General features: G+C 40.6%; 1 protein-coding gene and 1 long non-coding RNA gene across 9 annotated transcripts; one reads left to right on the top strand and one right to left on the bottom strand.

The window, feature by feature from the left end:
* Positions 1 to 17,288: 17,288 nt before the first annotated feature.
* Positions 17,289 to 24,252, top strand: LOC149915930 (uncharacterized). 3 transcript variants are annotated; one of them, XR_016471490.1, is made up of 5 exons: positions 17,289 to 17,450; positions 17,755 to 17,835; positions 21,313 to 21,428; positions 22,202 to 22,309; positions 24,144 to 24,252. It is a non-coding gene; the product is annotated as an uncharacterized LOC149915930 (long non-coding RNA). The 3 variants fall into 3 exon arrangements; XR_016471491.1 differs by lacking the exon at positions 22,202 to 22,309; XR_016471492.1 differs by lacking the exons at positions 17,289 to 17,450; positions 17,755 to 17,835 and adding an exon at positions 19,036 to 19,167.
* A 1,875-nt stretch (positions 24,253 to 26,127) lies between these two features.
* Positions 26,128 to 70,693, bottom strand: MACROH2A1 (macroH2A.1 histone). 6 transcript variants are annotated; one of them, XM_031598389.2, is made up of 9 exons: positions 70,495 to 70,693; positions 62,729 to 62,929; positions 49,281 to 49,387; positions 47,579 to 47,776; positions 45,116 to 45,223; positions 38,798 to 38,888; positions 34,902 to 34,991; positions 31,876 to 32,050; positions 26,128 to 26,840 (listed from the first exon to the last, which is right to left on the bottom strand). In XM_031598389.2, the coding sequence occupies exons 2-9, from the start codon at positions 62,898 to 62,900 to the stop codon at positions 26,675 to 26,677; spliced, it is 1,107 nt and encodes a 368-aa protein (XP_031454249.1). In that variant the 5' UTR covers positions 62,901 to 62,929; positions 70,495 to 70,693; the 3' UTR covers positions 26,128 to 26,674. The 6 variants fall into 6 exon arrangements, with proteins under 6 accessions (XP_031454249.1, XP_031454246.1, XP_031454248.1 ...); XM_031598386.2 differs by lacking the exon at positions 38,798 to 38,888 and adding an exon at positions 40,338 to 40,437 and having other exon boundaries at positions 45,116 to 45,226; positions 70,495 to 70,692; XM_031598388.2 differs by having other exon boundaries at positions 45,116 to 45,226; positions 70,495 to 70,692.
* Positions 70,694 to 72,089: the final 1,396 nt, after the last annotated feature.

The raw sequence follows: 72,089 nt of genomic DNA, 5'->3' as shown, positions 1-72,089 counted from the left end.
GTGGAAGAGGACCAGAACAGCTTTCATCAGAACTACTTAAAACAAAAACAAGAGTGTTCAGGAGAAAAGAAAGCCATGACTTTAGCATGGGCAAAAACACGTTTCCATTAAAAAGCCCTTTTGAAAGGGGCTAATGTAAATTCCCTTGAAATTAGGAGGAACAGGAAATATAAATGAAAATAAAAATAGCTTTATTTATGCTTGAATTTTCCAGAGGGTGAAACACAATATCATGACCTTCTTGCACAGAAGGAAAATAGGTAAATGCTCATGTGAAGAAAATGGCCACTGGAAAATTCAGAAAAGTGCCTTTACAAAGGATGCAGAAAAAAACTTGTTTCCATTTGTCCTTCTGGAAGGTACAAATGTTTTATGATGAATTACTTCAGGGAAGCAGGATAAGTTGAATACAGGACTGTGATGTCTTGGGCATCCCCAAGGCCTGGCTTTCAGTGGGAGCTGGAGTGCTGAGGGCACTGCAGAGCTATTTGGGATCAACAGGATGTAGTGGTGGAAGACAGGGAGGGTCAGACACTGCCAACCCACATCTGATGTGTCCACAGCACCATCCCAAGGAAAGGATGGTTTGGGTAAAGATGGGCACTAAGCAGTTGACTTGAGTTTGGTACTTTGCCAACAGGGATTTACAAAACTTCTGGCACGGAGAAAGTATTAAAATGAAGAAAGAACAGTATTAAATACCATTGAAATTTTTGCAGAGCTGCCAAGAACTTTCGTGGCCTTCTCTGCAGCTTGGTGGGGGAAATTCTGAGGTTCATTCCTTACTTCTGGGGTTTCTTATCCTCACTTGGCTGTTATTTTTCCCTGCCTTCATTTTGAAGAAGGATTGAGTTCTACCACTGCAAGAAATGTTTTCTCACCCATTAGCCATTTGACACAGAGATAGATTCTCACCGAAATCAAACACAGCCTCTTACTATCTGCCCCACCAGCATAGACCGGTCCAGCACAGCTTTGTACATCTTTGAAGTCGGCAGCATAAGTGAGCCAGGTCTTTTTATAAGGTTGCATGTGAAATTGTCAGAAAAATGAAACCATTTGCAGATGGTGGAGTGATAAAGATGGTACGGTGCCTCGCTTGTATTTGCCCCTTGTTTCCTTGGGAAGAGAAGAAAAGGAAAAGGGGAGGAGGGGAATAAAAAGCAGTGGAAGGAAATAGAAACTCCAACAAATGAAATTCTTTTGACAACATAGTGTTGAAGGAGTAAGTGAGATTTCTGGCAAAACCACCAGGTCTCTGAAGACAAGCTGACTGCTGCGGTATTTATTACTTCGCTTTGACGAAACCTCTGACATCAAGGACTTTCTTGGTGACTGATTTTTGTCAGAGTAATGCTGCAGGAACTGAATGTGACAGATGATTTTTTTGGACATGAAGCCTGTGTATAATGGCATGAGAAAGAGAACATAAAAAAGTCTGCCCTGAAGCTGCTTAATGTGGCCCAGGAGAAAAGAGCTGTTATCACTGCTTACTGATGCAGTCAGCAAGAGGAAAAAATGGATCCTGAAGTCAGACAGTTCGGCATGGAACAGATTTTATAAGAGTTGTTCTCCATTATCACAGCCTGGCTGAGGCTGGGATGGCAGGAGGAAATCAGACGGAGGAATGTACCTCTAGAAATTAAATAAAAATTGGCTTTATTGTGTCAAGTCTATCCCCTGTATTGCAATACTGCAACACCGTATGCAGCAGCAATAAATATGTTGAGCTTGATGAATATTACTGAGGCTTGTGACAGCTGCTGATGCAGAATGTCATATCCTTCTACTTACCCTTCTGTATATCTGAGTGCAGTGCATGGAGGATAAAATGACAGCACAAGGACTGTGGCTCTCCACAGAAACACAAAACTATAAAGAAAAGTATTTCCTAATGAGCTGCAGTGCCATATATGCTTGTATGCAGCCAAATTTCAAACAGTGCTCAAACCGAATTAATACAGAGCATCTTGAATTATCACAAGGTAGCAATTTAAGACATAGTCTGGAGTCGTGAAGGATATTTCAAAAGCAAACAATTGATTAAAATATTAACTGCCCTTTTCTCAAGCACATAAGATTTTCAGACAGCAGTTTTGAGAAATCTGTATGGAATCTTCAGCTTAAGGCACATCCCTGTTCTGCTTTTCTTCCGATCAAAAGTTTCAGCTGAAAACTTGAGACAGACCTACAGTGCTCTGCAGCAGAAGTGCTATTTTTAAGCCCAGAGGGCAGTGTGGCAGCAAGAAACCCTAATCTTCCTTGGATAGCTCAGCACATTTCTATGGGCTGTATAAATACACATATCTGATTTAATAAAACCTCATGCAGCGTAATCGTGCTTGTTTTCTGTAGCATTATTATGAAGTGTACAATTGGTGTTACTATGTTTTGGTGGAAAGAAATGTAAAATCTTCTCAGATGCCAGCCTGTGAATTTACTAACATCGCATTTTGTTTAGAATTGCTTTATATTGCCTGTATTCTGAGATATGGGCTTTATTCAACAGGTTAATCTGCTCAAATGATAGTTAAAAAAAAAAAAAAAGAATCAGAATTCTTTCTGTTTAGTTATATTTAAGTATAGGAGAATACCTTCCTGCATAGTAAATAGAACATCTACTGGGCAATGGGTTAAATGGGGTGTGCTGCAACTCCTTTTCTCTTTCTGGTTACATATGGAAAGAGAAATAAGTAGGCTACTAACTTCCAGAACAGCTGTATATGTGAGGCATTTAGTGAGAATTTATAATCCATGCTTTCTTAAAGAATGTGACAGGATTTCCAAGTACTGAAATGGCAAATGCTTAGAGATGTTGTAAATTAATCCACGTGTGAAACCCCCAACTGTGTTCTCATTGTTCTCTCTCTTCTCTCGTGAACATAACTCATTTCTGTTCATTGACTTTCAGTTCAGCTGACAAGACAGGATTTCTCCCTGGATCTTGGTGCGTTACATACACCTGTCAAGCAGAAGCTTCACGGCAGCCTCAGGGGAGCATCTAAAAGACACTCCTGCAATAACAATGAACTCACCATCCATTTGCTGCCTGTTTCTTTGAAACGATGAGCAAGTTAAGAACACACCGACCAAACCACTTCAATTTGCACTTCTCTGGGGGAGAGTATGGTAATGCCTGAGTTTGGACCTGCATGTCTTCCTGCACACCTACAAGTGAGGGTAGGTCCCACTGGAAGTCAAAGGGCATCTGCTCTGAGTAAGGTTCCTCCTGATGCTGTAGGATACAAGGGCACAGGGAGTTCATACAAGGGGTTTCTGTATTCACCTGTGTCCAGAGGAGAACAACTCCCTCCTCCAGAAGTGTGGATTCATTGGGTCTGCATTTGTACTCCTCTAAATACTATCTGCCTTGGCAAGAACATGGATACCAGTTCAGCCATGGGCTAATAAAACAGATGAAGCATTTCTTCCTAACCCTAGCAGGACTTGATTGACTGCCTTTATGTGAAATGGTTTGTGTGAGATGGGAGGATTCAGCTGATAGATAAACTGCAAAAATGTGTCACTGAGCTTTTTCCTTTTTTATTGTATTTTTGCAGCATATGCTGGCTTATGAATTTATGAATTGTTTTGAAGAACTCCTTATAAAAAAAAAAAGAAGTATATTTGGGTGGTTTATATTTGTTCTTAATAAGTGAAAAAATTTACTAAAAACAGGCCTGATGTGATGACTTTGGAGATTTTATCCACTATTGATGCTGATGTATTCCAGACAGCCTGAATAATTAAGCACTTTGGATGTTGAAAGCAATTCGAACATCTCCTAAACCCAGAGCTGAATTTTGCTGTTTTCAGCAAGGAATGAGGGCGACAGAAATCCAGAGCAAGTTGAGGGCATGCATGGTGGGTGAAGGCAGGTAAGTTTGAACTTCACCTTTTTATATGAGCTTTTCAGAGGGTGATGTTGTCAAGCTCTGCGAAGAAATCTGGTTGATAAAGCTATCAGGCAAAGTGCAGCTTTGATAAATAGTGTGTTTCACAATTGCGTTCCTATCAAGTTCTGCTGTCACTCCTAAGCAAATTCATTGTATTTTATTCTAATGTCTGTGAGACTCCAGGTGCTCAGAATTTTCCTCGTGACTCTTATCCTGCTCTTGTTTTCAGCAGGTTTAACCACTTGCAAATGGCATTTGCTGACAATTTTTCATGATGGTTTCTCAGATGGGAAGGGAACCCTGAGGAATTGCAGATGCTCCCAATAAATTAGTGCATGCAGGTAGCACTGGCAGAAGCCAAATTCTGGAAGGACATCACATCAAAGTGAGAAGAGCTTTCCAGTAGAGCAATGATATACTGAAAAATAGACAAAAAGAGTGCCAGGAATTATTCCTGAACATGAAGAATGGCCAAAACTACCATGAATGTAGGATGCTATTTTGTAAAACGGGCAGGCTCAGTTCTACCACTTGATGAATGCTGTGTAAGTTTGTGTCCTTTGCAGAAAGCAGAGGTGTCATTACGTCATGTCCATGTCCTCTATTGATTCATTTTCTTAAGTGAGTATTTTCTGAGATAACAGATGTGTGGGAGGCTGGCAAGCAGTAGGGAGCTTATCATCCAGCAGTGCTGGCTTTCTTCTTCACGTTCACCTGTTATGATGTAATATGCCCAGTTAATTGCCTACTTAAAGGTAATCTTGATATATAACTTTTGCTGTAATAGTTACAGGGATGTTGTGTTAGTGTGAATGGGAAGAAAAGAAGGCTCATTTAGTTGCAGATGCATAGAATCATGTAATGGCTGAGCCTTGAAACTCCTTTTTTTGACTCAGTATGGTTGCTCATTTATTTTATTTACATTGAAAATAATGCTGTAAATACCCAATTTCTGCCTATACAGGAGCTTGTGTAGGTTTCCTGTTACGCCCTTTGACTGATGAAGAGATGTTGCTCCTCAACATCACTCATGACTGTTGTCCTCAGAACAAATGGCACAAATAGCACTGACAGTCCAGTTAATCCATCTTGTACTGAAGTAATGCTCAAAAACTGACATTCTCCCAATAACATAAAGGTGCATGGATTCACTTCATTTTTTTTTACTGCAGCCATTTGCATCTTTTACTGGTAAGCAGCTGAAAACCTACTCCTCTGGAAGATATTGCAGCTGCAGAACCGAGGCTTGGATGATGACTGAAATCCTTGTATCTCTTTAAATAAGTGATGAGTAACAGAGTGCAGCAATGTGAGTTGGAGCATTACTTGGAGTCATGAATGAATTTACTGCACCAGTTTACTGCACCATGAACAAGCTATGCAGACTGATGTATCAGACACTTCCAAAAGTGCTGGTAGTGGCATCTCTCATTTTTATTTTATTGACTACTGGAATCAGCAAGTCTGAAGTGTGCCAGACTGAGGCTGCCCAAATCTTTTTGTTATCTCTAGAATGGTGTTTGCCAGGATGACCGTAGGAAGTTCCACATGCAGTATCCTCTTGTATTGCATAACTAGTGATCAAAGCACAATTTCAAAACCTAGTTTAGCATCTTTCCTTCCATAGTTACCAAAAAGTATGAACTGCATGAATTGCTAGAGAAAAGCCCTAGGAAAGAAGAATTCCTTACACCAGAAACATGGACCTACCTATCTACCTATTTAGGTTAATGTGTTTGTGAGTGGCTCAGAACAGCTTGTCCACAAAGACTAAGAGCCAACTGCAAGACAGAAAACTCTCTGAGATCTTTTGCTTTATTTCTATTTTGGAAAATTTCTGCTAGGGAAATGGTGCCAATTCTGGGTCTGGAATCTCATTTCACTTGCACATACTGTTCTGCCCGCTCAGAGTTAGGCACTTGCTTGTGCTGCACACCTGAATGCTGAATGCTAGCTATGAAAGTTGAGATCCAAATGCCTGTTTGGATTACACGCCATTATTGCCATTACTGTGCAGCACACAGGGATGCTGAGATTCCCCACTTGCAATGTGGGGGGCAAATACAGGTAATGTAATTCTATGCTCCCATGCCCAGTGTTCCCAACTGGTGATGCAGTCTCACAGTGCACGGTGGAAGACATGCTGCCATTGTTAGAACCTTTGTGTTCAGGTGTGTAAAGACTCCTTTTAGGCACTAAGCATTCTGCTGGAGGCTGAGTCTAGTCGTTATCCTTGAATCTTCCTCCCTCCTTCTCTAGTTAATATTTACAATTTTTATTAGTTTTGCTTACTTGCCAAGTTACTTTATTCTACATAATTTCTTCAATATAAGTCATTCTAATCAGAAGATCTGATTCATACTTGTCCATTAGATGAAACACCTCAAAAGAGAAGTAAATAATACAACTATTTTGAAGTCAATCTGCCTCTTCCCTCTGCACAGGTTTTAGCTATTCCTGCAGTCAATTTGTTGCATTAGAATCAATTGGTTAGAACCAGATGAAGCAATTCTGAAACAAAACTCAGCTGAAAGATACATTCTAGCCACTCGGAAATATTTTCAACTTTGAAGATAAGTATTCCTTTGAGGGGCTGTAACTCTAAATCCCAAAGTGCCTGCAAGCGGTTGGGCAGCAGCCAAAAATGCCAAGTCAGAGGAAAATAATTGTTTTCAAATGGTGACAAACCTGCAGGGTCGGCGGAGAGCAGAGGAACTGTGTTGCTGAATGCAGATAGCCACGTAACTCAGGTCTGTGAGTCCTGTACACTAAACAGAGCCTAACATCTCCACAGGGTGTTCAGAGGCCACAGATGCAGAAAGGAGCTCATAGGCACTGGTTTAACTCACAGGGCAGAAATGATTCCAAAAGAGAATCTAAAGACGTTGGGTTTAGACAGAGTGTGCCCTGCCAGTGCTTTGGGCTGTTCTATCCCTGTTTCCCAGAGGTGAAGAACTGACAAGATCTATAATTTTAAAAGTTTTTGCAATGAAAATAATTTGACAGCTTGGTCTGGAGATTTCTGTACCATTATGAATCATTGTTTGAAACTGTCCAGGACGATAGAATAATTATAAGTTAACCATGTCTTATGGAGATGAATGATACTTGAAGTGGAGGCTGGGAGCTTGCCACTGGTGTTGGTCTGGACTCTGCTGTACTCTAGACAGATGCCTACACAAATTGAGAACATGCTGCAAGGAGTGCTGATGCTTTGGTAATGCCATTGCTCTCATAACTGCAGTTGCAAGTCATGTGGAATCAGCTTGAGGGAGCTTGCTGATTACTTTCTAAGGATATCTACATACGAAAAACAAGTCTGGTGCTATAAATCAGCATAGTTCTGCTGACTGCAGCATAGCTGCATCCATCTACTCCAGCTGAGAATCTGGACTAAAGTATTTAGGAAACACAGAGGACTGAAAACTACCAGAACACCTTTAAAGCTAATGTGCCAGCAAGCAGGAGAGGCATTCGGCTGTGTGGAGTGAACTTCTTACGTCTGTGGTAGTTAAAGCAGAAAAGTGAACTTTAGATTCTCACCGTTTTATTGCATCTGTTAAAGCAGTATTGGCTTTCAACAACGAAATGAGCATTCAGGCCAAGTGTCTCTGCAGAATTTCGGGCACTCCATGAACGGATAAAATTTCAATTGCAGAAACAAGAGAAAGTACCAGACACAAATGCACCACGTATTACATTTAAGGAAAGACAGTGAAGTGGGCAGGTTATACCGTGGGAATAGACAGCAGCTGGCAGCTGACCCCGGTGTTATGGCAAAGCCACTGACAAGGCCACAAAAAATTAAGATTATTAGTAAGTAAAGTCAGCCTGCCTTCAAGAAATCCAGCATGGCTGGTCTGGGGGCTAGCAGCAGGGAAGCACTAAGATCTGGGCTCTGAGCCGGGTCCCTTGTTCCCAGGCAGACAGAGTTGGCAACAGCCTGTATTGCTCTCTGGTGGCCCCTTGGGCCAGAAAGAGAAGGTATATTGGCAGCAATGCAGGGGAATAGCAGCCAGCTCTGCTAGCCAGAAATCAAGTTGCAGTGAGAAAAAGGTGAAAGCAGGCCCCTTCAGTGTAGCACAGGCATCAGGCTTGCAAGGAGATGCAGTGGAGAAGTCCAGACCAGGTGGGACTCAGCAGTCAGAAGGCTGCTCATCCCTCAGCAAGCAGTCCCAGAGGCCAGGCGCTGCAGGGCAGACATTGCTGGCTGGAGTTTAGCAGAGCCCCAGGTCCCACACTGCCTTGCCCACAGCCACATGTGGCTGTGAGTCACTCTCTCACCTGGCCAGAGCTCTGCTGGGGTGATGCGTGGAGATTTCCTGGAGACATCTGTGCTTCAGAGGCTCCGGGGTCTGGAACAAACTGTGGCTCAGGTTTCCCCATGCACAGGGCTCTCGGCATGTGTCTTTGCTCTTTCCACTGCTGTTCTGGACAGGCCTCCCACTCATCCTTTCACTTCATTAAAAGGGCCTCAGCCCCTCCTCCAGCATCTTAAGAAACAGTGCTGGGAAAGGCAGCGATGCGGGAGTGACAGGCAGAACTGAAGTAACTACTGCACCCTTTTTCTTAAAGCCTCTGCAATTGCCTTCTTTCTAGGTGGGAATCCCTCTCAGTGATTATCTGGCTCTTCTGATTTTCATCAGCTGGAGAGCTGCATCTCTGAGATTATCCTCTCAGCATCCTTGCCTACTCCTTAATGTCACAGGCTTTGGCCACTTAGTCTGGTTATAGAGTCTCAATTCCAGTCTCATCCTCCTGCAAGACTAACTCACAAATAAAGTGGAGTGGGAGTTTCCATGTTCAAGTGCTTTCCTCGTGCCCTTGGGGAAAGGTCCTGAACACAATTTCTTCCGCTTGGATGGAAAGAGGAATTCCTGTTAGAGCCTCCATGAAATTACAGTCTTCTTTTTTTATGAAATGTAAAAGAAAGTAAATATTACCTTAGAGTCTCTTTTTCGTGCTGCAATAAAATGAGACACTTCCTTGGAAATAAGTTTTAAGACACAGCTCTTGTAAGGTTCATGTTTATTGGAGTGGAGCTCACAGCTGACCTGAGGTCTGGAGGACTTGGAGGCAATATGTGAACTTCCAATTCTTTCCTTCCTCAGCACGAGGTGCAAAACTCGTCTGTTTCTCAGAGAGACTTCCCCACCCTTCGCAAGCTTGTGTGCTCATATATCTCTCATGGTACATAAAGAATGACATATTGCAGCGAATCTGCTGAGAATAGCTTGTAAAATACATCATGATATGAATCAGCCTCATTAGAAGTCTCTCTCATGATTTAATACAGACATGGTGCTTACAGGAGTGGAAACCAGTGTGTTGGGTTTTTTCCTCTCTTGCTGGTGTGTTGTGCTCAGCCAAATGTTGAAACAGAAAAGAAAGAATTCTCTGAACTCAGGGCCAGAGGTAGAAAGCAAATACTTCATTACCAATATGCCTCTCTGGCATAATTAAGGGCTTGGGTGTTTCCCTGGATATATGACTTTCCAGTTTTGTTAATAAAATATTATTTTGCTCTTCTAAACAGCACAAAGCTGCATTCTTTTCATACCCCAAATCCCCCTGACTCAGGACCCTCTCACACCTCACATTCAGCATCCTGAGCCATTCCAGGCTTTTCTCCCACAGCTGCTGCTGTGTTTATGAAGGGGATTATACGACACGGTGCCTGTGATAGCAGGAGACAAGGCGCAGTGGCCCAAGAGGCCTCTCTCAGTCCTATTTTATGTAAGGACTGGCGTACCAGGTGCCACAGATGCATGACTCAGACCCTGCTCAAACTGCTTGTGTGCTGGGGCAAGCACTTGGAAACGAAATCAGTGATGTTAGTGTTTTACTTTAGACAAGGCTACAGCAGATGCAATCCAAATGACACACCACAAATAGCAACAGCTCTGGGCTAGTGGCCATGTTGTGCAGGACTTATGGTAGGAAAGGAAGATTTCTGCTCCATGGCAGAAATCTCTTCCCTCTCTACTTTTTACCATTTCTCTCTTGTCACTTCAACATCAGAGTATGTAACAATTCTTGCTGTTATTTCTAGTAAACCACAGCACATTTTGGCTTATAAACCTCTGGCTGCACTCTTTTCAATCACATGGATCTTTAATCAAATGTGCTAAGTGCAATTACTCAGCTGTTCTCCATCATTTTGCTCTCCTTATGCTCCCAACTCCATTACCCATGATCACTGCCTGGTTTGTCACCAGCGAACCTTATTTGCTGAGCACTGTGGTATATTTCTATCTCTCACCCAAGACCTTGGGCCACGGACATTATCAAAGGTCTTGTCACAGTCAAGGCTGGGACATCTCAACTTTGCATTCGAACAGTTTGTGCTTTCTTCTTTGTAAGATGAAGTACGTGCAAAACGCCACATACTCCTGTTCTACTGAGCTCAGTCAGGAGATAGCACTTCAGGGCAAAGAACAAACAAAATTCCAGTTTATTTCTAGCCTTGATCATTGGTTCCCAAATATTTTCCTTATTTACCATGACCTGGATGAATTTGTTTTAACAGCAATTCTCATAACCTTTGTGTTACTGCCAGCTTTGCCTCTGACAGAAGAGGCTTTACTTTTATCACTTACTGTCTATCAAATGCTATTTTACAAGACCTGCAGTGTTTCAGTTGTGGCTTGTGCCTTGGGACTGGGCATCCTCTGTGATGCCAGACTTGCCTGCTGCCTCTTGAATTTGATGGGAAGGATCTGGTTCCCAAAGCTGGGATTTCACAGCTGTGGTCTGACTGACTTCCTATCGGTGCATACAGAAGTGAGCACACAGCAAAGCTAAACACCCATTTCATACCTCAGACTTCTCAACTGGAACAACTGTTGCAGTTGGAAGTTGTTTTGCTAACTTCTTTGGCTAATTGATAACATCTGCATCTCACCACCCTTCCTTGTGTCACAAGCTACTTCCAAATAGATCAGATAGATAACACTGTGGCTGATCTCAGTTTCAGTATTAGTGATATATATTGTTACATTCAGCAAATAGTATTAAAACCTGGGAGGGGGGGGGGTGTCTTCTAATAATACTTCCTTTATAAAGGTTTCTTTCACACAGTCACAGAAACAAGTCCAGAGACACTAATAAAACCTCATGGTATTTGTTTGGTGTTTCTCTCATGGTCATGGGCAGATAAAAGAAATTTTGTAATATTTCACATTATTTTTCTCTGCTTTCTCCCTACCACACCATCTACATTTGAAAGTTTCTTTTGGGCTTTGAAATATTGGAATACGCTTTTATTTTCCATTATTTTTCATTATCCTTGTATTACAATAGATGAATGAGGAACTGATGCGTGTGATATTTTAGTAAATAAAATCCTCATATTCAAGATCACCCTTGAAGTCTAGTAATACATAGTGACACCATATAGGTCCCAAGGAGACAATATGGTTGTAATGGAAATATCATATATCTCATATCCCAGGTCTGATATATCAGCTCAGCCATAAAAAGAAACAGGATATTTGCAACTATATTTTAACAGGAATTTTGCTGTTACCATGAGAACATGGATTACTTACAAACTTTGGTGAGAAAACTCTTTAATGGTTTCATCAGTGTCTAACCCAAGGAGATTTCAGTTCTTTCGCTGCTGTCAGAACAGCCATTAATGCAGTGAAAATCAGAAACGTGTGAGTGTTTCTTGAGTGTCTCATTGTTCATCCCAGACTGAAGTCTCAGTGCAGGTCAGATGGTCCCTGCTACCATTTTTCAGAATTCTCAAGATCAAATTTGGGCTATGCCTGCTGACACGCATCCACTAAGAGTTCTCTATTGCTTGACACCTTTCCAGTTGGTGCTGGGGAGACGTTCCCTCCTTCACCTCCTTGTTGCTGTTGGGATGGTTAGAGCTGTTACTGAGCAGGGTCTGGAGATGCCTTCAGGCCCTGTGATGTGCAGAGAATGGATGTAAGCCAGGACTTTAGACTTGAAGTTGCTCAGTCAGCCAGGAGAGCCTCATGAATTTTCTTGTAAAAGGAATTTCTCTGGATTCAGGGAGACTAGTTACATAATCCTTTGAAAACAACATTTGAAACAGGATAGGGCTATCCCCTTTATAAAGTCCCCAGAAGAACCTACAAGATGCCATGTGAACTATTATTAAGCAGTTCTTTTATTTTGTGCCTTTCAAATCGCTAACATCTACAAAAGAAGTACAGATAAAATCCCAAATACAAATTTCTCATGGCTTCACCTAATGCAAGCTCACCACATTTGGTCTTAATCTGAATATCTGGGCTGGGATGAGTTCTGCAGGGCTATAATAAATATTTTCCTTCAGTGAGAATGGCTCAGCAAGAGGTTCAATGTCAGGTCAGTGCTGGGAGCTCTCTAACCATGTTTTGTTAGACATGGAAGATACCCTCACTTATCAAAGCTCCACTATCACCTGTCAAAGCTCCATAGAGGCTGATGGGGTGGATAAAATTTAAGTCAAGCACTTCTTGCTCATTTTAGATGCTGGATTCTGTCACCATTTGAGGAAGGCTGGGCAGTGGTTACAGCCTCACATCCTGGAAATGAAAGCACTTCCATCAGAAAAATTAAAACTGAATGAACTAGGGACTTGCTGTGGAAGTCCCTTCCTGTTCTGCTCTATTCAGATTGGATTACTTACAGAAACAGAGAGAACAAGCAACCTTGTTACAGGAGACTTGGCTCAGGTAAATAAGTGTGAGCTACTTAACAATTAGCAATATAGTGAGAGTTCTTTAATTTGCTTTTTCAAACAAACGTGAGCCACCTGTTCTGCCATTTTAATGCAGGAACAGAAGGCAATATGATGCAAAGGTGTGTTATCAAAAGGAAGGCAGAGATGCCTGGGAAGGAAACTTGTCTCTTTGTGGCACTATGTGGTGGGGGGTAGAAAATGTGCTGACTAAGCATATTGTGTTCTTACATGACTGGGATCATTAATGCGAGCACCTGAAGAGTTCACTGAGGTTTATAGTTTTCCATTTTTATGTGATTATGTTGCCTGCCCGTGTGTTACAGATGAGAGGAAAAGCCCGTTTCACTTTCAAAATGTGTTATTAAAGGGAATATTACTGTACCAGAACTTCATCATCCATGTGTTTAACTGTAGATGCCTTTCTTATAACAAGGTGCTGTTACAACTGTATCGACATAGTTCCCTTTCAAGTTAGTAGGAACTGATTTTTGAATTCAAGATATAGAACTGTTTTTAAGTGGTCATTCCTTGGGTGAAAGTGATCTAAGGTACAGCTTTTCTAAACATTGATGCTTTCCTGGTATGAGAAATAATCCACTCTTGACTTTGCTAGATTTAGTTTTTCTTGTTTCTAGGCTCATAAAGATCCATAAAAAGAACTCAGATATTTGACCAAATTCATTAAGAGGATTGTGGACTGAGCTAGAAATGGATGCAGTTCTGGTTCCAGGTCTTATATCTCTGACTAATTAATTATTAGTGGATGTGAGTCACCCTTTGGAAAGGTCAGTCTTAAGCACCCCAGATTATCTCAGCTCAAAGCAAAGGTATCAGGTGCACCCTTGCAGGCCTAGGATAGCAAGAAAACCATTTCATATTGGAAGTGGATGACACTTTATGCCTGGGCCCAGAAGTTTTACCACCCATTGAAGTTCATCAAGTACACTGCAAGTAATTTTATACCTCTGGGTAGAATCCAGCTCTCCTTATCCAATGAAATGCCAGTTTACTGAGTCACTGTAAAGGCTGCTCTGGATAGAGATGTCTCTCTGGTTGAACTTAGTACAGACATCTTTGTCTGTGATTTGTTTTCAAGAGTGGGCCTCTTAAGGAAAGGCTGAGCCAATTTTGTATAGTTTGTTCCCTAGCTGTCAGTAGGGCAGCTGATGTGTCCTGTCCTTGCAGAAGCAAAGGCTGCTCAGTAAAAGTATTTCTTCATGGCCATTACTATTTATCCTTTCGTTTTGGAGCAGCACTAGTCTTTCTCCTTTTAGGGTGTGTCTGTACATTTACAGACTATGATAAGTTGCCTCGCATAGAAGGATTTACATCTGTACGTATATTTTTTTATTTTGGGACATATATAGATCATGTTAAAAACCAGAAGTCCATTGTTCAATCAATCAAGTTAATCCTGGTGCTCCTTGATAACTGTAGCTATCGCATTTCAGAGTGATTTTACTGGATATTACTGGGATTACTTGTAGTAGCCACTCAGTCTAGACAGGGGTTTCTATTACAGTGAACACAGACAAAAGGGTAAGAAATATTAATGCCCACCATCCATTACCATGCACAAACTGCGTATCAGAGAGTGGATCCTGTTCACTTGGCCGTGGTTCTCCCTCCCTTTTGTTTATCTCTCAGGAGGGTACTGCCTTTTGTTAATTAAAGAAAAGCAGGTTGTCTGAACGTAGAAAGAAAAAAAGGGAAATAGCTGCTTGGAAATGTTGCCATTTAGAGTTAAGGGGAGATGTTGATCTTTTGATGAACTGTACCAGTATGGACAGATCCATGTATTTTGGCCCAAGAGTTGTGGTCAAGAGGGCCAGTCTGTTATGGCCTTTCTGCAAGATGTGAGTAGGATTGTGAGCATCTTTTAGAAATGAGCAGCTTGGAAAGCTGAAGGATCTTTGAAAAACATATCATTGTGAGAAACATGGTGAAACTGATCCCAGGACCATCAGCAGGGCCAGGTAAAACTGTACTACCTGTCATATCTTAAACAAAACCACTTAGATGACAAGCACAGCAGGAATGCTGCTCCTTGGATAAACGAAGTGTGGCAGTGCAGTGTAGTTCTCACCATTCCCTAGCAGATAACCCTGCACTAGTTAGTTAGGACATACCTGCCCCAAATAAATTAAGATAGTTGGTGGATTAAAATTAGGCATAGTTAACAAGGCAATGATTGAGGTAATTAAGTTTTGAAGCATTTCAAATTCTCATTTTATGTTACTCCACATGTTCAACTCATAATACATGGACAAACACTGTATGTGCTGCTTGAGTCAGAGTTTATTTTGGGTACAGCATATTTCAGATTGTTGTCAAATTGCCTATCATAACTGAAGCTCCAGCAGTTAGGCTCTTAATACGGTTATGGGTATGATAATAAGTGACTTGCACAAGTCTGTGTTGGAGCAGGGCAATGCAGCTGGATTCTTGCAAATTTTAGGCTTACCGATGAACATTTTTCTCTTGATGTGTACATGTTTATTTCATGGTATTTAATTAGCCATCTGGATGGGAGATCTTGATTAGCTTCAGACAGTTTGTGAAAGGCTGCCTAAGAAGTAGATGTTTAAATGAAAATTCGTAGCAGCATTCATCTCAGCTATTCTCTTGGCAAAACTCTTGCTTTAACATCGACTTTCAATAAAGATCTGCCATCTTCAACTTTTGTTTTATATGGAAAAAATGCTTTTAAAGTTCTAGATTTAGAAGTTTTTACAGAGCTTAATAAAAATTCACTTTTGGGGCAAAGCACACTTGACAGATGTGCTGGTAGTGATGGTTTCTATTTAAAAACATGTTCCTTTCATTTGCTGCATCTTGCAGCTGCTGAGAGTATTCTGTCTTGCTTCCTCTATGCTTCTCTTGCCGTCTTTCAGGTATCAGAGAGAGGAGCCAGTTGTCTTCAACAGCACCAACAGAGAGAAGCTGCTTTTCCTTTCTCTCTCCCTTGGCTCAGCTTTTTTTATCAGTGTGGGAAAGATGCACCAGACAACAAGCACCAGAGATGGGACAGAGGCTATTTGTTATTCTGAAGTTGTATCTTTTCTTGAGCAGTAAGGCCCAATAGAAAAAGTACTATGGGACTCCTCTGTGTGTCCAAACAGAGATTATTTTCTAATTCCTGCCATGAGGCCTTCATGCTCCATTGGCTTTGGACTGACACTGAAAAACAGGTAGGCAACAGCAAACCAGAGTAAGATGTACTATTCTGGGAGAATAATGTAGGGAAAGATTACACACAGGAATTTTCTGGGTAGAACCTCTGTCTGGGGAATTTGGGATCTGGCTCATGCTGCCACTGGGTTTCTGGATGCCCCTTGCTTCCAGGAAGTGGTTAGCAATGTGAAGAAAAGGCAATCCAATGCTAATCTCTTGCCTAACTGGTAGCTGTATCTCTTTACCAGCTTAGCACTTCTAGGCCATATATCCATGTAAGAACCCCAGTTGTACTTCTTTTTATGTGTATTGACTTAGTGGAGTGCAAACATGTTAAAAAGTTCACTTTCTCCTTTATACGACTCTATAAAAAAGCTCTTAAAATGGAGTCATAGGGTTTCAATGAGACAAATGAATGATCAGCCGAGACCCAACAGTCCTTCCTGACGGATTAGGTGCTTTGCAGTGAGAAATCTGAAGATGCTAATCAGCCTGGGGAGTTTTCATGCCTCCAGCACTATGTAATGACAGCAAATAGTGTGATGTCTCCAAGTTCTAATGGAACAGGCGGGTAGGATGCAGTAATAGGCATCACTCAATGATACTTGATTCCTGTTAGAACTATGTTTTCAGAAGTCTCCAGGCAGCAGAGATTTCATATGCATTTATGGGAATTTTAGTAAAACTGAACATATACACTCTAGTGTGGAAATCTTTCTAACAGCTATTTAGACATTGTCATGGGCAGAAATAACAGTAAACACGTGCATGAGTAGATCAGTGTGTGTTTTCATTGTCTGCTTTTAGGAGAAATAACACATTAACATATTTTCTGAATTTTGCAAATGCACTGCAATTCTGCAACTCAATAAACATGACTTTATATGATCTTATACTGTGATGATACAGTATAATACCAAGATGGTTTCCAGTTGGGGTTTAGGAAGCTGTGAGACATGGCAGAAGTGTTGGGAATCAGGACATTTCAGCTCTCCAGCAAGGGATGTATCTGTTTATAAGACTGGCTTTGGAAGGGTTTGGTCCCACTGCCAGAGCAATAAAACACAGTCATTGCAATAGAAAGGAAGCAGGTTGTAGCTTACCAGAAGGAATTGTTTCACGTAATTGTTGTAACTATTACATTTTATTTCCACACAGTGGAAATTTTGAGTTGCATTCTGTCACTTACACTTGGAGGCATGTCAGTGCTGTGTTTGTATTCCTTGATGGTGGCTGAGATCACAAACATGAGCAGTCACTGAGAAAAGAAAAGGAACAGAATATTTCATCTGCATCCCCCCTAAAGTTGTATCATTATTTTGGGGAGATAAAGAGCAACAGTGGTGTGTTTGGATGGCTCTCTTTGGAGAGACTTTCTACAAACAAGCATGATGAAAACAGGAAAATTTAGCTCAAAAATACCACTGTGTCTACTGGGAGCTCCGGAAGGTTTTCTCTCTGAGAAGTGCCTGCTGAGCACCAGATGCACCTGAGCTCTTGCTTGGATGTGTGATTGATGCAGGCTGGAAATGGTTAACAAATAGCATGGGGCTGGGAAATCAGCATCCATCCCTGGCACAACTCCTGTGGGGATGTGTGCCAGGAAGCAGGAGCTGAACTTCTTACTGAAAACAAAGGATGACAAGATGAAATGCCTGGAGACTGAAGTGTTTGTCAAGGTGACGTGCTTGTGGTCGTTACTGAAGTGCAAGCTGAGAGACATTTCTGTATTTCAGAGAAATGTGTAGCCAATGCAGTTTGTGAGCATTTATGTTGTCATATCAGTAGCAAAATGTTATCTGCATAATTACAAAGTTATGTTCTGATAGGGATTCTTATTTAAGCCTGTTACATGCTCCAGCAAAGCAGAAAATCCCTTACTGAGTACCGTTAATAATGGAGCATTAAGAATACACTGTTTTCTTTTCTGGCTTTATATACATCTATTTATTTTTCAAACAACTGTGTTTTGGTACGTTCTAGGATTTCACCCCTGGGTGCTGGAAGGATCTAGGATCCCCCTGGAGCTGACTATGAGAGGAGATGTCACTATGATCTGTTCTGGTAATGTTCACTCTGCCTTCAGAGCTATTCTTTTCTTAAGGATCAAACAGCTTTCTTATGGAGAAACTCATGATACTGTGACAGAAGACTAAGATATCTCCCAACCTTCCTAAAGTAGTAATTTTTTAGGTAGTACTTTGTGGAGCCAGGAGTTGGATTTGATGATTGTTGTGTGTCCCTTCTGATTTGATATTCTATGGTTTTATTCTATGATCCTCCCAGAGATCTTCTGAATAGAGTCCAGTGAGTTCAGCAGGTCTGTGGATGCCCCAAACATGAGCTTCCACCTACGTGTTATTCTGGTGATGGTAAGGCTCCCCTGGGAATCCCCTCTGGGGGCTGTACAGATGAGTGGGGTCCTTTCAGTTTCTGGTGAGGCTCCTGCAGTGATATCTGGTCAGGTGGAGCAGTGGGCTGCACACCCAGCTCTGCCCTCTCCAAACAGGGAGAGTAAAGGTGCAGCATCCAGCACAGGTGTACTGACCTGTGATGAGATTAGGAAACATGAAATAAGACTCTTTCAAATGGGAAGAGAAGAGCATGAACACTTCCAGAAGAAGTGGGTGATAAGGAAGGCAGGTGGAAGAGCAGGCAGGGAACCCTTTCTGGGTAGGCCTACCTAGAGGCAGCCTTGCTCCCAGGGCAGAACCTGCCTGGAGCCTTCTGAACTTGCTCCTGAGCTACAGCACAGGCATTAGTGGAACTAATAGTCATAATTTTTCTTAAAAAGCCCACCATCAGTCAAGCTTTGTGTGCTGAGCCAGTGGGATTTGTACCCAGAAAGGCTGGGGAAGTTGTACTTCACATTGAGCTATATGTAACTGAGATACAGTGGTGACACACATTGGGAAAAGCAATCTGAGGGGCCCGGTTTCCTGCTGGGATCCCCACACAGCAGAGTGCTGTATCTGGAGGATGATCGAGGAGCCTATCCTGTAGCTACTCGACAGAACTTGCTGATGAGATGCATCTTCTCTGTGCTGTGGGAAATGAGTTGTTCTCTGCAGTTTAAAGTCACAGCACTACGTAAGCAGTGGAAAAAGGACCCTGAGTCAAACTCTTTCTTGGGCTGGGTGCTTGCAGCACTGCTGGTGTAACATTAACATTACGTGGCTTTATAACAAACATGTGCATACCTGAATTTAAAGGCCAATGGATTGGCTGAGCAAAAATTTATTGGGAATGGGAGGACAGAGAACATCTATTTTCTTTAGCCAGTACAAGGGATGACTAATTACATCAGGAACAGCTGCAGTGCTCCTGAAAGGACAGAAGACCAGCTGATTTCTGCCATGCTTCCCCAGCCAATTGGCAACACCTGAGCTCTGCAAGGTAAAAATCAGGATGTGTGCTTTGTCCAGGTCATTAGAGCTCCGTTTGGAGAGAAGTGAGCAGGGGACAGGCTTTGTGTCACTGCTTAAAGAGCTACTCGAAAAGAGATGGGGGGGAAGGAAATACATGGGAGGAATATTTCAGCCCAAAGTAATATTTACTTGGGTGCTTAAAACTTTGTAAAATGCCCTGTAGGTCACAAGCCATTCATTCTGCTGTGTGTTTGTCTTTAAGAAGGTGCTTGTAAGTAGTATTGGAACACATGTGTGATGAGGGGTTGCCATGGCAAACAGGTTTTGGCAATATTTAAGACAGAGTTTTATAGCACAGCAGAATAAATAAGCATGTTAAAGCCACATACAGTAACTTGTTGGCACATACATTAATGCTCCCAAGGGCTGCAATAACTTAAGCACCCTCCCTTTAAATATTTTTCAGAGTTTTTTCTTTTTTATTGACTACATGCATTTAGTATTAGGGCTAGGAATGTCCCATTTCCACCCCCTTTTGAAGTGAGTAATTGAGGCAAAAAGAAGGAGGACTGTCTCATAAATCATAAAGAGCCATTGTACACAGACAAGAGGGGCAATTTTTCCTTTCCTACCATACGTGAGGATAAGCCAAATCCTAACTTGCTCCCTCTGGACATGGGATAGATTGGTGCATTTATGTTTCTGATAGAGCTGGAATCATCAGAAATAGTTTCACACCATTTTCTTTAGTTTCTGTCTCGCTATTTTGTGCCAAGCCAGTCTCCCACATCATGGCAGTGAGATAGTGGCTTGAGTGTTAGTGGTTTATGAGCCACCTGTTCTGTTTCCAGCTTGGCTCCCAGTTCCCACCAGTGAGTCCCCACCAGATCTGGAAAGCCTCCCCACAGCACTCCCTCAAAGCTGGGAGCAAAGAGGCAAATCTCTGCTTGTAAGAGGGCTCAGGTTTGTGGTGCTCTTAAAGGTGAACATAAATTACTCTTTATAATGAAAGCTCTGGTTTAAGAGTTATTAGTGTATTAGACCAGGCTTTATTAGCTCAGAGGTTTCGGAGCCATGTGGGAGGTGTGACACTGGCTCCCTCTTCTGTGGGAAGCAGTAACCTTTCTGGTTTGGAGAACTCAGAAGCTTCCAAAGGCAAGCAAAGCCCACATCTCCCCCATCCCCTCCCACATCTGCTTCATTGGCATGAAAGTGTATCAGTGCAGACGTGATGGGAGAACGCCCAGCTGTAAGGCAGGTGGCACAGCCTTGCCTCTTCCCTGGGGGAGCAAAGGATGGTGAAGCCCTCAGCCGGAGCTGGCAGTAATTGTTTCCTGTTAAAAGTGGAATATTGGCAAGTATGATGGACCTGATTCTCCTTGTTTTATTGGTGAGCAAGGAAGTTACTGGGGAAGGGTGACAAAGTACACACACTCACCCAAAAAAGAAGACCATGGTCCATGCTGGCCCCTGCTATGCTCAGAAGTAGAATGTTTTGTGTACTCCTATGGTTTTAGGAGGACCAAGAAGAGCCTTCGGTCTTCTCTGCGATCACCAGAGCTGCTGGGCTCTCCCAGTGCTTTATGTATGCCCAGCAATTGCCAAACCATGCTCAAAATTCAAGAAATGGGGGTGGGGAAAGGTTGGTTATTTTTATATGAAATTTATATTTCTAATACCTAATGCTGATAGGTTCATTATGAGTTACAATTCGCTGAATAAAAGAATCCACGAGGGAGGGATATTGCATGGAGAGAAAAGAAAGAAAAAGGCAGGAAGGTGATTTTTATGCCTATAAAGGCATCTCCTGGGCATAAGCAGCATGAAGACCTACCACGTCCTCCTGGTGGTTTGGATCTGCGTGCAATTAAAGCCTAGTGGAGCTGTCAGGGGCTGTTGACAAATATATTATCAGCAACTTAGGTTAAGCAAAAATTACTTAAAATTAATCCATCCCTGCCCAGTGTTCCTGTTTCACTTCAGAAGAATGTGCCAGGAGGAGTAAGTACAAACCTGACAATGTTAGGGGAACCTCCTCAAGGTGGAAATTTGCAAATAGGGCTACTGTAGTATGTAATGAGAAGCTGCAGGGCTTTCAATTATCCCACATAGTCTGTCTCTTTGCAACTTGACTGACAGCTAATTATGCTGGTGCCATTTTTTTTTTTGGCAGTGGAATTTAATCTCCCAGATGGAAAGCAAATCAATCTGCCCATCGCTGCAGCTGAGGTATACTTTGGCTCAACTTTAATTTATTCTCCAAAGCCGAAGGAGGCTGGTCATTTCAAGGTACAGAAATATCACATTTCTCCTGTTAACCAGGCTGGTAAAAGGAAAAAAAAAAAATAGGGAAGAGTTGGGATTTTGTAGGCTATGCTGTGAAATGTTGTCCTTGCTTTGTATTAGGAAACAGCAGTATCATCTCCCCTTGATTCCTGTGAGTGGAGTCTGACAAGGAAGAAGCATTTATGAGCTGGGTGCTAGTGATAATGGTTAAACATGAGTTGTGGAGGCATTAAGTGGGATTCTATGGAGGAATGAACTAAATCTCTGAAGAACTCAACACAAAAAGGAATTGGTGGCAATTTTCAAGCACTTTAGCCAGTGTGCAATAGTCTGGTTCCCATTGGGTTTCACACCAGGGATATAAATACAATCTTTCTACTTACCTGCGCTCTTCAGGCCTATCAATTATGCTGCTCCCTCTGAGTTGCTGTTACAACTGTAGGTATTACTGTCCTCTGCAAAACCATCACAGAGCAGAGTATGTGACTGTTTACCATGGGCTGCAGACCTGATCTTTGAGTGGCCAGGCAACTGCAGCTCCTGTCAGCGCTATTTTTCAGGCTAGAAAGCCAATGTTAGCTGGGATCAAGGGGAAACGAGCTCACAAAAACTTGAGGTTAACAAACATAGGGAAATTAGAGCCTGATTTTACTGCAGACTTCTGCTTGTTTGGCTAACGAGGAATGCTCTCACCTTGACAGCCTCTATGTGCTACCTACGTTCCACCTGTGTTTTTTACCTTCTGGTGTACTTTCTCTGAATTCTCAATTTCTCAGATTCATTGGATGTATATACTTTGGCTTTGGAGAGTTCACAGACCAAAGAGTTCCTGATTCCTTTTTACTGGAAAATAAGCATTTCTAAGAGTGCCTTGCTCATGCCTAGTGAGTCAGATTCCAGCCTCCTTGCACTTGTATAAATACTGGCTGTTTTACTGCCTTCACTGCAGTAAATCTGCAGGCTGAAAGATCAGAAGCTCTCACATCTTGCTGTCGATATCCATCTCTTCATGTTTTCATACAGTAATTATAATCATGACGCTTCTCCTAACGAATCAGAAAATGATATTTTACAGTTATAAAATCTTGTACATGGAAGCGTTTGCTCGTGACAAATCTCTGGAGAACAGACGTTCAGGTGCTGTCCCATCAGGTGCATTCATTACTTTGCTGCATGCTGTCCTTCTACTGTGAGACAGTTTAAGATGGAGCCTGTGCAATGCCCTCACAGTCTGTAGCAGAGAAGAGATATCATTCAATGGATGATCAGAATGTTAATGAATCTATGGAAAGAATCATCAGTATCTGGGGAAAAGCACTGCAGGAGAACCAGAATATGGGATTGAAAAGTGACATTGTGTGTTTGGTAACATATTTGTGGTTATAACACCACTCAAAGATATTTGTATCCTTGGATTGAAAGCAGGGATCAGAATAGGGGCAGCCCCCACCTTATTTCTGTACCTCCTGGCACTTGTGGTTATTGAGATTAGTTCTTGCTTGGCTGCTTTACTTTTCCAAATGCCCCAATCTCTGCACAGAGCTGGATGCCCAAGGAGGCAGAGGAGCAGGAAGAGTTGAAGCAGACAGGCTTCTTTCCAGACTTCTGCCCAGGGCACATCTAAGAACAGGGGGAGAAATCTCAGTCAGGTTTGCAGGACAGATGTGGATGTTAGGAGCCTGCTTGTACCTCTGCATCTGCCAAAATGCTAAAGCCAAACTTCCGAAAAGTTGAGATCTAGAAGAGAGCTGAAGGAAATGCAGCAAGATTTGTTACTGAATATTAAATTAATCATGAAGGATGAAGGGCTGATTCCAGTGGAATGTAACATGAGACCAAAAGTCTAACCTGTCCATCATGGCACCAATCATCCAGAAGACACATCTGCACTGCGGTTCCCAAATACTCTGCCCTCCTCCAACCGTTTTAGGAAAGTAAAGGTTACACAAATGTTGTTATTCATTGCTTCCATTTCTCAGGGGGAAAAAGGCCTTCAGGAAGGAAGGATTCAAAGAGGCAGATGAGCTGCAGCATGATTATGAATTCTTCCCCTTCAGTGGGGAAAAGAGAGAGACCCCAAATTTGCATTTTTGCTTACTTCCTCTCTGGGGCAAAGTAACACTTCTGTCAGCAGCTAATTGCATCTGAAACCCAGCCTGGCAACCTGACCATGTCTGTGGTAGGGTAATTATACCTGCTCAACTAATCATAGTGGCTGACAACTTGGGATGAAAAAAGCTTTGGCAGGATGATAGCCTACAGAATTAGGGGGAACTGCTAAAGTAACACAATTTGTGATTCACCCAAAGGACGGTATTACAATGAATTACCTACAGGAGGGAAACTCAGTCGAGTAAAAGCAGAAGAGCAGAGGAAAGCAAGACTTGAGGCAGTGGATGGAAAATGCTGCTGGCTGCAATGTTTCCAACACCTTAAAGTATTTAGAGAACATTCATTTTAACCATTGTTTTCAGATAAGTTCCCTAATGGACTGCAGCAATGAAAGAACAAGCAGTAAAGATAAGTTCACTGAGACTTTCAGTGTGTGGCCTTCCTTAAATGATTAATTAATTTTTACATATGGTACTAGTACATTTAGCTGTTAAAAATGCTGGGAAGACAACTCCCAAAGCGATGTTGTTTTGGTCCCAGTACACATTAGCAGCAATTTCTTCTGTTTTTCTTGTTATACATGTAACCAGATATGTTTCTTTTCAGGTTTTTGAATCCATGCCACAATCTGCTGGGGCTGCACCACATGGCTGAGTTCAGGCTTGTTCTGGGATCTCTGGCTTCTGCTTTCTTCACACGGCCTGCTGGGTTGCAGGACTTGAGGGCAACATTCTCCAGGCTGTGGGGAAGGTGGATGATCCACAGTAGTCAGTGGAAACACCGAGGGTTTAGGAGCTTCTGTATGAGTGCCAGGAAGGAGAAGGATGCTCTGGAATTTATACAAAAGGAGAATACAGTGATGCTCACTAAGTGATGTCCCACAGCTGGGTTATAACAAGAATGGAGACCTTAAAGCTCTCAGGTTGGGGCTCTGCCTGCTGTGAGAAGCAAGGCGATCCCCCACTCAAAGCTATGTGAGAAGCATTGGTAACTGTTTCTGTTTACTCTGGAAAATGCTGCTGAGAGCTCAGATCCTCATCAGGTGGGAGACGTTCATGGGTCCTTTTGCAAATTAAGGGCTGAATTCATACAAAGCAAACCTTGCATGTCACAAGCAATGATCTGAACTACTCACAGAGCCAGTGGCTGAAGAAGTTCATAGTTGACATCTCTTCATCTTGTATAACAGTGTAAAAGATCTGTTAAACACGACTGCAGGCAGCATTTTTAACTGCTCTGAAAATACCAGTGGTATTTTAAATACTTTTTTTTTTTTTTTCTGTTGTTGATGTAATTTGAAGGGGAGAAAAAAGACTGCACTTTAGAATTTACTGTAATGTGTAAAGAGACCAAGGAGCTGTAATCTGTTGGGTACACACTTGTTGGGATGCACACGTTCCTTCTGCAATGAAAAAGGAAGTGTCCTTCTCGTACCAGGTGTCTCCTCAGGACCCCCTCCTACATGCTTGTCTATGCTTTTCTCTGCTTTTCAATCCTTTCAGTGACACCTAGTGATAGTTGTGGAAAGTGCAGCTTCGTGTTGTCTGCATGAGGACCAACACAAGGATAGGAATGTGCCATTAACAACTCAGTGCTAAGGTGTGCTACCTTCCTTATTGCTGCTGAAGCTGCTATTGTTAAAGATTGACACTGTAATTCAACAAGTTTCATAGTGTGGTCAAACACCCTGTGTGTTTGATGCTCAGAATTAATTCACCCTCTGCTCCTAACTCTGTCTGCTTGCTTAGAACAGCACTGCTTTTTAAATTTTACCTTCCAGTGTTGTCACTGTTGATCCTCTACAGCACTCAAATGCTGAAAGTATTCACAATCCTATGCAAAAAAAAAAAAAAAACAACAAAAAAAACACAACAAAATCTTGACAGAGCTTAAGCTTACCTGCTTTTAATACTTGGTACTGAGTTTACTGAAAGCAGTCAGATATGTTCCATTCATTGCTCTGGATCAACTCAGGAGGGATGCGAAGCACTCTTTCATCAGCAAATGAAGTTTTTAATAGAAATGGAAAACGTATGCCTACTATCTAGAAAGCAGGCTAAAGACTTCAAAGGAAGAGCTTCCTCTTCAGAGAGCATTCATATGCTTTTGAATGTGTAACCTTTCCTTTCTCAAAGTACAAAAACAAGTGGCTTCCGTAAGGTTTTTGTTGGTATGGATTTCAGCTGTGCAAGCGATATGGCAACCAGTACAAACTGGGCTCATAAAGATTTGGAAATAATACAGAATGGCTTCAAACAACCCAATATTCAATGACTGGAACTAGTTCAAAAAAAACCCTAGGCCTTACTTGATTTAAAAGGCTGGGACCTCTCTCACTAAGCAGCCAATTAAGTCAGCTTCTCCTATGGGAGATCTGAAGCACCAACTGGAAAGTCTGAATGCTCACAGAAGAAAGGGTCAGTTGTGAGAGGTACTGAGTGTGCAGACATCCACTCAGTACATATAAGATGCCCAACATCTCCGGACAAGATTCCAGGCTACTAATAGAAATCTGCTGTAATTCTCACAGCTAACTTCCCTGAATTTAAAAAACGAAGACTTAAGAGAAAAATTCCACTACACCAACAGCAACAGTTCAAACATTTTACTAAATCAATTCACACGATTTCAAAATTGTAAATATAATTAAGGACAAGAGGGTCTCTGTATCTTTTTCTTCCAGATTTATCATTAAGACAATAAACAAACACAAATTAGGTTTATAGCATCTGTTCTTTTAAAAAATGAAAGGAACGCCACTCGATGTATTGATAAAGCACCACAACACAGTTACAAAATAGGGTCGGCCTGTTTCTTTCACAAGTAAAAGACTACATTTTCCTAACAGCTTCCTGCTTCAATCCATACTTCATTAAAATAAAACTATAAAATCTCCTAGATTACACTAAGTTCAGACAATGCCTGGTATACAGTGCATTAACAGCAGTAATGCCAACTATCAGTGCCAACATAAAACATTTTAGAAAGTAAAAAACAAAACTAAAATAAATCCAAAAAACCACCTTTATTTCCCTAGATGAGCAAAATTTAAAATAAGGGATGTTCTGCTTCACAATGAGTTAAGGTTTCGGAGAAGAGGAAGGGTAAAAAGGGGCTGGTACTGCAGCTTTCTATGCTCAGTTGGCATCTAGTTTGGCCATTTCCTGCACGTATATCCCTATACTCTCACTGTCAAAGAGCACAAAGTACACCGTCTTGATTGAAGAGGACATTGTTGACACAAAGTAGCTGGAGATGGCTTTCAGGATCAGCTGCGCAGCCGTTTGCTTTGGAAAACCGTTTCTAGTAGGAGATACAAAAAAAAAAAAAAAAAAGAAAAGACAGAAAATCAAGTCCTGCTGAACAAGATTTTGATAGTGTAAACTTGCACGGAATGCTCAGGCTTTTCCCTAATGAAGCACAGTAAATAAAGCTACAAAGCCAGTGTTTACCATCTGAATTAGAAGCTACAAAGTTGTTTGTTTAGGCAAGACTTAAAAGTTCAAACAAAAGAAAGCATTCCCAAAATAGGAATGCAGAGTCCACACACGTTAATGGGTTGAACCCTTCAATATCTGCTGGCTCCATTGTTCTCATCTAGTGGGCAGCTAAACCATGCACTCACAGATATGACAGTCACTACTGCTATAAAGTGTGTATTTACTCAAATCTTTCTTAGACAAGCAGTGATAAGGATGTACTAAAACCATTCTCAAATGAATTTTCAATACAGAAATGGCAGAGGTGGGTGGTAACAGCTGTAATTTTGACAACAGTGGGATTTTTTTCTTTTTTATTCCTTGTAATTCTGTAAGTCAGTGATTTATTTTTTTTTTTCCCCAAATTTATTACTGTTATTTTTGAAGAAGGAAAAAACAATAGCTGTTTTTGACTAGACCCACAGCCACCTGGAAGTCAGCAGAATGCAGCTGCTGCACACAGTACAGCAGCCTATGGAACTAATTATTTTGTTCGTGTTATTTCCTCCAAGTGTGTGTGTTGCTTACAATTACACATGACAAGGGAAAATTCCTGCTGCACGTGCTTAGAAAGAGGAAGACATAGCTCGGTTAGTGTCAGTGACAGGGGGCAGAGCAAGCCCAATGGAAGTACTATCAGGCTTATCCAATGACCCCACTCTGCTACTTGTTACCTGGAAACAGTATGAGCCAGCATCCTCTGCACGGAAGCTGAAACTGGAAGACCACATGAAATCAGTGCTGCCATGAGGGGAGCCATGGAGAGCAGCACTGGATGATACAGATGCTTGAAATCACAGTACAAACGTGTCTGTGACAGGTTTGATAAGCATGATTCATTTTTCTAAGAGTTATGTACACAAACAATATAGCAATGGAATTAATTTAACGATGCGATCAATAAAAAGAGACGTGCAAGGAGCAGAGGAAGGGATGACAAAGTTACACATGTTTTCCTTGATTGTGAAGATTGTACTTTCCAAGCATATCATCCTCTTTTGTTTCTCTATAGATCACTACCGATCTTTTGCCTTACTACAAATCATATCTTCTTTCTCCTTTCTTCATTATAGTTCAGAACAATATCTTCACAGAAACTATTTCTGTACAAGTCCCACAGCTCCGTCAATTCAGCCAATCTCTAAAGAGACATAACCATATTGCTACATCTGTAGTGGAAATGCTAAGTCCTGTCTTGAAGCAGTGATGGAGCACCTGGTGGGAAGGCAGGGCCAACACAAGGGAGCTCATGTGCATGCAGTGTACCTGAGTGATGGAAAGGCTGGAGCCAGGATCCACCCCTTCCCAGATCTCATTTAAGGGTTGGCAGTGGAAGCAAAGGGATCTCTCTGGAGATCCCTGTGTACCTGAGTCCTTCTGAAGTTAAGCAGCTGATTTCTCTTATTTCTGTGCTTACTGCTGTTGTGTTGGAGTTAGGGATCTTGTTGCTCTGCTGTCATTGCTGTGATTTCCATCACGTTACATGTATTATAGTGATTAGCAGCTTTGAGAGATGTGTCTTTGTTTCAGCACTCATCACACTATTGGAATGTGGTAATGATAGGAATGGTACAACTTAAGAGAATTCCAGAATTCAAACACTTCTGTCAACAGAAGCTCTGCTGTTGAATTCAAGCAGAGTGTGAGTAGTCTCCAAGGGAGAACAAACAGGGAAAAAAAAAAATCACATTTCTCTATTGAAGGAAGCTTTAGAAAGTGAAGTAAAAGAGAATACCGATGACCTTTAATACAGTCTTTCATTTGAGCCAACTGAAGGGTGTAATACTGACACATAAGATAGGGCAATATTAATAACTTACAGATCATACAGATGGATGGATTTCTCAGTTTCCTCATAAACTTAAAGAAACGTAGAATAGAAGCTGGGCTCAATTCACCTCTGCCATTAACAGGTGCATCATGACTTAGTATTTGCCCCCTGAAGCATCAAACTGATAATAAAACATTACTGAACTCTCACTCTCATTATATGCAGTAGGACACAGAATGAGAAAGGCAATTGCCTATGTCATAGACAGTTCACTGCACATTACCTTACCACAAAATACACTCCAAGAGCAATTCTGCAGTACTGCTGCCTGTAATGTACTGTCTTCAGGTGGCATGAATAACATCACATGTGATATTTCAGGAATGATTACATGGAATAGTACTGCTGCTTCTTTCTATTCTGAAAAAGAGCACTTTTTTTCCCTTGTTGGAGCAGAAGAGGGGAAAAAAAAACATTCTGAAAACATTTGTACATTTCCAAAGCTGACTGAGTTGGCTGGTGAGAATGAGCTGTGTGATCTGACAGCAGTTTCAACACCAGAGCTACTTCCTACTGTTGGCTTACACACAGAAAAGGGCATGGAGTCAGTATGCCTCCACATCTGATTGTTTGCTTGTTAACTATGAATGCTGCATCCTGACATATATAGAGAGCAGACATCTGAGGAATTCTGCTCCTAAGAAGGACCAGTCATGAAGGAGAACATAAAAATCAAGGTATACCCTGTTTCTGAGTTGTTTAAAATGGATTCATGACATGAATGAAGTCATACAGCTTCCACTTCCTTGATGTTCCTGCAAGGTGGTCACAACAGGGTGAAAGAGAGAAGAGCAGACTGATCAAAGGGAGGCATGCCCACAGGGAAGCTGAATAAAATGAGTTGTTTAGGACCACTGTGGAGGAAATAAACAGATGGAGAGGGGGAAAATCAGAAGTAGGATGCTGACCAGTGGCCACGTACGGGCTGCAAGGTGAAACAGAAGCCTCTTACAATGATCTACTGTCTGAGTTATGGTCTTGTGAAAAGGCTGTTGGAGAATTCAGCCAAGTTGGTGCCAATTCTGTTCAATGTTAGAGCCTCCTCAGTATGAAACCCCCACTTTGAGGGTTATTTTATTTTCACTCTCAAACTCTTCTTTCTGTGTTCTACTGCTGGCCCTACCAGACTGAACTCCAGGCTACCTTTGTACAGCACCCAGTTAGTGCTTGCCATGAGTTGGCTGTAGCTGTGCATCTGGCCCTCTGAATGCTACAAGTATGCTATTTTATTTTCCCCCATGATTTATTTGAACTGCCCTCATGTAATCCCATTCCTCAACTATAAAAGAGAATGAAACTGTTTATGTGGATTTATTGGGTGATGTCTGCTTGACAGATGTCTGTACTAGAACAGCTGCATACATGTGGTGTCTTTGGTATTTGCTGTCTTTGAAAGCTTTACTTTTTTAACACTTCTGACTTCATAAAAAAGCAAGTAAAGAGTACTGTCAGAATATACTGTTTTCTCAAAAACTAATTTATGCTTGAATATTTCTAATTAAAGAAAAAAGGGAAAATAAACAACATATGTTTCTCCACGCCAGTTGATTTCTCTCCATGTTTTAAAAGCACCACTTCAATTGGCTTGAGTGAGAGCAACATGCATATGCCAAGTTGAACACAGCCGCAGATCTTGCCTGTCAGTAACTGGATTTCATAACAGAATGTGGATCTTATGATTATTCAGGGTTTCATCATCACCCAGTATCAATTAACTGCCTTGCAACAACAGTCTGAAATGGGTGCTCTCCAGAAAAAGGAGATCTGTGGAACATGCTTCTCATAGCCTTGCTTTAGGCACCTACATACTGAATTCCTTAGCTACTCTACAGTCTGTGGAACAGCACAGTTTCTCCAGAAGGGCAGTTTACAGAACAGCCCAGTTCGTGGATTTTGGATTATTCTGCAGAAAAGCAGAACTACTACTACTCATTTCACTGAGTAGTCTTCAAACCAACAGCTATCAATTCAACAGGTCAGTATGGATCCTCCACTGCATCACAGTATTAAGGAAGTAACAGAAGCAAACTTTGTAAAGTGACACCCACTCAAAACAGCCTTATTTGGAGCTTTTTCTGATGCAAGACACTTGTATTTATCATCCGAGTGAAACTTCTGTTTCTTTATAGTTATTCACCCTAAAGCTCAAGCCGTGCTTTCTGCTCTACAAAGAACATGCACAGATGAATCCAGCATCATAAGATGGGAAGAACATTCTTGCAGAAGATCAGCCAACTTCTTTCATGGCAACTTTGAAAGTGGCAGTTGTTTAGGGTTAAATATACTACTGTGTAATTCAGCATAGATTAGGTCTTCATAGTGAGCCATCAAAGGCCATATGTTTCAAACCTCCCTTCTCTTCCCAAATCCAAGTTCGCCGAAATTCTAGTCTATATTTAGATTCTTAAGAACATTATTCAACTTTCTAATGGCATCGAGCATTCTGCACAAAGCTAGAGAACTTAACTTTAGACTTAGGCTTTAAAAATCTTGGCAAAGGCTTTAAGATAACTTTTTTTCTGGAAGAGTCCCATGATGTAAACTTTGTGGAGTTTAGTTTATGGATTTGGGGTGAAAGCTTGAACTGACTCTGCAAATCCTGAGAATCAAGGCTCTTCAGGTCTGCTGCTTACACAATGCTAAGATGTCTTCTAGCCATCCCAAAACTGTAGTAGGTTTAGTTACGTGCTAAAACCACGTAGAATAAACTTTATTTCCTCTACATCTCAAGCTGATACATTGTTAAAAGTCACTTTTGGTCTTTAATCTGTTTGTATGATTTAAGATTGCAGGGATTATGCTAGATGTGCCAAAGTTTAACTGTTACTAGGGAAAATACTACAGGCTCCATGTGGAGCTTGAAGGAACCTAGAAGAAACAACTTGGGGAACTGAAATGAACGAACAAGAATGAAGTTAGCATGGTAGAAATGGGTTTTATGTAAGAAGAGACAGGAACATGTAACAGGACCTATAACACTTAGAAAACGTGGTCAGTATCAAGCATCAGGCTTGTGTAACAGCCTTACCTGCCACTGCCAATTGAAGGAAATGCAATTGATTTCAGCTTCTTTTCATCAGCCAGAGCCAAACAGTTCTTCACCGTCTTTTCCAGCAGCTCCTCACATTTGTCTGAGCCCCAGCCTGGGCTGTTACAGTGGATCACAAATTTTGCAGGCAATCCATGGCCAGCACTGACAACAGCTAGTAAGAAATGAAAGTGAAACATAACTCTTTCCTCTCATAGCATTAAAAGAATGCATATGTGATTAAAATAGCAAACGACAGATATTCCTTTATCCCCTCTGAGTGTTTTAGATTAGAAATCACACAGTTTTAAAATATAACAACATGATTACAGAGACTTTCCTATTTCCAGCTGTACTTTGCCATGGTAATTTATAAATCATAACTATAATTGAGCTTATTTTGGAGAGAAAGAATTCATGACTGACATCAAAGGAAGTGCATTTATACTGGGGATTGTGGAAATTTGTGTAATGTCTGAGAAAAAAGGCAGTAATCTCTTAGAATGTAAATCCGTTCTAGGGATGATCTTGCTTTGGTTCAGAGTTTAAAGCTGAGCTACAATAAGTATTAGGATGCTGCCCTGCTGGAGTTATGACTTGTGTGACCTTCAGCTACTTTTGCTATACATTTTTTTTCCAGCTAACCTCTGATAACAATGAAACCCAAATTGGATCAGTTTGGAGCTTTTAGTGTTCCACAAGTTGGCAAGAAAGGCTGGAAAAGAGATAAACTAAAGCTTTTGCTTCCAGCTTTGTTTCTGAGTAATAGCAGAGAAGATATTTTGTGTGATGTCCTAACTTTGGACCCAGTTCTATTCAAGTTTTTTTTGTGAATGGGTCATCTGAGCTGAGACTGCTTACACAATGCCACTTTTAAGTGACTCTTTTTTCCATGTTTTTGACAGACAGTTGGACAGGGTGCAATAATAGCTTTACAAAATTTGATTCACACTGTTTATACACCAACAGTTGAGGCCTTGTATGTACAGGGAACTTTAACCACACCAATTGCATGCTATCACCAGGATGCTGGCAGGGACACAGAAGGATTACCAAGGCAAAGGAGCACCTGCCTACTGCCCACTGACAGCCAGCGAGTCTCCAGAAAGCAGAATAAGAGCATCAGAAATGGCAGCTGAACTCACAGGTCTGCAGCTGCAATTAAAAACTTGTCACTGTCTTACAGGATCATGCATGGAACCTTCACCAAGGGTCAGCCCTCTAATAGACTATGGGATATAATAATATAAGACTGCAAAAACACAGGTTAAAAACAAAAGCTTGTATCTTCCAAAACAGTAGGAAAAATACCAGGAATCTTTACAAAAATCAGTTTTGTAAAGGTGCTGAGAGGCCAGGCATCCTCTTCTTCATTCTGGAATCTTTATGAAGTGTTTTTTTAATTTAAATACAGTAGAGAACTTTGGGTGCTATTATACAGAGAAAATAGACTTTGTCATGTGACATTCTGAGTGACTCATCAGAAGAATACATTTGAAAGGACAATGGAAGCACAAGGGCTGATGTTCTGGATTTGTAGATCCTGAACACATTGAACAACTTCAACTCCAGGCAACTTTAATTTGTCCTTAAAGGCAACTAAAATGTTGGCAGATCCAGACTACATCATAAATCCAAGAGAAATCTCATAAAAGCAGCTGACATATCTCCAGTCAGATGTGAAGTGCTGATAATTCCTTCACACTGAAAAAATAAAATGCCATGTTGATATACATCACCAACTTCAGTATTCCTCAGACAGGGAGTGTATTCTAGAGTAGTCATTAACTCAATTAGGATTCTGTTGAAGACAGTTGTTAATTACCCAGAGCAGCTGCCCCTTTCTTTAAATGCAAACGTTCTGAAAGGGGAAACAAACAAAAAGAACCACTGCATTGTTCTGTGCTAGTTACAGTCATGGTCCAGGTAAGGATCCTGGTTATTTTATTAAAAGGGATACCCTTATTATTGAGAAATCTGACAACTGCATATCCATTAATGGGGAAGTTGACTCGTGCACAGTCTTTTCTAGCAGTCAGGTTCTGTGGGGTAGAATGTAGCTCTCCACAGGGTGAGACTGCCATGCAGTGCTCAGATCTGAGGGGTGCACTGACGTCTGAGAGAAACACCTTTTTTATTTTTTCCTCCAAATTGCAATCTGTTTGTGAGCACAGTTTGTCTTGCTCATTGGTGAGTTGATAAGGAGTAATGTAGATAAGGGGGGGGAAAAAAGAGAGATTCCAAATATTTTAGCAAAGCAAAAATTCCGAGGAAAACCGAGGACTGTTTTTAAAAAGCAAGGAAGAAATCTGTACGAAGCACCAGAAGCAAACAGTCACAATTCCTTCTGTCATAGTTGAAGTCTTTCATCTCTCCCTCAGCTTTAGTCAAAACTGGCTTACAAAACTGCATGTACTGTATTTATTTTTATAGCATAAACACAGATGGCAAAACCAACATTCTATATGAACCAGCATGTATCAGCAATATCACAGATGGTGTCAAATTGCCATTACCAAATGTTAGTACTCTTATAGTAGATTTTTCTCAAATATTGCATAAAATTTGATAACCAGACATCAAAAAATCATAAGCTTCTACAGTGATTATTTTGGCACTGATTAAATGAAGTACTTAAGCAGGTGCTTGACTTGAAGCACGTGCTTAAGCTCAGTGAAAGTCAGTGGCATTTTGGCAAAGCAGACATCTAACAGAGTTGAATTCAACCACTCTGATAAATAAGTATCCAATTAATTGCTTTTAGGAAGTGTACCCTTAATGATCAACCCTCCTTGTGTATGTGTGCATCTGTGAACAGCCTGCTGTTCGTTGTAATATCACATCACTGTGCCATTTTCTGGTTACTTTGGTAATGGCTGCTTAAGATGCAATGTGTGTATTATAAGTTTGGAGAGTGCAGATAACAACATAACCAGCAGTGATGGCTGGGCACAGCAGGAAGCCAAGCAGTGTGCTGGGATGTGTGGCTGGCTGAGCCACGTGTGTTCCGAAGCGCAGAGCCTCACCTCCAGCTATGTCCAAGGGCCCGTTCTTTTTCCGAAGCTCAATGACAGCTTCCACAAACTCCTTGCCACCTTTCTTTTCCAAAGTGCTTCCTGAACAGAGAATTGTTATTTTATTCCTTTCATCTCAGGTTTCCCACAGCAGAGAAGACTTATCATTATTTGTGATTACATCATTCTAGGTATTTCTGCCCAAATATTTTTTTTGGGGGACTGCAAAGTAAGATCTAAACCTTTTGGGACTTCAGAGTTAGCTATTCATTAAAAACAACAATGATAACAACAACAACAACGAAAAAAAAACAACAACAAAAAGACAACCCTAAGAACCCCAAAACTTTCCATCTGTATCCCTTGCTAACATCCTCAGACTGATTTTAATGTCAAAACATCTGACATGACATCCCTATCTCCTTCCTTATCATGAGCATCTGTCAATGTGAAATGCTGCAGAAGAATGTGCTAGCTCAAAAGTGATTGAAGTTCCATAATTCCTTCCCTTAAGATTCATTTCCCCTCTCTCTTATAAATGTTTTTAAAGAGCCATTTGCCACAATAAGAATTTGAAACTCACCTGATCTTGGTCCCTGACCCCAACAGGTGGCACCAGGAATGAAACAGTCTCGTGAGTGCAGCGGGCTGCTTTACTTGGTAACTGCCCAGCTTGTTGAGCCACCTTTAACCAAGAGGAAGAGCCTCAGAAATAAGGAGAATCTCTAAGGAACATATTCCTCCAATGAACTTCTCTGACTACAGCTAAGGAGCTGGACAAAGTCATTTTGGGAGGAGAAGAGCTGTGCAGTGTTTCAAGGCAACCAAAAGGTATGCTTTTACCAAAGGCAGTCCATCACTAAATGGTTTAGATCTTATTTTGCAGCTCTAGTTTTAGGTATAAACATATGTATAAGAAAAAACAGCCCAAGAAAGCATTTTCCTAACTACATAAGCATCCCAAATAATTCTGCGCTGTGCATATTAATTATTAAGGCAGATAAGTAAAAAGCAGTGGTATCATAAAGGCTCTGATTTCAGATATTACTTCCAAAACTGATTTCCAAAAATTCAGAACTAGGATCTCTAAGGATCTAGGCTTTTATTTAGTGAAGCCCCTTACTTTCACTGATGGAGAAAGAAAAAACTCATTTTTCTGATGGAAGTGCACATACTGTATGCTCAATGAAGCAGAGCCCCTCCTCCAAGGTTCAGCTTAATAAATAACAGTTATAGCTCTGAGAACTAAGAGGACTGCCAGATGCTTTCGTTTTGACCCCGTTGCTAAATTTCATCCAAAATGACTATTAAAAGTTTCTTGAAAACAAGAAGGCATTTGTTTGCTCATTCAGAAACTGACCCTGCCTCTATTTTGCTATTGGTTTGTTGCTTTTGGGGTACAATCCTGAGCATAATTTAGAAGTGTACATCTCATACTTTGCTTTTTTTGTAACTAATTCAGAATTGCAAATCAGACTGTGTAAGTCAGAGTGTAATTTGCTCCTTGGACTCAATTAAGCTTTTTTTATGTAAATACTCTGGTGTAAGCTTATTTAGACAAATTCCACACTAAGATTTTTATGAAGTTCAGTTAGCTGTGCAGCTGAGTACAAGGCACCATCTAGCAAATCTCTTAGGTAAGACAGCAACGGCTCAACTACAGCAGCAAGGTGTCCTAGGAGAGCAGGCTATGAAGAGAGGTGTGCCCAGGGCTGGTGGCTCAGAGGAGCACTGCCTTTACAGCAGCCGTGGCTGAACCTCTTTACCTGATGTGGCTGACATGAGCGATCTGTAAAATCCCTCTGAAAGGGAAGGGATAGGGAGGGAAAGAAACAGTTTTCCACTCTAGCTGTATTTCTGTTGTATGTATTTCCATATCCCTTCTGCTCAGATCTGTATATGCATTCCAGTTATATTCCCCTTGAGTCCATGAACTCAGATCAGTCCTCAAACCCATGACATTCATAATCCTTAGATTTTCTTGTTTCAAGGGGAAACATAATTAAGCCTTGAACAGAACCTAGGAACAGAAAAGATCTATTAACTAGGTCATCTCCTTGCCATTGCAAAGCTGTTGTACATTTAATGGAATTTAGCCTAGTTTTTCCTAATTCAATCTAAAAGGATCAGCTTTTTCCCTTCTACTGGGAATTAATTTATAATTAAAAGCAACGAACCACCCTGTCAGCTCATTTCACTGAGCTCTTGCAGATATGGTTGAAAGAAGAACATATGTGGTATCAGTGGTGTTTTCTGCACTTACTTCTCAGTTATGTTCTTCCGATTAATAGTGAGGATTTATATTGAAATTATCTTTCATTTATATTGAAATTATATTTCAGGACTATGTTGTCAATTGGAAAGGACACATTGCCTTTAATCATTTTCCACCACATTAGCAAGTTTCTTGACGGAAGTCTTGCTTCAGAGCTTCAAGGTTAGTAGCTTATTTGCTCACAGGCATAAATATGTGCCACTCCCATGAGAATAAGGTCATTATCTCATGCTTTTGAAGCAGGCATTGGTATCAGTGTTGAAAACAGCGTTAGCAGAAATTTAGGCTCTAAAATTCTCAGGGTAAGCCCCCAGTACACTTACATTGTTAGGGGAAAAAAACAACAACAACAAAAAAAAATAATTAAAAAATAAATAGATTTAGATGGGTAAAAGTTAATCACCGGAAGCTAGGCATTTGTGCACTTCTATTCTTTCTTACAGCAGTCAGAGGCAACAGGAACCTACGCTAAGGTACGAGCAGCGCAGCTCTGAGAGAAAATTGTCTTTGTAGAGCAGCTTCTTGAGCATCTCTCTGCCAAAGGGCAGGAGACAAGCACCTTGTCTAAATGAGCCTGACAGGCTTTAGACACATATCCTTCAGATAAAGGGAGTTATGACACTTTTTTTCATGTCTCTGCATAACGTTTAGCCAGCCAAGTCGCAGCTGTTCCCGCTCTAACAGGCCACAAAGGGCTGCGTTCTCCTGTGCCTTACTCAGAACGGAGCTCCTTAGGAAACAACGGGTGTTGCAAGGCTTGCTGACCTGCAATGGGACAAGGGACCTCCACAAGGGAGACCCTTTGTGCAGTGAAGATGAAGCCAAGAGGAAATGTAAGAGGCTGGGATCGTGCAGCTCATTTATTTAAGTATGGTGTCATCACCCTAATCAGCAGCTTCCACATTCAGCCCAATTCTGATTTTGCCTTCTGAAATTACTAAGGCAGATCAGATAAAGCACGGCTACCTGTTGGTAACATCCTTCAAAGTATTAAAGGTATAACCAAGATAGGAGTTACTCAGGGCAAAGCAGAGATAACAATTGAAGGCGTCTATAATATATAATACCTTAACTCATCAGTGTAGCTTAGATGACTAACTGTATGAAAAATGTGTCTTGTGCGTTTATCCACGTGCCGGTGACACAAGCAACCACTGAGCAGGGCTACAAGGTAATTGGTCCACGAGTTAAAACATGAAAAAACAAATCCATCTTAAGAGTGCTCAGAAAATAAGGTGGGCTAGATCCAGCATGTCAGATGTGAACATCTGAAACTTGGCATGGAGGGAGTGTACTGGAACTGGCCAGAAATCTAAAGATCAAGGCATAAACTGTATTCCATGTCATACAATGTTGTAGTTCATTTTCCTTGGTCGCATGCCTGTATTGTACATATGCTGTTCTTGCACTTCAAATTTTGGCAGTGCATTCTATCGTTACTTTTGAAAGTCTGATTTGGTGATTAAAAATCAGAAATGCCTACTGAGTTTGCAACAACTCGTTTCTTTTCGCTATCAGTCAGGACTGCTGGAAGTGAGAAATAAATGCAAATCTGCATAGCTACAACAAGCTTGTGGCTGCTGATTGACCATGCACACACATACAAACTCCGCAGCACTGAACTTTCCATTACCTACTTCACCACCGGTGTAGAAGTCAGAGTTTGTCGGGTGAACGACAGCATCACTGTCGATCGTGGCAATGTCAGCCTGTACAACTTGCAACTACAACAGGTAAACAGATGTATATCAACCACGTTGGACAGAGACCCAGCATAGGCTCTACATTTACACATGTACCAACGTCCATTATTTTCCTACCTTCACATCTCCAAACCTTGCGCCAAAGGAGTAATGCTGAGTGGTGTGTGCAGGTGTGTGTAGAGAAAGGGGTGTAGGGAACAGGAGGAGGAATATTGAGTACGACATGATCAAATAAATGTTAAAATGACAAGTCAGAGCAATCACACGAGATCATTTCCAAAGATTTAAGATCAGCTAACACCCCATTTCACTTGGCAGCATCCTAGAACAACTAGTTCCCCACAGAGCATGACACTAAAATATGGAATCTGTTTAAAAAAAGAAATTCATGATTGTCAAGCCAAACAAAATAACTAGTTTCTCCATTTTGTCAGCATCAATAAGCTGACAGGAACTCATCTTCATATGCATAGCAATTCATTACTTGGTTTCTAAAACCGACATTTTCCTTCAAATGGAGGAAGCAATTTATGGCAGGATTTTACTGAATTTGATTCAAAATGTGTAAATGATTGACTTTATATTTTAAAGGTAAAGAATATTTTCGAATTGTGTGTTGCAAAGGATGAGACACAGGTGTAAAAACATACATGTATCCGAGAGACTCATTTTAAATGACCCTTCTTGAATCTTTATCTTGTTAAATTACATACAGGAAATGCAGTAGCAGAATTATGGGTTGCATTCCATTAAAAAAGCAACAGCAGGTATAATGAAATAACAGTGGAGTGCAGTACATAATGTGTGGAAAGTTAATTTTTCTTTTATGCTTGCTGAAGAACAGACAGTTGATGAATCTGGAACAGGAGGAGGTTTAAAAATGATACAACATCAATGATAGTATCTGCAAGTTCAGCATTGTATACTATCAGTTTTTGTTTTCAGCTGAATGTGATCGTGATGGGGAGCAACTTAAACAGAATTGAAACAAATAATTTGACTGAATCACACATGAAATTAAGATACAGAAAATTTGGGTATAGTTGATCATCTAATCATTCTTCTTTAAAAAGTGTTGTGCCTACTCTGAGTATCAGAGAAAGAAATAACATCAGAGACTGCAGTCAGAATGGAGAAACTGCTTATTTTGAAAACAACCTGACAAAAAAAGTATTTTAGTCCTCAAAGAAGCCACATAAAAACCCCCCAAAATAGCTAACAGTCACATATGATCATTATGGAAAAGAATTTAAATGATTTTTTTTAAAATTGAATTCAACTCGAAGACTAGCAGTAGTTGCAAGTTTTCAGATTTGGTGAAAATGTCTTTTGAATGTAGTTCTTCAACAAGAGAGAACCTGGAAGATTAGAATTTTGGCTCTTATTTAATGAACGAAGCCCTAGAGAGTAAATTCTGGGTTCCATAATTTCCATGTGACCATTAGTTGTGTCAACCCATGCCCCATTTACCTAGGTCATCTTTAAGGTCAATGTCAGCATTGGTAGGATTGATAATGGCCTCCACCTCGAAGCCGGCTAAATTACTGATTTCACTGTGAATAAGGTTCAGCTGAAAAGAAAAGCATGAGGTGGGAAATAACAGGACAGCTGGGAAATCACAGAGAAGCTGCAGAAAAGTGAGCTTTGCAACACAGATGGAGATAGCATCACTGCAAACAAATATGCAAAATAAAAGGCAAGTCATAAAGGAGGGCTGTTATAAAAAAAAATAATAATAATTAAACAATTAAAAACATCAAACCCAAGACTCAAACACTGTTGACACTGGGAGGAAATAAATGTACCTACCAACAAGGCCCTATTTTGGCTTTGTGCTGAGTTCTATTTGAGGTTCTTGTTTCAGCATTATAAAAAAGGTATTTGTCTCTTCTTGAAGGACAGATGAAAGGCACCCTGATCATTTCTTATGCACCCACTGCAGGGATGTGCCATGGCTGTTCAGCACTCAAACTGGATGAAAGACACAGCTTCTCTTTACTGAAGCCAGTGAACCTGGGCATGCGCTTTAGGAAAGGAGGCACTTGTCTTTAGAGAGAACTCCACCCTAATAAAAGGCTGCACTTCTTTTTTCTTTCCATGCTACTGTCACCAGCTCCTGCCTTGCAGTCACTTTGGTTTTCACACACACAGTTCTGCTGGTGCCATTCTGCTCCAGTACTGTAAATAGGCACTGTTATGTCAAATAGTACAACTACGTCATAAATTATGTTTATATCTACAATACATATACACCTTTAAAATGATTGTTTCACCAGCTAATTGGGGCACATGGAAAGCAATTACAAAAAATAAGTTCTCATTCATTTATGCAAGTCTTCAAGCCAACTGAGATTAAGTGAGGCTTTCCTTCTAACCCAAAGCCCCCATCCTCAACATATGAAATGTAAGATATACATTCAAACATAGCAATTAATCTCATCAAAAACCAAATTTCATCTCTTGGTTTGTAACCCACATTCTGTAAACTTAACTCTTTATGCCTTCTCCACTTGTATGTGATTTTATTAATAGGGAACACAAATCAATTCATGAAACCAATACAAATGAATGGGTCATTTAAGGAGGCCAACATTCATCCATTTAAGTTTTCTGAAAAAAATATTTCCGTTTCATTCATGTGATTACATGAATTGACCTTCTTTCTCTTTTTAAAAGTCAGCAATTTCATGTAATTTGCATACATTCCCCTGAGTAAACTCCATTCCCTCAAAATAGGGTGATTCTGGCTAAAAATGAGTGTAATTCAGCCCTGTTTTAAGTATGGGTCTGTCTGGGAGTCTGTAATAAAAATCGAAGCAAGCTTGCTTTCCAAATAGCTGAGAGTCCTTTAATACTTCACACCTGGTGAGTTATTCATACTGGAGTTTGAGTCTTGAGTTTGACTACAAGCAACTGCTGTTTAGGGCAAAAAAAAAAAAAAAAAAAAAAAAAGGAAGTCAAATAAAACCAAACCAAAATATTAAATAAACTATGAATTTTGAAATAGTAATAATAAAAAATATCCAAAAACAAAATACATGCACACACCAAAAGACTGTTTTGTGGAGATTTTAGTATGTTCCTACGCACATTTCATCCACTTTATAGGTGAATCTTTTTGATCCCTAATCAAGTTCTACAAATTTTTGCCCCAGGTTTATCAGCTGTGCAGTGTGTTGGTTTCAGACCTTAAATTATCTCTGCACCTACTTACAGAAGGGATTTACATAGCAGCCAGCTGCTACTTAAAGTTTCAACTTAACAGGAACAATGAAATGCTTAAAAAGCTGCCCGTTACTGATGACTTGTGTTGGCAGCTAAGTGTTATTTGGTTAATTCTGCACGTGCTGTGCAATGCAGTGTTTGCTGACTGTCAAACAGTACAGCACAAATCAAAATTTTCCCATAGAACTAAATAGAGCAATTGCTCAATTTTACTTTTTAACAGTATGAAGCATTTATTTTAGACAGAAGAAACGAATCTCTAAACAGCCACCCTTACAAAAAACCTACTTGCACATCCATGTGCAACTTTCAAATTATTGGAAGTTTTCCTAGGATGAGTTTCATAGTGCAAAGTGAAAATGTATTTTGCAGGCCAACATGCTGCTATTTTTCTGAAAGCCCAAACTCTGATGCTCAGGCTTGAGGTCTGACAGTTTGCACTGTAGCTCACTTTTCCATTAAGAACACACAGAACAGAAATACAAGACTAATTAACCAGCTATGCTCAATAGGAATATTTTTACTTTCAAATTGAACAGCTCAAAATGTTTTAACACATGAAGCTTTTCTGCCATCCATGTAAGGAGTGTAGTTGTATCGCCATTCTATAAATGGAGGGAAAGCAACAGGGAGAGAAGAGGTGATTCACCGAATCTCTTAACTGGCCAAATCCAGAAGCCAGGAGTCCTATATCCCAGGCCTGATTTGAACCACCTGGCTTCTTCTTGACCCCAGAGAGAAGCCTTTCCCTCCCTCAAAGTGCTGTTTAGAAGTGAGGCTATGTTGAATGGAAGAAAGGACATCCTGCAACCAGGCAGTCACCTTCTGTCCTCACACACTCCCAAAATAAGCACCATGCAGGAGCCTAAGGAATCAAACCACAGCACTGTTATCTCCAACAGCTATTGAAGAAAATTCTCATCGTTATGTTTATGAATACCATGTGGCATTAATTTAAGGCATTTTAAAGTCAATATTATCTTTTTAAACATCAACTGCATATAGAAGTGGCTACGTAGAAGCATTTAATTGATTCAATGTCACAGCAGTTTTTAAACATAATTGTTACATTTCGTTTCTAAATTTCCAAAATAAACAAACAATTATCTGGGATTTCCACGTCACAAATAATTATAAACCCCCACAACTGGCAGTGAGTCCCCAGGCTGCAGACCTGCATGGCAGCACATGCTCTGGCCCAGCCCAAGTTTAGGGGACAGGGAGCACTGAAGTCCCACTGATTCCATGGCTGAATATTTTATCTTTGCTTTTGTTTTGTTTTAAATCACAAGAAAATAAATATTTGATCATATGGAAAAGGCATCTTTGGAGAATAATTTTCCAAATTATTATTGTAGTGCACAGTATTCTGTAGAACACTTTAAAAATATTTCTAGGAATAAGCCAGCATAATAGGGATGTCTTTTCTTTGTATGCTAAATAAGATGCCTGATCACCAAAGGGCAAAGATTTTGTACTCTAGGCTCTCTCTTCTTCATTCCTAACATGAGTGCTTGAAAGAATTCAGATTGGTCTAAATGTGCTATTTTGGGGGTACATCAGAGCATCCAAGAGTTTCATTTTTCAGTGACACATAACAAGATACTGAACATTCTTATATTTGTTAGAAGCGTCAATGGTAAAAAACGCAGCACTAACAGATGAGGAACCAGCGTGAGGATGGATACAAAGCACCAGTGATCTGGAGCTGCACTCACAGGAGTACGAGCAAGCCAGAAAGCCCATTTCCCATACAAGGTACTGCTGGAAAACTCCACAACAGACAGAGGCTTTGCTCATCACTGCTTTAAGCAGTTCTGGAGTTCACAACTCTCTTCCTTTGAGCCCAGTCACAAAGACCCATTGATCTGCAGGGCCAGTCTAGTCAGAACACGACATTACTTCCTATTAAAGATTTCTTATGGTGAGTTCAAGGAACTCAGAGTCAGACCCAGAAGTCTTACACACTTAGCTTTCTTCAGACAGTGACTTAGTCTGTAAGTTTTGGGTTCTAATTCAGTCATCTGCAAGTCTTTAAAATTACATTCTAAACCACTCCCCTAGAGGTAGTCAAAGAACAAAAAACCCCTACTGATCTCATAATCTGGCTCTAAGTGTACAATTGACAGTGGAAAACAAGAAGTCTTACAAGAAATAATGTTACTTTCATGCACGTTAAAATTAGCAAACAAATTGTGGAAGGATAAATGGAGAACATCCTCAATATGAAATAAAAACAGGTCAGAGGATACACCCCACAATGGACAATAATGGTTCATCTTTTATGACTTACAACACAATGATCTGATTACTGAATGATAGAAGAAAGATGCAGTTTTACTTAATAAAATTTAGGATTGCAAACTAAAGGCAGGTTCCAAGATAAAAGACCAAATTAACTTCTTCAACTGTCTCTTCAAATGAATTGCCTTTTTAAACAGATGTGTTTGTATCAAACCACCCCATGTCCCAAAGCATATTCACAGAAAAAAAAAGATCATGGACTTAGAGCTTTTCATAAAGGCATCATTCATTATTACACAGCATTAACTATTGCAAAAAATAAAAAAAAATAGAACAGAACACGAGACAACTATTATAAACAAAGGTCTAAAAGAGGTTTTGATTAAAAACTGCACATCCTCCACGTCAGCAATGAGGTGGGATGCCCTTCAGAAAAGCCATTTTATTCTTACAGTAGTTTTGTCTTTGGCAAAAGCTTCGCTGTAGCAATTGTGCTGTCTGTGAGTAAGGCAAGATAGATTACAAGCACACAGGCTTTCTTTCTATTTGGGTATTTAACGATGTAGGTTTACGAAGACTCATTTCTGTATATTTTAAATGTTCTAGAAGTTGTTTCAGAGAATTTCTGTGTTCATAAACTAATTTCGTACACCTCCACACACGCAGTGGAGGAATGTCAATTGTGCCTGGATATTCTGGGGGTAGGGGGTGGTGGGAGGGGCTATTCCCTGAGCAGCACAGAAAATTAAGTATTCATTTATAAAAATGCATGAGCATACCTTCTGGCCAAGAAACAGACTTTTTGTGGACAGGACTGTGAAGCCATCTGCAGGAGTTCCCTCTGTTGTGCTGTCAGCAGTGGCTGATTTGCTCACTTCTCCCTGCTTCTTCTTCCAAAAACAGAGTTAATTAGTTAACTCAAGACTCAGGGTAAAACAGTGTTTAATAACACTAACAAATATGACATACACAAATGCTTACCAGGCAATAAGATGCTACTACAAACACTGGCGTTTGGATTTTATTTTTAAGTCTGTAGTGGCTGATAAAAGCTGAAAGAATCACAGCAAAAATGACCTCAATGTCTGCATATCTATATATTCTTTTCTTGCCTATGATTGCACACAATTGAGGGGATGAATGCATTAAATGTTGAAAGATAAAATAAACTTTTAATAGCTTTCTAATGGTTTGTGTGCAGAAATTCTGTTTCCACTGATGTGCAGGCAGACAGACAAAGTAAAAATTGGCTTGTCAGAGAGCACATTTTGTTTCTCTGTGAAGGAAAGCCATCAAAGGTTTCATGAGACCTTTTAGAAATACTGTTTTGAAATGCATCTTTCCTTAGGGACAGTGCAGAGAAATACATTGTGCTTTCTGCCTGCATGCCAGTAAGGAATAGGCTGAACTTTTCTTTGTCTTGCCTGGTCATTTTCCTTTAGCTCCAGTAAAACCGTGGAGGGCCAGTTTCCTCAATCACCATTCCTTCTTTTCAATTATATGACTGAAGTAAAATGATAAGTATCAGGACATAATTGATTTACTGAATAAAAAAAGAGAATTAAGAACACTTTGAAAAGGATGCTTCATGAAGACAGAGAACTGACTGCTGCAGCTATCGACTCATCTGGTACCGAGGATCATTTCATATTGTCAACTGAATTACTACTTGTGAGCTCATTTAAATCTTTTGCCTCAGCACTACATATGCTGAAGCTGAAAGCAAACTTGGAACACTAGGCAGCCACCTTTCTCCTATCACTCCTTTCCAAAGTATATAAAGTATATAAACTAAATCTGCAGCTGAACAACTAAGACGACTGATACAAAGGTGTATTTGTGCTTCTAGAAGCTGTTGCCATGCTTTTCTTTACACAAATGTTTCGAAAATTAGATTTTCATGGGTCCCATTTCAGTTCCCCTAGAGTTTACTGTTAACCGAATACCAACATAGAAAGGAGACAATACAATTTATTGTGTGGAAGAAAAACAGAAACCCGCAACAGACTTCCTGCTTTTGTAATCAAGCAGGAAAAACTATCCAGATTTAGAAAAATTATTAGTGCACAGTTATAAGAAGCACTGCACTTGAAATGTCAGCTACTGGGTGTTCTAATAGGGAGAATTAAATTCAACAGTTCAAAACACAGTGAAATGATAAGGATAGTGACCAAGTAGACAACAGGAGAGACATACAGGATGAATACAGAAGCTCTGTTTGACTCAAAAGGGAACATTTTCAAATGCACTGTCTATTTCAGGAGAATGTGGGTACTTTTTTCCTACTTCCATTATCTATTGATTTACAATGGTTATTTTGCAGAAAAAAAACCTCTTTAGTTGCACATGCACACATTAGAAAGATTCCCTACTCCTGCAAACTGAAAGTAAATTTGGAAAAAAGGAGCTACATGTTTTCCTTGGCTTTCTAGCATAAGAAAATCATATTTTGGACCTCTTGTTCTTCCCCTCAACTCCATCTTCCTTTTGAGTTAGTTTCATTGATCACTCAGAGTTAAAACACTAAGTTTAAACATGGAAGAATCTCATTTATAGTATACTAACAGGTGGACATTGTGGGTCTTCAGCTGAGCCAAAGAAATTGTGTGTAACCACAATTAATACAATTTCTCTGGTGCTGCAAAAGCCTGAACTGCCTGCTCTAGGAGAATTGCATCCTACTTCAGAAGGACTATTTCACTCTGTCTGAATTTCAGCAAATGAACTACAGTAAGAGGAGTCTTATATTAACCTGGAACAAAAAGATTAATCCAGAAACCACAGAAAAAAAAACAACATCTGAAAGCACGACTGACACGTTAATGGCTGCTGACATTATTACAAGGCAAGTGACCTAGAGTACTGTTTTTCTTCAACATTTACAACTTTAGAGTATACTCGAACAAAGTCCAACCAAGTTTACTCTGTCTAATGCAACGCAGACACTTGTGCAATCACAGCAAAGTGATCTCTACAGTTGCTATGTGAGATCCCACTTCTGCCTGCTGGTTTCTCCATCAGTGCTCACCCAACAACCTGACAAAGAGTAAAGCACTCATCACTTGCCTGCCTGTCCTGCAGGCCTGTGCCACTTCTTCCATCTACTGCAGGGATTGGGCAGCACTCTTCCCTCAGCATTTGCTTGTGCTTGTACTGAAATCACTACTTTTAAACACACACTAAACCTCCTAGGTGATATTCCCAACAGCTTGTTTGGGTTGAAAATAAATGGATTACTCTACCTTGGATTTCCTTGCTCCTTTCTTTCCACCTGTTTTCTTTGATACAGTTTTTTTCTGTGATGGAGACTTTGCCTTCTTTGCTGGAGGTGGAGTGATGATGGCTTCCAGTTTTCCTTTTGAGCCCCGCTTCTTTGCCAACAGCTCTGGGTGAATATTGGGCAAAACTCCACCACTGGCTATGGTGACCCCTTTCAATAGCTAATAAGAAAAACAGAAGTTGCAGATGACAAATTCCAGCATTTACACACCAACAATAGAAAATGGCATTTACTGCAAACTTCATACGCTGCCTTGAGTTTTAACTGATTCTGGTATGTTTTTCAACAACTACTTTGAATAAGACAACGTGAAGCATATGAAACATCTGAAGTTAATCATATACTGAGGTGTAACTGTAAAGGGAGTACACATTCTTCTTGCACATATGCTGTTACTGTGAATGTCACTTGAGCTCACACAAGAGCTGTTTCTTCATTAAGCTGTGAAGCCATGCAATGAAGGCTGCTACCCAGCTACCAGAAACCAGGCTGCCCTGCAAAGCCCTCATGTCTGTGGCTGGGGAATCTCAGTTTTTTGAGGAATGAGACCCCGAAGTCCATGGTACAGGACTGCAATGCGTACCAGGCTGTGTGTGACACAACACATCTCCGTTGCTGAATTTCCATCAGCAGGCATTGTTTTAAACAGAAACTATTTGTTAGAAAAAGGAACTTCAAATGGAGGGTAACATTTATACAAATCTCTATACCTGGAAGTCTTTCTTCAAAAAAATCTTTATGTAGTTGAAGAAAAGCAGATCAATACTCAAAAGTGTGCAGTTCATTCAAGCCTTTAAAAGCAGAGGTGAAATAAATCACGGTCTGTATTTAAAACCACTTTAAACCTTTTATTTTTTCCTAACATCTTACTGGGACTAATTAAGTATTAGGGAAGATAGAAACAGTGACATCAAAGTCTCTCAGGTATTTCCCACCTTCTGATTCACATTTACTGCTCCCCAACCACAACCCAGCGAGGCTCTCAGCTTACAAAAGGAGGTATTATTACAAAAAGAAAGCATTATCTACTTCCACGCAAAAACAGAAGGAGGATAATTTCTTTTCTGCTCTATCACGATACACAAGGTTGGAACAATATCTTATCAGATGTTGTTTTACAGCACCTCACAAAAAAGGGAAGTTAATTCTCGCCAGTGCCTCTGGCTGACACAACACCGTAATAACAATGCCCAATTATGTTTTTGCTAAATTAGATGTCTTGAAATCTGTAAAGGACACAGACTTGCAAGTGTTCCAGAGCTCTTCATTCTGGAGTTGCCAAGACAGACTCCAATGGGAACAGGATAGGTCCCATGGAGTCCAAAGCTGGTTAAGGGGGGGAAGACAAAAAACAAACCAACAAAAAAGTGCTCTGAGAGTTTGTGATAACGCTCTTGTCTTCAACAGAAGTGATTGCAACAGTGCGAGTAAACGTCACACCGCATTTCCCGTGTATTTCCACGCATTGGAAGCATCCTGAAATATATAATTAAGCTGAGTGCTCTTTTTTGTTACACAGCCAGTGTGCTAGTGAGTGAACGGGCTGTTTCGTGGTGGGCTGCTCAATAAGCAGAGGTCTTGAATTACAATTCAGCTATATGGAAAGACAATTTTAAAAGCCCTGAAGGAAATCCTGGCCCTCACACGGTGGAGTTTTTGCTTACCTGATTTAATTCCTCATCATTTGCTACAGCCAACAGGATGTGTCTAGGAGTGACTCGACCCTTCTTGTTGTCCCTTGCTGCATTTCCAGCCAGCTCCAGAATTTCCGCTGGGGAAAAAAAAAGTAAGCCCCTTTTAATTACATAGTGATTTTTCTTAATGACCACAACGTATTATTTAGCATCCATTAAAAATAAATAAATAAATAAATAAATGTGAATGCTGCAGTGTTATTCCTGACTGCTGTCATATAACCTCAGTGAAATATCTAAGCCTTAAATCACTGGATGCTTTCCTAGGTGCGGTCACTGAAGGCAGAATGCACATTTGAAGACCTGTGGTCTAAACTACATTTACTTTGTTGTCCTTATAAAGTTCTCAACTTTTCTGTGTTCTTCTCAAGTTTACTGTGTGTTTATTTTCCCCAGTTCCCTCTTCTATAAGGTGGCAGAGGACCAGATGTACAGATTTTTCTAAAACCTGTCACAAATTCTGGTTTGCATCGCTTCCACATTTTTAATTACTAGAGAACCTGCTATTCTCAATTCCTTACTTGTAATGTTATGGAAGCATGTAAGCACACATCCGAGTTAGGATATGCAAATACAAGCTATGTAGATACTACACTTAATGATTTTCTTTGTCTCTTTAAGAAGTTAGCCAGAAAAGGTAACTGATAAATCATGTTTGTTTGCTCCTAGTAGATCACCCTCTTAAAAGAAATTTCCAGCCCCTACAAATTACACTTAACAGCTGTGCCTATGATGACTTATATTGGAATTAGGAATGATTAACTTGCTTTCCTGTAAGGACCTATGAAGCGCAGGGCAGGAGCCTTACCTACCAACTTCTCTGTCTTCCACTCAACAAGCCTTAGGCAAAGAACATCATTAATTAAAACAAAGTTAGGGGAACAAGAAAAAAAGACATCATATGTTTATATCTGACTTTGCAGTTACAAGCTATGGCTGTCTTCGTTATCCAAGCTTTCATTATACAAACTTTCACCTCCCTCTGCACAGACTTTCACCACTGCTTTTGGAACACTACCTTCTCTGAAACCTGGAAATGTTTTGAGGAAAAAAGAAAAAAAGCAAATGCCTTTTATACATCTAGAACATGAAAACATGCCAAAATTTAACATTAGAACTTGTATATCAGAGTGCTTTCTTATTTAATAAGAAAATGCACCAAGAAAGCCCTCCCATAAGCTTGCTTTAGAGGCAAATAGGCAAATTAAGATTGTAATCCTAACATGAAAAAGATCAAAATCAAGGGTCACGTGACCACACGCCTTTACTGTAGCACACAGTAAATGTTAAGCAACACCACATAGCACAGACTATGGCTTTTCTTTAGACTGAACATGGTTCTCCAATTATTTTTCATCACAAATCCCATAATAAGCTAACAATGACATCCATAGGAAAATGTATAGCTGCTTTTACAGTGAAGTTTCATCAAGGATTTTGGTGGACTTTCACCGTTTTTGTGTACTTTAAAGTGGGCAATTTACTTTTTTATAGGGCAAGACAGAACACGAAGTTTAAGCCCTGGAAAGTAACTCTTATAACATCTCATGCTGACAACAATTAATTTATTTTTAAAGCAGGATTAGCAGGGTAAGGTCAACCTGGCTATGCTTTCCACACCTCCAAAGAACAGAATTAAGCTGGCATAATCCCTTCCACATACTTCTCATAAGCCACAGCTCAGACATTTGTGGTTTAGCCTGCCTTGCCTGTTGTGACAGAGGACCTGTATCACGTTCCAAAGGGCAAGCTGTGCTCTTGGTTACACCCTGCGCATTCCCACTGACCTCAATAAGATTCTTTGGCACTGCAATGCCACCACCTCCACCTCTCTAGAGCAGGAACCATTTTGTTTGTATCCCAGAGTTTACTACTGGCTGAAAAGCATGGCTGCAAGCTTTTTGGTTTTGCCTCTGCTTCCCCCACCTCCGCTCCTTTACTGCATCAGGCACTGCTGAACAGTTGGGCCGTGTTATTCTCTGCAACCCATCGGCATAACTATGCAGGCAGGTCATTCTGTAACTAAAGAGTCTAAGAAAGTGTTGTGCCTGTAAAGCACAGAGGAATGTTTTATTTGTTCCTCATAAAACTCAAATGTCTGCCCCGTACAGTGGAGAACTGTTCTTGCAAGTGCTAAGCCCTCTTCCTTGGACAGGAAACTCATTTTGAAATTACAGTTTTCTAATGGTCCTTTAGGGAAGTTGAGGTACCCCGCTTCCTTTTCGGGAACAGAACGCTTTGCACTGCTGCTGAGGACCACAAAAGAGGAGCTGAGGGAGAGGAGGAGGGCACGGAGGGTGGGTTTTTTCTTTTGACCTTCTCCCAACAGCTCCAGCCATAATCGGGCATTGCTTGTGCATGCAGAGAGCCTACAGCACAGGGAGCTGCACAACCCTGCTGTGTGCACAGGGCCGGACAGAGGGGACCCTCAAAGGGGATGGGGCCAATACAGAGAACAATTCCTTGATTTAGAACTGACAGAGACAAACCCAATCCAAACCCAGCAGATCAGAGCCCTTATCTATGCTGGAAATGGAGACCTTCTGGATCTGGAACTACATGGCTGGATTCTGCTTGCAGCCATCTTTCCTTTCATACCTGTTTTATCCTACTTTGAATCTACAAGATTTAAATGGTGTTTCATCCAATGTTTTAAGCTAATCTTAAATGAGACAAAATTTAGCCTTGTCAGTAAAGGAGCTGATTCATATTTCCAGAACAATCTCTCTGAATTGAGGCACGTGGCTGAAAGAGCAGTAGGTGGGAAAAGGTAATTAAAACTGTGGTTTGATCCCAATCCTGCAGTCAGATCCTTCTTTGGGGCAACATTGGAAGCACCCACCTATCAGCTTCAAGGAGCTGAGTCACCAAAGAGCTCTGCTTCATTAAAGGTAACATTTTATGATGTGCAGCATCGCTACACAGCACCACAAAGCTGGAACACAGGCAACCAAATGAAGGGCCTAATGCATGGATACATACTTTTTTTTTTTTTTTTTTTTACTACTGTATCAGGTTTAATGATTTAATCACATCTAAATTTTTCATTTATGAACACAAAGCAATCAAAGTCTGCCTGAGAATGTGAACAAGTAAATAAATACTGATCATCTATGAGAACTCTCATCAAATGGATGTTCAGGAATATCCATGCAATTCAACAGAATCAAGACATAAGGCTTTGCTGCAGCTGAGGCAAAACAAATGAAGTCCTACGAGCTTCCATATCAGACTCACTAGGCATATATATCCAGCCAGCAAAACAAAGCAAGATCAATTTGCAAAAATGAGGGCTCACAGAAAGGAGGAAAATAGGTTGCATAATGTCTGCTCCACTCCTGCCATGTATTTACTCAAGGTATTTCCACCCTAGAGAATAATTACATGGCCACCGCTCAGGCAAAGGCAACTATGAGACACACTTTATAGGAGGAGTTTTTTTAATGTATTTTTTTTTTGAACATGAGGGAAATATACAAGTTGTTCATCACGACAAGCTTTCAAAGATATAACTCTACAATTTTTGTATGTTAATTTGTATATACACGTTACTAAGAAGAGAAGCTCTTTATCGTTGGCTTATAAATGACTTTCCCTGTGCTTTTAAATGCATTTCAAATAACAAAAAAAAAGCAGAACAACACACATTACTTTACCTGCAAATGTAAGAAAAAAATCCAGCAGAAGTGGTAGAAAGCAAATAATTGGGAAAGAAAAAATGAAATAGGAATGTCATGGCTGCATGTGATACATTGATGTATGAACTACTTTTCCGCAGCAATGGATGTGTTAGCAGTCAGACTACAGCATGAACACACTGGTTTGATTCAAAATACACAATTTAAAGCAAATGCTTGAAGTGGGAGGAAAACCTTAAGTTGGGAAATTCTTTCTTAACTTCAATTTAATTCTCATTTATACAAGTGAAAAAATCCTTTGCAATGCTTGGAACTAGGCAAATGGATATTGGTAATGAAAACTGGACTAAGCCTGTTCTCAGCACTCAAACAAAAGCACCAGATTTTTTTTGTTAGTTTTTTTTTATTTTTTTTTTTTCCCTCTTGAGGTTTCTAAAGTTCAGTTCAACATTTTAAAAAGAGAAAAGAAAACAGGTTGTATATCTTTGTACTTAAGCCTGAGATAAGACCACAGGAAAGGCTGTTCTCGAGGCTTTTCCTACTCAAACACTATCAAAAGTTGTTAGAAGTCTCTACAGAAACCTCATCCTGGAGCAAGCTGCCAGAGCAAGTTCCTCATCCTTCACTTGCAGAGACCTCTGCTCTGATCCTCTCTTGGACATCCTACAAAGTTCCCAGTTCCATTACTTGCATTTATTTCACTGCTGCTCATTGAGTACCAGGCCTTTGGTGTTTCATAACACTTGCAGATTTTGAAACAAGAACTCAACACTGAGGTTAAAATAAAACAAATCACTGTTGGATATAAGCAAATCAGGCACAGTAGTAACTATAGACCTGGATATAAACAAAATTAAGTGCGTGTTTCTCCCACTCCCACCAGTTCATTTACCCTAACAAAGTATTACCGGTCATTACTGACTAAAACTCCTTTAGAGCTTAAATGACAAAGCCTTTAGCTTAGCATGCATTCAGGCTGTCATACTTTCTAAATGTAAATACTCGATTTAATCCTGTCTGAGTTCATCCCAAAAATGTTTTGGGTTTGGTTTTTTTTTTGTTGTTGTTTATGTCTCAAACTAAAAATCTGCCGTTGCATTGAATCCTTTTGTCTGCCTTCTCTTCAGGGAGATGAAATCATAGCTTTGAAAATTAAACTCTTAACAACTAACAGGTGATGCGTTGACATAAAGCCAACTTCTGAAGGCTGGAGCTCCAACAAGGAACTTTTTCCAAAAGAAATTTCAAAGCCTCTCCTCACAATAAAATATTTGAGAACAATATCCAGAAACGAAAGAAAAATGAATGCTGACACAATTCCATTGAGAAAAAGTGTATTGGCTACAGAGCCAGCTATATGACAAGGAGTCTGTTCATTGTACTTGAAATTAATCAACCTTCCATCAGCGTTTTATTGACTTCAGAATCATTTTGCATGATTCCGGAAGGTTTTAACCCAATCAACCCCAATCAACAAAGATTATTATGAGCTTCCTGCATTCTTCTCTCTGTGTATTCCACCCAATCCCCCTGGAATCCACAGTCCCAACAGTGGAGGCAGAATCATTTAACAACACTTTCCCTCTTACGCATTCCAGTAAAACAGTTCTCAGCCCTGGTTCAAAGTCATGGAAATTCGATGCAGTGAAAATCAATTCAAGATATTTTACAGCCATGAACACGCTTTGGTGAAACCTCAACTCTCAGCAGGGCAATCATTCTCTTAGGATGCGATAAAAAACCTTCGGGCTTCAGTCTCTGAGCTGTATCAAAACTAGGCCCCTTAAAGGAAAAACTGTGAACTTTGCCAAATTATTCTAAGTTTTGTGTTTCTGTGAGGCAGATGACAGACTGCTGTTTACATAGAATTCGAGTTCAGGCCACAAAAGCCACTTCCACTTAGAGCCCTCTGATCTGACTCACACCGCTCTTCAGCTCTTTTTTCATTTCCACACTTTATATGAAACTTTTTGCTTTTTTTTTTTTTGTTTCCTTGTAGGAGATGTAATGCTATTTAACATACTATTTATTTTTTTTTTTGTAAATTTTCAGGTTAAATGTTTTCAATAAAATGTATATGAATTCACTTTATGGTGACACTTAAAAGGGAACTTTCTGAAATCTGAAATGTTATTTATTACCACAGCCACTCCGTGAGTACTAATTTCAAAAGTGATCACCTATTTCTCTTCCACTGACTTAAAGAATCCCATCTAACTCTGCCTTTTTTCTTCTCTTCCTTTGGAGCTACCCCTACCCAGCAGTTTACACTCTGCTCTTACTCCTAACAGTTCACATATGCTTTAGAAATACACTCTGACATGATTAATTTAACTGCTGCCAGACATTACTTGATCAAGTGCAGCATGTGTGCTTCAGTCTGGCCGTTACAGAAGGCAGGAGGCTGCTGATGTCCTCTGACTTGGTCCTAGCTCAGTCTTTGACCTTTGTAGGCACGTTAGAAACTTGCATTTCCAAACATTAAAGTAGTCAAGCGGCAGATGCCAAGCATCCACTGAAACTCAGTAAACATTCATAACGTCGTTAACCAAAGAAAATGAGGAGATGACTTTGTACTGAAATTCTAGAGTTTGCTGAAGTGACCCCAAACCTTGGGCAGAAAGAGGAAATAGAAGTGTAACTCAGCAGCCATGCCCACGTAGAGAGAAGCAAAGCACACAAGTTACAGTCAGAGCCTTTGCTAAATGATGACCTGATGCGATCCATGCACGTTGTGCTCTCATTTTTGTAGCATGCTCTTTTCTACAGGGTCTGGCAGATGGCAATAATGGTTTTATTAGCTACCACCTCTGACAGCAAAGCAAGCAGGATTCCGAGTTTATTACTGAAAACATTATGACTCATTAAACTACTGTTGTCTCTAAGTCTTTCTACAACTCCGAGTCTTTTTTAGCACTAAGATTGCAACGAAAGCCATAATAAATACAGGTGTCTGTAAACAAACACAATTGTTACTGTTTAGAAGAAAAATATTTACAAACACATCTACTAAATTGTTTGTAAAAATATTTACAATTTTTTTTCCCTGCTACTTTACGAAAGCAGCTACAGAGAGACTAATGGGACAATCAGCACTTTTTGTTTGTTTGTTTTAAATCTATGCCTGGAGAACACGCCATGCAAAAAGTTCTATTATTTTGGGTACCCAGCAGTAGTCTAATTTAAAGAGTAGCTACAATTTCATCAGAGCAAAAACCACATCTTACCTGATATTCTGTCCCCAACCAGTGCCCAACAACAAAAGTTCCAGAGGATTACTGCTTGAAATCCTCTTCTACTACTTAAAATGCTGCTTTCCCAGAGTACTCCCTCTGATTCCAGCCATTTGCAACTTAGGGGCTTTTGAAGCTAGAAATGCCATCTTTTCATTTAGCCTCCCAATGGATTTTATTACTATGGATGTGTAAAATGGTTTTCTGAAGTTACTCTAATTTTTGGAACACATATCTTGCAACAAGTGTCACTACAACACTGAAATTTTTGTAATGGAGGAAGAGTACTGCCTATTTATTTTAAAAATATTGTGTTTCATTGCACATCCCCTCAATTTATTTCTTCCCCACTGAAGTTTACATTGAGGATGAAGCATTTCATCCTGCTGCACCTAACAGGTGTAAGGAATTTCACTCTTGAAAGAAAATTAGGGATAAATGTAGAGTGGGGAAAAAAAAAAAAAAAAAAAAAGACTGAAGACCCATTGCAAACACACTGCAAAACCAGAATTCAAACATCCTTAAGCAAACCAAACCTTATGGCATAAAAGAAATTACTGTTAGAATGCTTTTTTCCCTTGATGTCAGACAAGATGTGAGGAAAGAAACTGGCTCTTATCAGTGATGTCATTAAAAAAAAAAAACCCAAAGCACAGCTCTGACATATTAAAGTGAGAATTAATATTACTCTTTTAAACTCTCCATCAGAATTCATAAAAGCCTGTTGCTACACATTGTGGAAAATTTGTTTTGGCAGCAGTGAGCCAGGATCTCTTCAAATTTCTGGAAAACCCCCCATACAAATCCCATACAAGCAGACCAGGCCTGTTTGCAATTGAAACATTATTATAGGCCATGGATATTTAAGAACACAATATAAATGCAGCACTCAGTCTGAGCACAGAATAAAATATTTGATAATTTGAAGTAATGAAAGCATTTACACGCATGGGCTGCAGTGTCTGAAATGTTAAAAACACCACGTTTGATATTTCCACAGTGTGCCATTACTGCTAACTTACCCCAGCGATGTCCTGAATTCTTTCACATGTTCTGCAAGGCAGGGATAATAGGGATATTATGTGAGAGCAGTAAGGCCTGTAGGAATGACCCATCATGCTAGCAGCTCTCTCGCCTAATGGGGTCATGGGATTTAACCCAAGTTATTTTCACCTAAACAACAATACATATTTGTTGGAGAAAAAAGTCCAACAGATGTTTAAATTGCCTACGATAGTCAGTGATGAAGCACAGCCTTAAAATTACATATTTTATGAACCTAATACCTGAATAACAGCCCTCACACAGAATTGTTACTGTGTCCTTCAGTCTATCACGGATTTACTGAAATGCTGTTCCCCTTTGTAGTTATTGATCTTTAAGACATATTTTCAACACTACTGAACAGCAACTTATAACAGAAGTTGTTGCTTACTTGCAGATTAGGCAAGTAGAGATGGAACATTACTAGAATAAAGAGAAAACACAATTCTATATTAAGAGTATTAAAATATAACTTGAATTTAGCAGCTGTCAGTGGAAGATGATAATTTGGTAACCAAGATGTAAAATCAAAAAACAAATAAGCACCAACCACCCGGACGTATCATTTTGTACATTATCTCAGAACGGGACGAATGCAAACTTTGATACAAAAGTACCCGTCTGAAATAGGTATCTATACAGACCCATCAGTATGTATTGTGAGGGCTTTTACCACGTGAAAATGCTTTTGCTTTTACTGTTTTTCATCAAACCTGATCTGCAGAATACAACAGAACCCCGATCTGGCAAGTTGCTTTGTGTAAGCTTAGCTTTTGTAGGAGAGCCAGACTGAAGTTCATGGGACAACAAGTTAAGGCAGGCACACACTTAAGGGTTTACAGGGTAGGAGCCAAGGAAGGGCTAATCGATGAAAGAATGTTCATTTACATACATTTGAAGCACACCGATTCACGCACGTGTTAATTCAGAAAGAATGTTAGCCATTCAAGTTATAACAATGCGAAGTTTTAGATCTAAGTTGTCACTTCTTAAAGAATTGCAATTTCTAGCTGTGACAATCTCACTTCTGTTAAGGAAAAGACTGAAGCCTTATGTAAAAGAAGAACGTTACAAAAGTGCTTTGCTATGATGCTGTTTTTATAAAGGCCTCTGCCTGCAAGGCTACTGCATAAACAACTCTGATGTGTTTTAGGCCCGGTATTAATCCATTTTTAAAAGCACACCGGAGCTGAAGAGGTAGTTTCATGCTTGCTTTAATAAGGCATGGGTCCTACAAGCCTTTTAATTTACTTTAAGCCTCTTCTGGGACACAGTTTGTGGCATAACACTGTAATAGGGATTAGTGTTTCTGAAGCTGTCTGTTTAAATAGAAGCAATGTATCTCAGTAGTGAATACGTCTCACCTGTATCAAAAAGATACTGTCAATTAATTCTCTTCTTAAATTTCATTACTCCCCAAGGATCGTTATTTATGGCAGCCTCAGAACGCCTGGAACTTCAATCTGCTTTTAACCTAATGCTTTTTTTTTATTTTTTATTTTTTATTTTTATTGTGGACCTCTCAGCTACCCCTCTGCCCCAGAGCAGAAGCTCAGCAGTACTTCTGATTCGACAAACAGGGCAAATCATTGTTTTTCTCTGTGACCCCGTAAAATATTTCAGCAGCAAGCAGAACACGAGAGGTGAACAGCAGTTCAAGTTGATCAGCTTGCAGTTTGGAAAGCGAGCAGTTAAACACAGTGCCTCCAGGAAGGACTTCTCTTCTGCAGCCAATCAGCAGCTGGCTTTGGAAAGTTTTCCACATCGAAAATTAATCAAGGTGAAAATGCAATGAACTGAACTCTGACACATGAACCTCCATTAAGGGATTCTGGTGACATCAGAAAGCCTGAGAACAAAACCTAAGGTGAGCAGCAGAATGCCTCAGATGCAGTTCTAGTCCTAAGATTGAAAAGGTGCTTATTGCACATTTTAACAAAATACATGATCAACAGTACACAACGGGCAATAAAATCTCACTGGGGGGAAAAGAAAAACCCTAATGGAGAAAACAGACATTTTTTTCCTACCTTACTTCAGTAAGTACAGAACAAATATAAATCAAAGCCTTATTTCTTCCGTATTCCTGTTCTATAAACTTCCCATTTCCCTCATTTGCTATGACATTCTAGCAATTGAAAATTGTTTACAGCATAGAGAAGATGATGGGGGCAGGGGGAACAGAAATTGCTTGCAGGCTTGGTTCTTGCTGCCTCTAAATATGCTCAGGAGATTTTATATATATACACATACACACATATATATACACACACACTTTTTTCAAGGGCAAACGCTGTAACCAAAGGACCATACTGTAACCTATGCAAGCTGTAGATCAAAAGAGACAATAACTGTTTACAAATACAGCTGGATGGGTTTGGACAAATACAAACCATACAAGGCCATCTGAGTGGCTGCAGTGCCCCAGCCAAAGGCAGCAGCCACCTTCTTGCCTGACTCTGTTATTTTATTTGATACAAACTGATACTGATGCACTTTGTTGCAGACGAAATAAGGAGTGCAGTTTTCCACACGTGTGAAGATGAAGAAGCAATAAATTATTGTAACAAAGGAGCCACAATAAGCAAAGATGACAGAAGGAATTAGTAACATCGAACTTCTTGACAGCTCCAACTAGTTAATAATGCCTAAAATTAGTTCTGCAGCTAAACAGAAATTAATCAAAAGAAATAAGACCCATGAATTACAGTTCTTTCTCATCCACACTATTCCTCCAGAGTGAAGAAAGTATACCCACTTGCTTTATTATTGGTAAAACACAGAGATGTCTTCTGCACACACACCCTCAAACACACACACTCCTATCCTATTTACAGTGGATGATGCATATGATTTCCTTAGCTAAAAAGGAGGAAAGAATAAGCAGGTGATATGCCTATAGAAAGCAAATTATGAACATTTGGTGGGCTGTTGGGAGAATTATAATATTTTTTACAGGTAGCAACAGAAATTTTATTAAGTAAGAGAAAAATGCTCTCCGTGCAACTCTTTAATACTTAAATAGGTTGAGATGTGAGATAAGGAAAATCACTTTATTGGCTGCTAATATTATGGGGAGTTTTATTATTATTTTTAGAGTCACTACAATAAAGAGCATGGGGAAGATGTACTCTAGCCCCTGCAGAAGAAGCCATCAGAATGAAAATCAGCACAGCAAATACACACAGCATTTAGTTCACAACTGAAGCAGCCAGACTAACCTGAGTGCTAAAACCATGCATGTTCCTGCTCTTGGAGCTAAGAACAGATACACAAGCTAATAGAAAAGCATGGGAAGAACACAAATGGAAATAGAAAAGAATTTTGTTGAGCACAGGCTGAAGAAGAGCTTCAATGACAAATGGGCACATATGCTATAAGTAGTTAAAGAATGGGTATTTTCACTTTCTGATGAGCACATACATCCTAACAGTTACCTTCAAAGTAAAAGCAGATAAAGCCATAACTACAGATGGACCCGAAACTGAATTGCAAGTCTCAACAGCTGGAAGCATTATGGAAGTTTAAATCCCAAGCTAAATCAAAAATCCCAGATCTGATCACGTTATGGCCTAATTTCAGATTTACATCCAGAGTTCAACTTTCACAAAGGCCAGCAAAATTTAGCACCTCATCTTCTAAAGGACTGATGTGAGATGCTGCACACACATGAACTAGTTTTCAAACCTTAGTGGGTTCCTTCCTATTAGGTCACACTTCTGACATTTCATCTGTTTTTTTTCTGAAGAGTTTCTTTTCTGTACCTGTGTTTCATATTTTACTTTTCTACTCTCCTTCCTGGATGCTTTCTGACTTATGCAGTTTATGGTTATATCTTCATTATGTCAAATTCCTGCTTTTCTTTTTTAAATGGCTCAAACTCCATTTAGTCTCAGAAGTGAACATATTTAAGAGCCTCAAGAAATAAATCAAGATTTCTATTTTTGTAACGTAATAACTACCAACAGGATAAAAACGATAAAGAAACCACAGAGAGCAAAAATCTCTCTGCTTCCCATTTCAGAGGTTTTTCTGAATCATAATGAAAAACAAAGAAACTTGAAGTTGAGAAAATATATTATTCATTAATTATTAAAAAAACTTTGCTATATAGAGTGCAAAAAACTTACAGAAAAGTCATCAGGTTGAAAAAGTCATAGAACATAATACTAACTAAGGGAAGAAAAAGAGTATCTTTGTTTTTGGGACACATCTATCTTCATAAGAACGAAAAATAATCTTGACTTACATGTCATGAGGGCTAACCAACACACAAGGGGGAAAAAAAACAACACAAAAACCTTACAGATATTCTGAGGGAGAAGTAGAGATGCTTTCCCTCCTAAGCTCTCCTTCATCCTTCTCCCCTTTGCCACCTCTTTTACTATTTCTTAAAGTAGCAGTGTGTGCAATTATTCATTAAAAAAAAAAATATCTCCTGAACCATTATCTTTGGATCCATGTTTGTTAAAGAAACACTTATTTCCCAAGTCTATACTTTGCTGCCTAAACTGTCACTACCTCAGAAAACCTTTAAGTCAGTAAACCAAGAACACGTGCTGCTCATTAGCAGCATCTTGAGCTCACCTGTATTGTTCTGTTTCTTGAAAAGGGCAGCATTCAAAGCCCCATTCACCCCAAGAGGCATTTTATTTGAGTTGTTATTGCTCTAAGCAGGAAACCTAGCTGAAGGAAATGTTAATTTTTAAGGCCATCTATGAAGTTTAAAAGCATTCTTTTAAAGAAAAGGTTCAAATAAGGAAAACTGTGAATATGAACAAATGAAAATAAGAAAGTTTAATGGCTCAGAAAATTCAGCCTTGTAATAGGAGTACCTCACAGAAGTTAAGCACTTAATTATTCCCTGTGACCAATCTTCATTTTTAGGGGTGGAAGGTTTATAGGGAAAAAAAAAAATAGATCAGCCTATTTCTGTCCTTCCTTGTCAATATCTATTATGAGTTGTATCTAAAATAGCCTTCAGTGCCTATAATCATAGTTGTCAATCAGGGCAGTTGTTAAACCATGTGCTTTGCTACTTTGCTCTCAAATTGAAAAATGAAAGAATGAACTTCAATTCTTCCTCAGAGAATCAGCTCAGGATGATGGCTTAAAGATCACTGTTCCCTGGACACACTTGCATCTGCTGCAACCACAACATCAATATAAACAATCACACGGTAAAAAAAGCTCCTGTTCTGTGATGTGAGATCCAGCCCATTCTCACTGATGTAAGAAACCCTCTGACTGCCTATATGGAAAGAGTCAAAGCAAATCAAATACTGACCTGCACAAAAACTATCTGAGGCAAGAGCAGGAATGACTGTATATTACTTTTGGCTTAAATGTGTCAACAACAGCAGTTACTTACGCCATGACTTCTTTATTCATGCAAAAGCCTTCTATAAATCAAAGGATCTTTTAAAGCTTTTCCATTAGCACACAGTGCAAATTCAGTTTGTCTTATTTCTTTTGTTGTTGCATGTCGTTTTGCAAAACCTACCAGTCAGATATTCCAGTACAGCAGCCATGTACACTGGAGCACCGACACCAATTCTGTACTTTGGATGGCCTTTCTTAATGTAACGGAGCATTCTTCCAACAGGGAATATAACCCCAGCTTTTGCAGAGCGTGAAGTCTTGGTTGACTTCTTCTTCCCTCCCCTGCTGGACATTTTGCCTGTGTTGGGTCTGGAACAGCACTCTGTATATTAGGGGGAAAAACAAAGACAAAAACAAAATTTAATCGGTAAGGAATACAGCATGTAAATAATTTCAAGTGGTAATAGGGGAAGTAATTTCACATAAATCTGCTTTGAAATTACTAATCTGGAATTCCTAACATGTTAAAACTGGTACCATTAGTGGAGTCTAGCATGGTAACTACCTAACATGTAAAACAAGAGTTTCAGCATGAAAGCAGAGGCTGCTTTCGGCACTAAAGTCACTAGAGCTTTTGTACATTACTCTTCCTTAAGAATCTGGATTTTCAAGTGTGAATGAATTTACAGAACACAGACCTATGTAAGGTAAACTACATCTCCTGTACTCTAAACTTGTCTTTCAAAAGGATGTGAAATGACCCCCCTGCAATTTGAACCTACCAGCAGCCAGCTCTGCTCATCAGAAGCCTTCAACCTTTCTATAATATAACAGTGGTCTAAACATCCAGCAGCCCTCTGATGACTGTATCTCCGTTTATCTCCATGAAGAAACCTCCTGCTAATTCAGCTGTCAAATATTTTTCTTCTCTTTGATTTCTGCTTAGGCTGTAAATACAAGCTGGCAAATCCGAAGAGGAGGAGAGTTTGCAGGCTTTCAGCATCATGCACTGGGTTTTAAAATTAACTTGGGGGAGAGGAGACTGTCCAAATGTTCCCCTCCCTCCCTTCATCACGTCTGAGCTCCAGGGAAACCAGAGGTATGCATCAGTGGTACATCCTAGCACTTTTCTACATGTCTAAACCCTAACTGAGGAGAATGCAAGGTCATTAATGTGATTATATACTCCTCAACAGAAGCTCTTTAAGCTTCATTTCCCATCATACCAGTTCTCTGTTTCCCTTTTATTTTTGTCTCATGTTCATACTGAATTCTCTCCTTCTCCTTATGAACTTGACTGTATTTATTAACACCTGATTCCACAACTGAGCTTGCTCAGAATTAGGCCAAACAGGTTCACCAACTCTACTTTTACAACTTCTGCTCTAACTTCTGATCTGCACCGACGTGCCCTGAACTCTTTTAAACCCCAATGAGTCACTGAGATACAGACTATGTAACTATCCAACGAAGACCACTCAGGATAACTAAAGAAACTCAAAAATCAGCCATTTCTTTTCCTCTCCACTTCCATACTCTGCTCATCAAAGATTCTGTAAGTGCATAACTCGTTAAGTGAAAGAATGTCAGCTGGCTTATTGATCATTACAGGTAAGCAAAACAATCCCTTTTTTTTTTAGCCAGACAAAAGTCAGACCATGTTTATGAAAGTGATATCAACGAACAGACAGGAAATTGGAAGAAGAACCACTGAAAGCACTGCTTCCCTCTCCTCCCTGTGAGCTCAGCTCTACTGTGAAGAAGACAAATGCCCATTCTCCTCTGTTGAGAAAATGAATGGCACAACCGCTTTTAAAACCCTCCAATTTAGCTACAGCTTTCCATCTGAGCTCTGTCACTGTTAGGAGGATGGCTGGGTGTGGTTTTCAACTGGCTATGGGCTTTCTGCCTGCAAATATTCTCATAGCCTGCGCTCCATTGTCATCATCGCCACAGATGTTTGATCTCATTAAGAAGTTCTCTGAATTTAAGCACCAGGAAAAGCACGCACAAGAAATATCCATGCTTCTAGCTTCCCCCTTCATTGTGTAACTGATCAGTGAATGACAAAAACCAGATTTTTTTCCATGGAAAACCTGCAACACTTAAGTGGTAGAACTGTATTAACTTTTTTGCCTAAATGCTCAAGGCTCTCCTTTTAGATGCCATGCAAGCCAGAATACAAGTCACATTCAGATATACCCTCACTGCTCTATGCTAGCATATAGAAATAGCAACCTGTGAGAGTCTCAAGTAGCTTGCAAACTTCATTAATAGGAAAAAAAAGTCAGGTTCTTTATTGATATGGGGAAATCTTAGTAATCTGCATATCAAGCACGTTACACTGAACGCTAAATTAAGCATTTCATAATGAAGTGTCTCTATAAGACAAAAATTGGATTTTAACTGTCACAATAAGGTGCATTTTGTAATACACAACACTTCTAAAAGCAGGTAATTAATTCCCTGTGAAAATCAATTTACTTTCCATAGCTGTAGCAAGGATACTGATGCTGAGCAGGATAGTGTGGGGAACCAGAAGTTGAAACCGGATACTCCATGTTAATTACAGATCTTACCTTCTAACTGGTTTGAGTCTAATAATTGGGATGGGAGCAATTAAACAATCTACCTGCACTTCCAGCAAAAAGGAAGAAGTGATTATATTCAGGAGAACTGTTCAAACGGGACCGTATTCATTCTGGGCTGCATTTTTCCCAGAATCAGAATACAAAGCTGCATATTCCATGTAAAAGGAAGATAAGAGTAGAAAAGGGAAGTAAATAACCTTGAAATTCCCTGGAAAAGTTCTAAATCCATCCCCAGTTCCCCATGCTGGGCAACGCCGTCAAAGGAAGGGGGAAGAGAGCCCACAGAACACCTTGCTGGATCAAGCCTTCCTTGAGAGCAGTGCAGCTCTGAGCTCTCACAGAGCCCCTCTGCAGATAGCTGTGGTCATGATCTATGAGATCCAGTTCACTGAATTTATGGGATGGTCAGAATAGATGGAAGAAAATATGGAAGTTCTTATCTCCTGACTGTTTTTATTCCCCTTCAGGAAAGCCATGTTCTGCTACAACATTTGGATCAAAGTGTGAGTAAAGTATGTGGCAATACAGAATCATTACAAAAGAAGCTTTGAAGAATCTGAAGTAAATACAGCTTGCTAATCTAAAGACCCAAATGGAAGACACACATGGATAGCCATGCTGTAGCTGACAACAGAAAGAGATGAAAGAGCACTGCTCTTTTATTTTTAGTCCCAAGGAAGTGACTGTTCAGAGTGAAGTAAGGGAAATGGTTCCTTCATATACAGAAACAAATGTATATCACAGTCTCTGGCTATATATCATAAAGCAGTGCTAACTCTTGTTGACACACTGCCTATTGCTGTGGCCATGCTCAACCATCCTCCCTTATCACTATACACTTGGCTGTTCCTTTGGAGCATCTTTGATTTGGCACTCAGGAGGTTCTTCCCTCTAACACAGTCTTCTAATTCATAGCTTCAAACCTTCTGTCATCTGGAATTACCTCACACCACTGTATATAAAAGGGTACATTCTTACATAAGCTTACTTTACCACTTCTGCAATGTCTAAGGGGTTCATTTCCCCCTTATTTTGTACTGCTTGTCACATTTATCTTATTTATGAGAGAAAGCTTGCCTAAACCAGAAAGGTGGAGTCTCAAATGTTGAACAAAGCAAGCACTTTTGCAACTTTAACAAGTAAAATGTGATAAAATGCATTTCAGGCCTTCCTGCCTCAAGGATTCTATTCTTACAACACACAGAAATTTAGATGCTGGGGGGGAAAGAGGGAAGTCTAGTTAGGTTTTAAGTACCACTTCTCATTTTGCTGATCATTTAATTGAAAGGGGCAAAGAAAACCTGGAACGGGAGTTCTTGGGGTTTAATTATGGATTCAGGATCATTACTTTAGAGAACCTGCCTGTCCTGCCTTTGAGAAAGGGATGGATGCCCAAGGAGCTCTCGGTGTCTTCTCTAGTTCTAGTTCTCTATATGGCAAAAAAAAACAGAAAGAAAATAAATTTCACTTGCAACAGACACAGAGAAATTTATTGAAGTTAGATGTAAAGAGCATGGTAACAGATCAAAATCCAAAGAAAACTGTGTGCCTTACATGTTCTCAAATGGTTTATCTTTGTAACACCAGAAACTCTGGATCACTGCCAATGTTAATGAACCAGAGCTGTCTGCTGAGTCACTGCGAGCCTGCAGATGAGGGAGGCAGTGCTCACCAAAGGGAACTTTATCACATCTACCATAGTTCAGACTGGATTTGGGCAGAAGGAAAAAAAAAAAAAAAAGACAAGAAAATCATAATCTGTCTTTTTCTTTCTTACTCCTCTCTTGCCTTGGCAAGAAAATTGCTGAAAAATACTCTAAACGTATTTCAAAGTGCATATATATGTATATATATATATACACACACACATACACACACACACACTTTGTATATGTATGTGCTGGGCCACAGATTGCCCTATCTGCAGCAAACTACAAGGTTTGCTGTCAGGTCTTTGCAAGTCAGAAATATGTATTCCAAGAAACGAAATAATGATCAGGTATAGCAACGAAATCAATGTAGTTGATATTTTTCTGGTTGAAACTGGCTGTTGGCCATAGTTTTCTGTACAAAGATAGATACTCTACTTTTAAATGCCATTTAAAAATGCCATTTTCCTAAAGTGATCACAAGCATCTGCTCATCTGAAAAGTTTATCATCATATAGCTCTGGAGTACTTGACCACACATCCTCGTAAAATGATATCTTATTTCCAATAGCTCAAATTGTAGTACTTCATTAGCTCAGTCAGTGTGACTCTTTTATCAAACAGTAGTAATAATAATTAAAAATAACAGCTTTTGGGTACTGATTCTTAATGACTTAAGAAATCACTGTGGGTTCTACTGCTGTCAGATAGGGGTTGTTCTCACCAGGGGCTTACTTCAGTGCATTAATTGCACTTAGATCTCCAGGATCACATCTGTAAGTATAGTGGAATGCAGTACACCATTACTGCAATAGGAAAAATACTAAGATTGAGCAATTCCTTCCCTCCTCTTTCCAGGAGGAAGACTAAGCTGAAAAGTTCACTTTTGTATTGCAGGAGTTTAACAGCAGTGCTATTTTCTTTTCACTGTTTCAAAAGATTAACTGTAAGATTAAAAGCAAGAGCTGCCACTCCATCTAAAATCTATTTATGTACCATAATAATAGCTGCTCACTGAACTCATTTTGAAAAGGTGCACTTGAATTTGCTTTGACAACTAATTTGCTCTCTTCTTGGCTAATCAGAAACTAGTTTGACATACTTATAAAGTGCACTGCTTTTAGAGTCAGTATAAAATGGTCTTTATTAATGCTTGCCCAACACAACAGCGTCTCAGTCTGTGACCATGGTTTCCAGGTACTACAGTAATACAAGAGCAACTCAGCAATCATTTGGTTTGGTGTGATTTCAAGTTTTGGCTTAAGTACTTTATCAAAGCAGTAATTCTTTGTGGTCTGAAAGAGAGGAGTGAAACTGGTTGCAAACCAGCTGCTCTGGTACTACAATGATTTCTTATCTGGAAAGGCAGCAGTATACATTTAATTTCACTCAAAACTCAAAGAATATTCCTCATCTACAAATGCCCTACAGATGTCCTTTTTGCTGAAGATGAGGAAGACTAAAACTCCCATCATGGCAATGTAAAATGAGAAGTAATATTTTCATCAAATCCATGTGCAGAAGAGGATACTATTGCCCAATTTTATTCAGCTGGCAGAAGTTCTTTCCTCCCACAATGGGACCAAAACACTGAAACAAATATCCCCTTAATGCACAAGTCCCCACTATGAACAGCGATGGAAGCGTGACAAAAGTTTTAGCTGGGCACCCTGCCACCAATAGACAGGAAAATGTAAATACAATTGTCTTCGCTGACCAGTTGGGAGCACTAGCAGGAAAATAAGACCATTTGTGTGTTGAAGCTTTCTGTATATAAGTTAGGAAGCACAGGATTCCATACAAGTCGCTAGGCTGGTCTATAAATTCAGAAGAAAAACTGTTTCAAAGAAAATTCTGAGAACTTGTTTTCTGCTTGACATTTTGAACAGCAAAAACACAAAGAATTCAGGCAGATGTTTCCAATGGAAATTTCAGAAATGTGCTATAGATATTGAACTGCTGATGGAAGAGAGTGCAAGAACTCAGCCCACTGCCTTGAATGATGTGCTTTGAGCATCACTGCATCACTGTTTTAGGAACAAGTAGTATAAGCTGAATCCTGTACATCCTCTCTTCTAGCTAAGGCATCCAAGCCTCTCTGCATGCATCCCCTCAGTGCACTTTCCTACAGATACTGCATCTAGCACATTTTTCCCCCAAATCTACCTCAAGGAAGCAAGGAGCTGACAAAACCTGATACTCACTGAACTGGCTGCTGGGTCAATAACCTTTCTCTCAAAGGAGGCTCTCTCTAGAGGCTCCTTTTTCTCCCGTGGCATCAATTACATCTTCTTGCTCCTTTATCCCTACTTTGTGAGTTTGCAGCAGGGGTTTTTCTTTCCGTTAATGCTGATGTATGAAACAAGCAGTGCTTAAGTACTCTTCCTACCTTACTGTCATTAAGCCAAATTCTAGTCTTAGCTATGAATTTCTAAATCATTTATGGGTATCAACAGTTACACACAATCATCATCTGGTTTTACTGGTGATCAGAAGTGTACGCCTCAGTTCTGCAACAAACAAACACTCAGTATCAAAGCAGAGTTACTTTGTAGGTCAACAAAACATTGGTGTGCAAGGTTATGACACATAACACAGCAAAACAACCTCTGACACTACCTGGAAAAAGAAACAAACAATGTATCATCAGAACAACCTGAAGCCACTGCCTGGGAAAAACACAGTAAAAGTTGTCTGAAAGAGTTATAAAGACACAAGGACTTGGTGAGGGGCTGCTTGATACAAAATACATCAATCGATGGCACTCGTGCTTGTCAAAGCAATTGTAGTGGTCTTGTTTATGCCTAATTCTTTCTCCTCCCTGTTGTGTTTACAATCTCAGGTTCTGCTTTCAGTAATTGCCTCCCTGCTCCTCAGCTCATTTATTTCTGTTGACTCTTAGGACTGGGAGAGGTGGCGGATCCGCAAAGTTCCCCACAGACCTGTTGCTAAGTCACAGCCTCGCACAGTTCTGGGGGAAAGACAGCCATTCACTTCTGCAGTCAAGAAATAAACAACGAGCCTCCCGCAGACACCTCACAGCAGCATCTCCTTCCACCAACACCAGCGGAGCGCCTCTGCTACCAAGCCAGCTCCAGATGCAGCCTTCTGCCCCTGGAGATACACAGGAACCCAAGGACTGCAGACGGGACGAGTTACAGAAGCAGAGGCTCCCTTAGTGCCTCTCCTGCCGGCACAGCCGTGTCTGCCCGCCCACAGCAGGAGGACACCGCATCCCCCTGCAGGCAGACGCACCGCAGGCTGACAGCTCTACCACAACCAAGACCCTCTGTCTTTTTTCAGCTTATCTCCACCATCCTAGGATGCTTCGGACGGCTCTGCCAACGGTTCTCAACACGCCATCGGGCTTTGTTTCCCGGAGCCGTTTACCGTCTGGCACTAACTTGGGTGCCGACCTGACAGCACACCCCGCTGCTCCCCGCCAGGAGGAAGGCAGGCAGGCAGGCTGCAGGAGCCGGCCGCTCTTCCTTCCAACCCCTCGCCGCACACTCAGAGCACAAACAACACCACCCCGACGACAAAAAAAAAAAAAAAAAAAAAAAAAAAAGCAGACAGCTCCCTCCGCTCCGCCTTTCCCTCAGCCAGGCGGCAGCCGGGACCCCTCTCCCATCAACGCCCCCCGCCCCGCTCAGCCCCTCAGCTCGGGGAAGAACGGCCGCTGCGAAGAGCGGGCGGCGCCCACTTACAGCGCGGCTCCCGGCGGCAGCAAGATGTCTCCCGGCGGCGGCGGCCCCGCTCCCGCTGCCTGCGCTCCGCCCGCGGGGCCAACGGGAACGGCTGGACGGGCTGGCGGCGCGCTCCCACAATGCCGAGCGCTGCCTGGCGTCACATCCCTCCAGTCCTCCTCCTCCTCCTCCTCCTCCTCCTCCCTTACCGCGGATCTGCCCCCCGCCTCGTGCCGGTGCTGTAACGGTCGCCCCTGACGCAGCCCCGCCCTCCGCCTCGCCCCCTCCTCAGGGCTCCGGCCCCGCTTCCCCCTCGCCCCAAGCAGCAGCCCGGTGCTCTGGGAGGCTTCCCGGTGCTGCGAGCAGCCCTGGGGGCAGTCAGGCTTCTTCCATGGAGAGCCGCTCCTGGCAGTCGGGCTCCTCCATCTACAGCCGCTCTCGCTGTTCTGCTCCTAAATCCTCCCAGGGTGAGGAGGACAAAGCGGAAGGTTAAGGCTGCGTTCTTTCCCTGAGCGGCCTTTCTTGTTCGAGGGGATGAGAACAACTGACCGGATTGCTCGCTCTTCTCCTCATGCTGTACAAAAATGGCTTGCTGCCATTTTGCAGAGGCCCCAGATGGAGCTTTGGGAGGAATTTATGCTGTGGAGGCACAGATGTCCTTGAACACACCTTGCTGTGCTGGGAGCACGCAGTCACAGAGCACAGGGCCCGTTGTCCCCTTAGCACGCTCCTGTCCTCACCCAGCTGCTCCCAGGCCCTTCTGCTGCTGCTCTGCAGTGCAGCCTGCAGCCTGCCCTGGTGCTCCTTCCTGTTCTTTGCAGGCTGGAGCTGTGGCAGGTGAAGCAGCACTGTGTCATTGCTATTAAACCTTTGGCGAGAAGGGCTGAGGAGCAGCTGGGAGAGGGAAGGGGTTTGCCTCATCTACTCGCACGCCAGCTCTCTTTATTTTCACTTGGTCGTATGAAAAAGAAAAAGGGTGGCGTAAGGAAGAAAGAAAATTCAGGGACGAAAGGCAGATTGTCTTAAAGAGATGTAGGTTAACATTGCACCTGGTCTGAGAAACAGCACTCAGAAGAAGTTTCTGAAACAAAGGGACTGAAGGCATTGCACAGGCTGAGCTGTGCACAGTGCATCAGGCCTACAAAAGCAGTGTGCTGTGTGCAATTCTGTGAGCTCAGTTATTAAAATGTCACTGTTCTCATTCGTACAAATGACCGGGATTGGTCTGCTTTTTAGTGCAGCTAAACTCCTGGTTTCCCAAGACATCCCTCATTACATTTCAGTATAGCATGCAGCCAAATGCAGGCATGGTGTGACTGTGTGCCCTGAGTGCTCACTGCAGGCTGAACGCTGTTCCACACACAGATTTGCTGAACAAAGACTGTCAGCAGAGTAAAGCACTGAGTAGACCCTGACTGCCCTTAACTTAAGGATGTGACTACATTCCTTATTAGGCCATCTACCGTGGGATCATTGCACACAGCTGAGGACATACGCTGCTTTCCCCATGTTCCCATCATGCTCCATCTCCCACCTCCTCCTCTGCATTCACACTGCAGCCAAGCTTCACTCCCTTCCCTTGCCCACACAGAACCCTTCCTTCAGCCTGCAAGAGT

This window comes from Phasianus colchicus, chromosome 15 (genome assembly GCF_987193195.1).
Source record: "Phasianus colchicus chromosome 15, bPhaCol1.hap1.1, whole genome shotgun sequence".
NCBI lineage: Eukaryota > Metazoa > Chordata > Aves > Galliformes > Phasianidae > Phasianus > Phasianus colchicus.
Note: the sequence above shows the minus strand (reverse complement) of the source record. Positions and strands in the feature narration are given on the sequence as shown.

What these genes read in the sequence shown, in the direction of transcription:
- MACROH2A1 (XM_031598386.2), bottom strand. Translation starts at nt 62,900, where the DNA reads ATGTCCAGCAGGGGAGGGAAGAAGAAGTCAACCAAGACTTCACGCTCT. An exon ending in GCCCTTGGACATAGCTGGAG is followed by an intron (nt 32,051 to 34,901) that starts GTGAGGCTCTGC and finishes ATTTCTTACTAG; the next exon opens with CTGTTGTCAGTGCTGGCCAT. An exon ending in CCTTCAATTGGCAGTGGCAG is followed by an intron (nt 26,841 to 31,875) that starts GTAAGGCTGTTA and finishes ATCTCCTACTAG; the next exon opens with AAACGGTTTTCCAAAGCAAA.